The 72089-nt window shown below is 43.1% G+C and overlaps 1 protein-coding gene and 2 long non-coding RNA genes across 5 annotated transcripts; 2 read left to right on the top strand and 1 right to left on the bottom strand.

Moving 5' to 3' along the window:
* The first annotated feature begins 4699 nt into the window (after positions 1–4699).
* On the top strand, positions 4700–19378 carry LOC142739091 (uncharacterized). Its single transcript, XR_012880606.1, has 3 exons — positions 4700–4751; positions 6210–6345; positions 16977–19378. It is a non-coding gene; the product is annotated as an uncharacterized LOC142739091 (long non-coding RNA).
* Positions 19379–29050: 9672 nt separating this feature from the next.
* Positions 29051–56480, bottom strand: PPM1K (protein phosphatase, Mg2+/Mn2+ dependent 1K). 3 transcript variants are annotated; one of them, XM_075860718.1, is made up of 7 exons: positions 56426–56480; positions 45966–46488; positions 45772–45872; positions 38233–38398; positions 33607–33751; positions 32959–33093; positions 29051–30535 (listed from the first exon to the last, which is right to left on the bottom strand). In XM_075860718.1, the coding sequence occupies exons 2-7, from the start codon at positions 46409–46411 to the stop codon at positions 30404–30406; spliced, it is 1125 nt and encodes a 374-aa protein (XP_075716833.1). In that variant the 5' UTR covers positions 46412–46488; positions 56426–56480; the 3' UTR covers positions 29051–30403. The 3 variants fall into 3 exon arrangements, with proteins under 3 accessions (XP_075716833.1, XP_075716831.1, XP_075716832.1); XM_075860716.1 differs by lacking the exon at positions 56426–56480 and adding an exon at positions 52106–52351; XM_075860717.1 differs by lacking the exon at positions 56426–56480 and adding an exon at positions 46664–46750.
* Positions 51693–52509, top strand: LOC142758655 (uncharacterized). Its single transcript, XR_012883033.1, has 2 exons — positions 51693–51827; positions 52113–52509. It is a non-coding gene; the product is annotated as an uncharacterized LOC142758655 (long non-coding RNA).
* Positions 56481–72089: the final 15609 nt, after the last annotated feature.

Below are 72089 nucleotides of genomic sequence, written 5' to 3' on the forward strand. Positions count from 1 at the left end.
TACAGGGCCGACTAAGAAGACAATTATAGGTTATATAGAAATGATTTTTCACCCACTACCACCAGGTATTGCTGGTTTAATAGGTGAAATGCTGGTGACAGGTTCCCTTAAAGGCCTTTTAACACGGGTCAATGATAGGACGAACACGGCAGCTCGTTTGTTGGCTAATCGCATTTGTTCTGCGGCCAAAAATGGTCGCTTGTCAGCAGCACATCTCCCTGTGTAAACAGGGCATGTGCTGCCGACAGGATGCAAAATGTATGTGGACAAACAATCGTATTAGCGATCATTTGTCCCCATACATTCTGAACATTGCTCCGTTTAAAGGCATGGTGTCGCCCCAAAAACATGTTTTTTTTTTAAAATTTAAACATTTAGTGTGTGGGTGATTAAACATTGTTCAAATTTTTTTTATTTTTTTCGCGAGTCAGGAAATATTATAAATTTTTTCAAATTTATAATACTACCCATTTTTGGTCACTAGATGGAGCTGTTTGGAGCTAGTTCCCAAAATTGCAGCATTGCAACATTGGGTTAAAAGCTATCGCTCTAGTGAGCTCTCAGCATCTCCCCCTCCTTTATCCTGGCTAGTGCCGGGATAAACGAGGGGTTTGAAAGGTTTAACCTCCTACACTGTGTGTCGCCATTTTTTGAGGTAACCCACAGTGTAGTAGGTTTACATGCAGTAGTAAACACACACAAACACTAACATACATTGAAATCGCTTACCTGCTCCTGCCGCCGCGGCCCGTCCGCTCCCTTTGCTGCCGCTGTTCCATGTGCACTTGTCCGGAAGCCGCGACCGGAAGTAGTAATATTACTGTCCAGCCGCGACTTCCGGTCCACAGGAAAATGGCGCCGGACGGCGCCAATTTCGAATAGGACTGTGTGGGAGCGGCGCATGCGCAGTTCCCACACAGACGCCGTACACGGCAGTCAATGGGACGGGAGCCGTTCGCAGTCCCTATGGGACTGTGGCTGCCGTATTCCATGTCTGTGTGTGTCGTTAATCGACACACACAGAAATGGAACCAAAAATGGCAGCCTCCATAGGGAAGAAAAAGTGTGAAAATAAGAAACAGTAAAACACAAACACACAAATGTAAATAAACGTTTATATTAAGGCACTAACATCTTTAACATATAAATAAATTATTTGTGATGACACTGTTCCTTTAAATGGAGCAAACGAGCGACGGTCAACTTGGCAATAATCTGTCCACGTAAAACTACCTTTAGTATTATTGTGCCAAACACCTCTATACCTGGCCAAACAAAATGGAGGTTTATAAAAAAAACAGTTGGGAAAAAAAAGTGAAGGCGTTGCCAGTAATAACCGATCAGATTCCAGCTCTTATTTTTTTGAATGCCCTTTTGAAAATGAAAGCAGCGACCTGACTGGTTGCTATGGCCAGTCCTCCATTTGAGCTAGTTTGGGTAGATCTCCTTCCACCTATGAGCTACCCTTTCACATATAAAGAAAACCTGGGCTCAGAAGATAACTATGTGGTAAAAGCCAGGACCACACTGATATATTAAGTAAATAACCTGAAACCACCTTACTTCAGTAGCTCGTGATCACCACCAACACCACATTACTAAGAAATATTAGAGCTCCACCTAGTGGATGAAAGTCTAATTTGGTCAGCTATAAATTGTTTTCCTCAGAGAATGACAATGAGAATGATAATTGTGTTAGCCATTCAGCCACTGTTCAGCTATTGAATAATAATCCACACTTATATTAAATATGATCCAATTTCAAGGCATTAGTTTTTAACAAGAGGCACACAATACATTTATATGTCACTTCTGCATTTCACTTAAATGGTCTGTCTATTTTGGATAGCCCCTTTTCATATGTACTATAAGGAATCCATTGCGACATGATTAGATTTCTTGTGATGGTTACAAAGTGACTTGTAACTTTTTCCACACAGAAAATTGTAGATAAGTCACAGTAATGTCACAATTTACGTTGTGTTGCAATGGAACCCTAGCAGAGGTGTAGCTAAAGGCTCATGGGCCCTGGTGTAAAAGTTCTTCTTGGCCCCCCAACTTCTGTTTACGGCTGACGGCCACAGCCCACCAGTAACTTTCAGCTGCATCGCTGGGTCTCTTAAGTGATCCATTGATACATCGCTAGAAGCCAGGGACATTGCTAGGGTTTTAAAAGATCAGGGAGAGACGGCGCTGGACTACAGAGAGGTTAGTACATCACATCAGAACTTCCATTTCCACAAGGACTGCATTTTTAGCAAAGGGGGAAAATGGCCCATAGGTCCTAGAAAGTGCATCAAGGAAAAAACAAGCAGCAGGCTCTTCTCTTCTGAGTGGCAAAATTCAAAACCATAATGTTGGGGGCTCATGTTAATCTCTATTATGGTGTCCTCTGTCTTCTAATTATACCACAGGTGACAAAGATGTATATAGAATATGGAAATATTTACTAAAAAAAACAGGTTTTAACCTTCTTTAGAGGGTCAATGGGCTTGTCCACACGTAGCGGAATTGCTGCGTATTTTCCGTCCATAATTGCAGACGGAAAATACACAGCAGAATAGAATACAGTAGCAGCAAAGTGGGTGAGATTTAACAAATCTCATCCACACGCTGTGTAAAATTTCCTTGCAGAAATTCACCTGCAGTATGTATTTTTCGTGCTGCAGCATGTCAATTCCTGCTGCGGAAAGTGGAATGAATTGCTGCGTTTTTCTGAGATGTCCCCATCTCCCAGCATTGAGAAAAACGCAGCAAAATACGCACCATTTTCTGCAGTAAAAAACGCAGGAAATGGTGCGTGTGTTCTGCAGCGGAATGTCTGCTACTTTCAACTGAATTGCTGCAGAAATTTTCTACATTTACGTAAGCCCTAAGTTTTACTCCAATGGACAATAAAGTAGGAGGTATTATATTAATAATTACTTACAAGGGCCAGTTCACACGTTGCGTAAATACTGCGGATTTTCCACAACGGAAAATCCGCAGCAAATACAGTAGCAGCAAAGTGGATGAGAAAAAACAAATGTCATCCACGCGCTGCGTGAATACTGAGCGGAAAAACTGCTCAGAAATTGACCTGCGGTGCAGAGTTTTGTTCCGCAGCATGTCAATTGTATTTACGTAAACACTGCTTATTTGTTGTGGGATTTCCTCATTGAATTCAATGGGGATGTAAATCCTGCATCAGATAGCAATTGTTCCATTTTTTGCGGCGGGTTCGCAGCAATCCCGCCGCAAAAAAACGCAGCGATCCCGCCACAAAGAACGCAACTCAGAAAACAAAAAATATATTAAACTTACCTAGGAGTCTGTGTTTCATCCTACTAGGATCACGCTTCACCCCATGTGACCGCCGCTGCAGCCAAACACAGTCTGTAGTGGCGGTCACATGGATGAAACGACAGCCCAGGAGGCCGGCCTGGATGATGTCAGAGGGCTGGCCTCAGTGGCGGATCCTCATATGGGCGTTTCGAGTCGGCCGCCCGGGGCCCAAGGCTCCCAGAGGGCCCATAGCTGCCCAAACCGCGCGCAAGTGAAAAAAAACTCTCCAGGGCTGCTGCCGGCCGCATTCTAGCGGTCATCGGTCCCACGTGCTGATGAAGAGGAGGGGGGGATGTGCAGGGGGAGTTAATTGCGGCCAGGGAACAGGGGCACAGCACATCAGCTGTAGAGAGCAGACTGTCATAGATTGTGATTGACAGGTGCTGGAGTCTCCCTGACAGTCTGCTCCTCTGTGCTGCTGTGCACTGTCCCTCCTGTTTAAAGGACCAGTGACACGAAAAAAAAATTTTTTAGATCAATTTGATTTTAGTGTTTTATTCAACATTTTTTTATTTATTTGTGTGTTTGTGTTTTACTTTTTTTTATTTTTTCACTTTTTCTTCCCTATGGGGGCTGCCATTTTTTTTTCCATCTCTGTATGTGTCGATTAACGACACATACAGACATGGAATACGGCATGGGGCCCGTTCCATCCACTATGCTGTACGCCGTCTGTGTGGGAACGGCGCAGGCGCCGCTCCCACACAGTTCAAGTTGAACTGTGCGACGTCCGGCGCCATTTTCCTGTGGACCGGAAGTCGCGGCCGGACAGTAAGATTACTACTTCCGGTCGCGGCTTCCGGACTTGTGCATTTGGAGCGGCGGTAGCAGACGGACCGGAGGGAGCGGCGGCGGCAGGAGCAGGTAAGTGATTTCTATGTATGTTCGTGTTTTAGTGTGTGTTTACTACTGTATGTTAACCTACTACACTGTGTGTTAGCTCAAAAAATGGCGGCACACAGTGTAGGAGGTTTGACCGTTCAATCCCCTCCTTTCTCCTGGCACTAGACAGGATAAGGGAGGGGGGATTCTGAGAGCTCACTAGAGCGAGTGAGTTTTCTCAAATTTTGCAGCATAAAGCAATGTGGTTGCTTAACCACATGCAATGCTGCAATTTTGGGAATTGCTCCATCTAGTGACCAGCGCTGGGAAATATTATAAATTAGAATCTAATTTATAATATTTCCTGACTCGTGAAAAAAATTAAAAAAATTAGAACAATGTTTAATCACCTACACACTAATTGTTTAACTAAAAAAAAAAAATAAATTTTTTTCTAGCGACACTTTCCCTTTAAATCTCCAGCAGCTGATAACCTGATAACGGCAAAACTGAAACTAGAGGGTGTAGGACCTGTGGTGACGTCACAGTCACATGATTAAGGTCCTGGAGGCTGCCAGAGACCAGCACCGCAGAGGAAGAGACTGGTAAGTGTGTGTGTGTGTGTGTGTGTGTGTGTGTGTGTGTGTGTGTCATAATGTAAGTCTATATAGTGTGTGCTGTGTATATAGTGTGTGCTGTGTATATAGTCTATATAGTGTGTGCTGTGTATATAGTGTGTGCTGTGTTTATAGTGTCTATAATGTAAGTCTATATAGTGTGTACGTGTAGTGTGTGTGGTTTGAATATATAGTGTGTGGTGTTAGTGTGAATTGTATATAGGGTGTTTAATCTCACATTTTTTGTGTGCGAAATAATTTCCCACCCATAGAGCCCTCTGCAGTAAGTCAGATGCCCAGAACCCCCCCTGCAGTATAATCTCCCCCATAGAGCCCTCAGTAGTTATTATACTGCAGGGAGGGGGGGGGGGTCAGAGCGTTTGATTGACTCTTGAGGGCTCTATAGGGGAATAACTCCTTCCCCCCCAGAGCCATAAGGGCGGATTTACACGAGCGTCGCACGGACCTATGCAAGTATATGGGGCAGTGCAGACTGTCAGTGATTTTTGAGCAGCGTGAGTCCGCTCCGTAAAACTCACGACATGTCCTATATTTCGGCGTTTTTTGCGCATCACGCACCCATTGAAGTCAATGGGTGCGTGAAAATCACTCATGCCACACGGAGGCACCTCCGTGGGACGTGCGTGATTTGCTCAACAGCAGTAAAACTATGATTGCAAACAGAAAAGCACCACGTGCTTTTCTGTTTACAAACAGAGTGTCATAATGATGGCGGCTGCGCGAAAGGCACACAGCCGCGCATCATATGGTGATGATACACGGAGCTGTTAAGTGCCTTTTGCGCGCGCAAAACGCCACATTTTTTGCGTGCGCAAAACGCACACGCTCGTGTAAATCCGCCCTAAGTGTCAGACGCTTAGACCCTCCCATAGGGCACTCAGCAGTCAGTCAGATGCACTGGGGAGGGGTGTCTGACTGCTTAAAGGGTAACTAATGAAACTTTTTTTTAAAAATTACATGTCATAATGTCAAATGTTCTAATCGGTGGGGGTCCGGGCACTGAGACCCCACCAATCGCTGAAACAAAGTGGCAGAAGCGCTCAGGTGAGTGCTGTGCCACTTTGTTTCTGATCGTCTTTCCTCTGATAGCCGAGCATGTGGTGTATGGGCACAACAGAAAGTCTATGAGTCCGTACACCGCGCAAAGACAATCAGAAATGAAGTGGAACAGCGCTCACCCGGGCACTCCTGCTGCTTTGTTTTAGTGATCGGTGGTGGTCTCAATGCTGGGACCCCCATCGATCAAAACTTCTGACATATCACTCTCACTATGACACGCCAAATGTTTTTTAAAAGTTTAGTTACCTCTTGGGGACTGAATTTATTGGTTTGAGTTAATGTATGGGCCTGGGTCTTAATTTGCTTAGGGGTCTGGGGTATAAGACAATTTATGGTGTTTATTTCTGAATTTTTCTGTTGCTATAGACGCTGAAAATGGCTACAGAATCAAGGGGAAAAGATTTCTCATCAGGAAACTCTGCAGTCATCAGGAGAAGTCGCCATAACGGTCTGTGTCAGATGGAGAAGAAAAGAGAATGACCCATCAGTGAAGACATCACCTGTGAGTCATTGCATTTATAGATCTGTCACCTCTCCTGACATGTCAGTTATCGGAAATCCTTGTATTCCACATAAAGTCTTTGTGTACCCAGGACTAATAGACAAATGCGTGTTACCATTCCCCTTGTCAGGAGGATGTGTCCCTACACAGTGTGAAACTGTCAGCGATGGTTGGAGACTGTCAGTGTGTAGGGACACAGTCCTTTGACAAGGGGAATCGTAGCACTCATTTGTCAATGCTCACACAGAAAGGTGGTGTTTAATATAGACATGACGTGGCAGGGCGGTGGTGGAGAAGGGGGCCCAAGCTTGTGGAACAGCCCAGGACCCATGGTCTACTTAATCTGCCACTGGCTGGCCTCCTGGGATGATGCTTCATTCCATGTGACCAGTGTGTAGCCAATCACAGACTGCAGCGACCTCCTGGGATGAGACATTATCCTAGGAGGCCAGCCGGCTAAGTGCTGCAGTTTTTCGCAGCGCACATTCCAGGCGAAAAACTGCACCGCAGTTTGGTGCGGTATTTTGCCCCCTATTCCCTGCGGCGCACAGGGTGGATACGCTGCGTGCTATTACGCAGTGTATCCGCCACATGCGAACTCAGCCTAGAGGTTCCCTAACAAAATGTTTTAATTAGTTTAGTAATGGCGGCTGACTGCTCGTGTATGCGCATACCATGTAAAACAATAGACACGGATAGTGTAGAAAACATTCCTTTATTTGCAGCAATGTCAGAGTCATTTTCTGGGGGTCGTCTTGCTGATTTCTGGAGACAGGAGAATCTAGAATCTTGGAGCATGAAGACACATATGGAATGCTACCATCCTTGGAGGTATGTTCTGCCAAGGATGATGAAATACTGCAGATAGTGCAGAAGGAGGTCCAGAATGTTGAGATGTGGAAGGAGCTTTAGATGATGTCAAGATGGTAGTCAGTCCTGCCTTACATATCGCAACTCCAACCGGACTAATAGCCATGTAATAAACACATAGTGGAGCAGAACAGCAGGGCTCACCTATTCTAGAGCTGATAAAATCCCTACAGGTTGCAACAACGATCCCTTACAACATAGTCTCATGTGCAAAAAATAACGATCCTCCCTTTAGCCCCCTCCAACATACAGTCCCATGTAAAAACATAATTCCCCTCCCTCCAGCATACAGTCCCATGTGGAAAACATCACTGCCATTAATTCAGCCACCTCCAACGTACAGTTCAATGTAAAAAAAAAAAAGAAAACACTCCTGTCCCTTCATCTCCTTCCAACAAACATCCTTTTCTTCCCTTTGGCATGCTCCAACATATAGTTCCATGTAAAAACATCATTCCCCTCCCTTCAGCCCCCTGCAACATACAGTCTCAAGTAAAAAAAACATAATTTCCATCCAGCTAGCCCCCTCCAACATACAGTCTCATCCTGAATCCCTCAGTCCTCTCTCTTCATCTGTATACATGTGTAGGCAAGGACACTGCTGCTGCTGACTGTGTGCATATGCATAGCTGGATAAACTAAATAGTAGGCTAGAAATTAATACCTTAAAGCGTACCTCCAATGACATTGCCTAAAAATATTTTTTTGCACAACTGAATAGATCCTTTCACTGCAATTCCAACGATACCTATATTATTCAGATAGCTGCTTCCTAGCCCGAGATCCAGCCGTTATGCTTGTCAGAGAGTAAATGTAAAATCTTCTTTTGCTGCATATTGAAATGGGCGGGCACTTCCTGATTGTGACATCAGCAAAGGGAATTGAAGCCAGAGCTTGTGCCCTTATATCACAGGATGCTTTGCTTTTAACTCGTGCGCAAGCAAATCAGCTCAGCCAATCAGGTCACAGAATCTCCTGCTGCAATCTCTCCCCAGTATATAGTATCTATACAGACATCTTCTACAAGGCAAGAGTAAAGATAGATAAGTGCTGCAATCACTGTATCCCTGCATCATGTTAATATATGGCATGATGCTATATATTAGCATCGTGTGTGTGTGTGTGTGTGTTTGTGTGTGTGTACACACACACACACACACACACACACACTTCACTTTCGTTTTTTTCCTCTCCACATTCCAAAAGCCATAACTTTTTTATTTTTCCATCAATATTGCCGTATGAGGGCTTGTTTTTTTGCGGGACAAGTTGTGGATTTTCACGGCACCATTTATTGTACCATATAATGTAGTGGGAAACTGGAATAAAAATATTTGTGTGGTAAAATAGGAAAAAAAACAGCGATTCCTCAATCTTTTGGGTGGTTTTGCTTTTACAGCATTCACTGTGCAGTAAAAATGCTGCATTAACTTCATTCTGTGGGTCAAGACGATTACAGCGATACCAAATTGAAATATTTTTTTTCATGTTTTACTACTTTTACATGGAAAAAACTGATTGTTAAAAATAAAATGTGAGTTTTGTCCACACATTCTGTCAGGCATAACTTTTTTTATTTTCCTGTCGATTGAGCGGTGTGAACGCATATTTTTTGCCTGGCGAGATGTAGTTTCTATTGGTACTATTTTGGGGTACATAAGACTTTTTGATCACTTTTTATTCAATTTTTTGTGGGAGATGAAGTGACGAAAAAACTGCGATCATGGCGGTTTTATTTTTTTATATATATATATATATATATATACACACACGTACGTACGTACGTACGTACGTACGTACGTACGTACGTACGTACGTACATATAAAAAAAGTTTTTTCTTTTGAATGTGGGGTTGACCCGGGGGTCGGCTACAGCTTTATTTATCATTAAATATTTAAATAACCATTCTTAAAATAAAATTTACTTTATAAACTTGAATTATCTTAACCAGAGGTTAATGAACCCGAATGCCTGCCTTTCCTAAGGACATGTAGGTAAAATACTCCTTCTAAACACCCGCCACCCGTGACAAAGAAACAACACCAAATATACAGAAACAAATAAAGAAAGTACAGAAATAACCCAAGGCACCACCAGTGCCAAGCATAAAGCAAATGCTCACAATCACCAACTTTTCAATTTAGTTGTTTTGCTTTTTTTTTTCTAAAAGTGTCTTACCAACTAGAAATTCCGTTCCTCTTTTTGTGTGTGTGTGTAAAGGATCTGCCAGGCACTACGTCTGGGTATACTCCCAGGATTAATCAGTCGACACCTGAGGCCAGACCTCTGAGACTGACACCTGCTCCCACCAATCAGGGTGGCAGGCTCAGGAGTGGGAGAGCCTATCGCGGCCTGGTCAGTCAGAGTTAGCTCCGCCCCCTGTCCATTTATACCTGCCGTTTTCTCTTCCTCCTTGCTTGTTATTCTTCTTGGATTCCTGGCCCCACTGCTGCCTTGCTCCAGCCTGCTTCTGCCGTGCTTCTGCCTTGCTTCAGTTCCGTTTATCCTGCGTTGCTCTGTCCCTGGCTTGCTTCTGCTCCGTGCTCCCGTTTGTATACTCCACTACTTCCTGATCCTGACTGGCTCATTCACCGCTCCGTTTCCTCGCGGCGTTCCGTGGGCTACTGTATTCCCTTGCGTGTTCCCTGTTTGTACTCCCTTGCACTTAGACAGCGTAGGGACCGCCGCCAAGTTGTACCCCGTCGCCTAGGGCGGGTCGTTGCAAGTAGGCAGGGACAGGGCGGTGGGTAGATTAGGGCTCACTTGTTCCCTTCACCTCCTTCCTGCCATTACAGTGTGTGTGTGTGTGTGTGTGTATTGTATTTTTTGATTTCTTTTTTTCTTGTTTTTTGAACACAGAAATTACAACCCCATTAACCCCTTCCCTCTTTAGCCACTTTTGACCTTCCTGACCGAGCCTCATTTTTCAAATCTGACGTGTCACTTTATGTGGTAATAACTCCGGAATGCTTTCACCTATCCAAGCGATTCTGAGATTGTTTTCTCGTGACACATTGGACTTTAAGTTACTGGCAAAATTTGCTCGATATGTTCAGTATTTAATTGTGAAAAACACCAAAATTTTTAGCGAAAAATTACAAAAATTAGCATTTTTCTCAATTTAAATGTATCTGCTTGTAAGACAGGCAGTTATACCACACAAAATTGTTGCTAATTAACATCACCCATATGTCTACTTTAGATTGGCATCGTTTTTTGAACATCCTTTTATTTTTCTATGACGTTACAAGGCTTAGAACTTTAGCAGCAATTTCTAATATTTTTAAGAAAATTTCAAAAGGCCATTTTTACAAGGGCCAGTTCAGTTGTGAAGTGGCTTTGAGGGCCTTATATATTAGAAACCCCCAAAAAGTCACCCCATTTTAAAAACTTCACCCCTCAAAGTATTCAAAACAACATTTAGAAAATGTCTTAACCCTTTACACATGTCACAGGAATTAAAGCAAAGTAGAGGTGAAATTTACAAATTTCATATTTTTTTGCAGAAATAAATTTTTAGTACAATTTTTTTTTATAACACAGAAGGTTTTACCAGAGAAATGCAACTCAATATTTGTTGCCCAGTTTCTGCAGTTTTAGGAAATATCCCACATGTGGCCGTAGCGTGCTAATGGACTGAAGCACCGGCCTCCGAAGCAAAGGAACACCTAGTGGATTTTGGGGCCTTATTTTTGTTAGAATAAATTTTAGGCACCATGTCAGGTTTGAAGGGCTCTTGCGGTGCCAAAACAGTCAAAATCCCCCAAAAGTGACCCCATCTGGGAAACTACACACCTCAAGGAAATTATCTAGGGGTACAGTGAGCATTTTGACCGCACAGGTTTTTTACAGAAATTATTGGAAGTAGGCCGTGAAAATTAAAATCAACATTTCTTCAAAGAAAATGTAGGTTTAGCGATTTTTTTTCTCATTTCCACAAGGACTAAAGGAGAAAAAGCACCGTAAAATTTGTAAAGCAATTTCTCCCGAGTAAAAAAATACCCCACATGTGGTAATAAACGGTTGTTTGGAGACACGGCAGGGCTGAGAAGGGAAAGAGCGCTATTTGGCTTTTGGAGCTCAAGTTTAGCAGGAATGGTTTGCGGAGGCCATGTCACATTTACAAAGCCCCTGAGGGGACAAAACAGTGGAAATTCCCCACAAGTGACCCCATTTTGGAAACTACACCCATTGAGGAAATTATCTAGGGGTATAGTGAGCGTTTTGACCCCACAGGTTTTTTGCAGAAATTATTGGAAGTAGGCCCTGAAAATAAAAATCAACATTTTTTCAAAGAAAATGTAGGTTTAGCTTATTTTTATTCATTTCCACAAGGACTGAAGGAGAAAAAGCACCACAAAATTTGTAAAGCAATTTCTCCCGAGTAAAACAATGCCCCACATGTGGTAATAAACGGCTGTTTGGAGACACGGCTTGGCTTAGAAGGGAGAGAGCGCTATTTGGCTTTTGGAGATCACATTGAGCAGGAATGGTTTGCGGCGGCCATGTCACATTTGCAAAGCCCCTGAGGGGAAAAAACAATGAAAACGCCCAAAAAGTGACACCATTTAGGAAACTACACCTCTTGAGGAATTCATCTAGGGGCGTAGTGAGCATTTTGACCCCACAGATGTTTCATAGAATTTATTAGAATTGGGCAGTGAAAATAAAAACCATCCTTTTTCTTCAATAAGATGTAGCTTTAGCGCAAATTTTTTCATTTTCGCAACAAATAAAGGAAAAAAAAGAAGCCAACATTTGTAAAGCAATTTCTACCGAGTACGGCAATACCCCATATGTGGTCATAAACTGCTGTTTGGGCACACGGCAGGGCTCAGAAGGGAAGGACCGCCATTTGGAGTGCAGATGTTGCTGGATTGGTTTCTGGGCGCCTGTGGGCCCAAAACAGTGGAAACCCCCCAGAAGTGACCCAATTTTGGAAACTACACCCCTCAATGCATTTACCTAGGGGTGTAGTGAGCATGTTAACCCTGCAGGTGTTTTGTAGAAATTAGTGTGAACTCGATGTTGCAGAGTGAAAATGGGATTTTTTCCACAGATATGTGGACAATATGTGGTGCCCGGCTTGTGCCACCATAACAAGACAGCTCTCTAATTATTATGCTGGGTTTCCTGGTTTTAGAAACACCCTACATGTCGCCCTAATCTCTTGCCTGGACAGTCGACCAGGCTCAGGAGTGAAAGCGTACCATGTAAAATTGAGGCCTAATTTGGCGATTTACAAAGTATTGGTTCACAACTGCAGAGGCTCAGATGTGAAATAATAAAAATAAACCCCTGAGAAGTGACCCCATTTGGAAACTGCACCCCTCAAGGCATTTATTAAGGGGTGTAGTGAGCATTTTCACCCCACAGGTCTTTTCCATAAATGAATGCGCTGTGGATGGTGCAAATTAAAAATTTATATTTTTCCCTAGATATGCCATTCAGTGGCAAATATGTCGTGCCCAGCTTATGCCACTGGAGACACACACCCCAAAAATTGCTAAAAGGGTTCTCCCGGGTATGACGGTGCCATATATGTGGAAGTAAACTGCTATTTGGGCACAGTGTAGGGTTCAGATGGGAGGAAATGCCATTTGGCTTTTGGAGCGTGGATTTTGCTTGGTAGTAGTTTTGTTTGGAGTCTTACTGGTGTTTCCGTTTATAATGTAGGGCATATGTAAGCCGGGCGGAGTATATAAGGGGCATAGTCAGGTGGTATAATAATGGGGTAAAAAAAAACAATAAAATAATCCATAGATGTGTGTTACGCTGTGAAGCAATCCTTTCTGCACAGGCCGGAGTCGCACTGATATATGGCGTCCTTTATTATCCCCCTTTTGATCCACACTCCGCGCCTTTGTAGTTTGGGGAATTTTGCTAGGAAGTGTTGTCCTGGTATAATACGGGCACCGTCTCTTCCAGCGGATATGTTTGGGCCCTCCCTTTCCTGGTTCCCTAATTTTAGGTCCTTGATAAATCGCCTCTTCAAACAGAAGAAATGTTCCCCTCGGGCACAACTGCATATTTTTTTATTTCCTGACTTATTGGAGCCATAACTAATTTTATTTTTCATAGACGTAGCGGTATGAGGGCTGGTTTGTTGCGGGACGAGCTGTAGTTATTATTGGTAAAATTTTGGGGTACATGCAACTTTTTGATCACCTTTTATCCTATTTTTTGGGATGCCAGGTAAACAAAAAAACGCAATTCTGGCACAGATTTTTTCATTTTTTTTATACAGCGTTCACCATGCGTTATAAATTTCATGTTAACTTTATTCTGTGGGTCAGTACGATTCCGGCGATACCTAATTTATAGCACTTTTTTATGTTTTACAACTTTTTGCACAATAAAATTACTTTTGTAAAAAGAATGTATTTTTTCTGCCGCCAAGTTGTGAGAACCATAACTTTTTAATTTTTTTGTCGACGGAGGTGTATGAGGGCTTGTTTTTTGTGGGACGAGCTATAGTTTTTATAGGTACCATTTTTGGATACGTGTCGACTTTTTGATCACTTTTTATTCTAACATTTGTAGGGCAAAGTGACTAAAAAACAGAAACTCTGGTAACGTTTTTTACGTTTTTTTTTACGCTGTTCACCGCGTGCAATAAATAATATAATATTTTGATACCTCAGGTCGTTATGGTCGCGGCGATACCAAATACATATGGTTTATTATTATTTTTCAATAATAAAGGACTTGATAAGAGTAAAAGGGGGATTGTGTTTTATTTGATTACTTGAAACTTTTATTGTTTTCAAACTTTTATTATTTGCACTTTTTTTTACACTTTTTTATACTTTTTTTACACTTTTTCTCAAGTCCCACTAGGGGACTTGAAGGTCCAACGGTCAGATTTTTTTTTTTTCTAATACATTGCACTACCTATGTAGTGCAATGTATTAGATCTGTCAGTCATTCACTGACAGCAAGCCGATTAGGCTTCGCCTCCCGGCGGGGCCTAAATCGGCTTCCGTAATGGCAGAGCAGGAGACCATTGTGTCTCCTGTTGCCATAACAGCAGTCGCCAGTCCTGATTGCCTGTCAGGGCTGGCGATCTGCTAGTAACCGCTACGATGCAGCAATCGCTTTCGATTGCTGCATCGAAGGGGTTAATGGCAGGGATCGGAGCTAGCTCCGGTTCCTGCCGTTACAGGTGGATGTCAGCTGTACAGTACAGCTGACTTCCACCGCTGATGACGCCGGATCAGCTCCTGACCCGGCGCCATCTTGCCGGCAGCTACGGAAGCCGATCAGGCTCCGCCGCCGGGCGGATCTTGACCGGCTTCGGTGCTAGGCAGACCGGGAGGCCAGTATTAGGCCATTGCAGCCACCGGAACCCCGGCAATTTCATTACTGGGGTTCCGATGAGCTGCAAACACCTTAAAGGGAATGTGTTGCCAGAAAAACATGTTTTTTTTTTAAAAATTAAACATTTAGTGTGTGGGTGATTAAACATTGTTCAAATTTTTTTTATTTTTTTCACGAGTCAGGAAATAGTCAGGAAATATTATAAATTAATTCTAATTTATAATACTACCCATTTTTGGTCACTAGATGGAGCTATTCCCAAAATTGCAGCATTGCAACATTGGGTTAAAAGCCCTCGCTCTAGTGAGCTCTCAGCATCCCCCCCTCCTTTATCCTGGCTAGTGCCGGGATAAACGAGGGGTTTGAACGGTGTAACCTCCTACACTGTGTGTCGCCATTTTTTGAGCTAACACACAGTGTAGTAGGTTTACATACAGTAGTAAACACACACAAACACGAACATACATTGAAATCTCTTACCTGCTCCTGCCGCCGCGGCTCCCTCCGGCCCGTCCACTCCGTTTGCTGCCGCTGGTCCAAGTGCACAAATCCGGAAGCCGCGACCGGAAGTAGTAATATTACTGTCCGGCCGCGACTTCCGGTCCATAGGAAAATGGCGCCGGACGGCGCCAATTTCGAATTGGACTGTGTGGGAGCGGCGCATGCGCAGTTCCCACACAGACGCCGTACACTGAAGTCAATGGGACGGGAGCCGTTCGCAGTCCCTATGGGACTGTGGCTGCCGTATTCCATGTCTGTATGTGTCGTTAATCGACACAGACAGAAATGGAACAAAAAATGGCAGCCCCCATAGGGAAGAAAAAGTGTAAAAATAAGAAAAAGTAAAACACAAACACACAAATAAATATAAACGTTTTAAATAAAGCACTAACATCTTGAACATATGAAATTTTTTTTGGGTGATGACACTGTTCCTTTAAGTGCAGCGATCGCGTTTGAGCGCTGCACTTAAGGGGTTAATGGCGGGAATCGAAGCTAATTTCGGTCCCCGCCATTACAGCCGGATGTCAGCTGTAAGATACAGCTGAGATCCGGTGATGATGGCACCGGCTCAGCTTCTGAGCCGGTCCCAAACATTCGGCGTACATGTACGGCAAGATGCGGGAAGTCAATGCTTTCCATGACGTACATGTACGGCAAATGTCGGGAAGGGGTTAACACCATCATCAAAACAGTTGGAATCCCAATAATGCCAAAAAAAACATCAAATTCGTCAGTAAGCCATGGCTATACAAAGGGAGGGAGGGAAAGTTCCACGGCCGAAAGAGGAAGAGGGGGGGGGCAGAGCTTATACATCTCCCCTAATTACCATAACCACTCCCTTTAAGCAACGTACACTACCCTGACTAGAGCAAGGAAAAGGAAGGGGGGGGGGGTGCACTATCTGATACCAAACCACCCTATCCTACTGAAAAACTGTTAGTGATGTTAGGAGCAGAGCAGGAGTCCCAGGCAGAGCCTGCTATTGAAATTCTATTATAGATGTTATTATAGATGGAGTTATAGATGATGTTATTATAGATGGTATTATAGAAGATGTTGTTATAGATGTTATTATAGATGGTCTTATAGATGATGGTATTATAGAAGATGTTATTATAGATGATGGTGTTATAGATGATGGTATTATAGATGATGTGTCACGAAGGGTCTGTGGACCCACTGGACCGTACCACCTTGGCGGTAAGGCAGCTGGCCAACAGGGAGCAGGTGAGGGTCTATAGTTCTATAGGTACCTGTGGCAGCTCAGACAGCAGCAGGGCAGGCTCGGCTGGGACTTAGGTAGCAGGCGAACGTCAGGCGAGGTGAAGCAGGTCAGACGTGGATGCAGCACGGCACGACTTTGGCACAGCTCAGTGCTATACCAGGAAGGTATGGATTGCTAGGAACAAGAACTGGAAACGGGTATAGGTACAGGGATAGGGACTGGAACAGGAAACGCACTAGGAGGCGATCACATAGACAAACTATAGGGAACACAACAACGCTCAGGCATAGAACTAGGGGGCTAGTCCCCTCTTATAGTCCAGGGTACTCACGGGTCAAAGTTCGTCCATGAGGTCCAGTGCGCGTGCTGCCCCTTTAAGAGTGGGCACGAGGTGAGTGGACACGAGCGCTGGCGTCTCCAGAGGAGGAGGCTGGGGCCAGCGCTTGCCGACTCGCGGCTGTCAGGGGGAGGTTGGAGCTGACAGCCCGCAGCCACGGACATTACATGATGTTATTATAGATGGTGTTATAGAAGATATTATTATAGATGGTGTTATAGATGATGTTATTATAGATGGTATTATAGATGATGGTATTATAGATGGTGTTATAGAAGATGCTATTATAGATGGTGTTAATGTTGTTAATCCTGAAGTTATTATAGATGTTTTAGATGTTACCATTGTTTTTGAAACTGTCCTTCTGTACTTAGATGATGTGATCATTTACTCTAAAGCCTATGAAGACCACCTTCAACATCTGGCCAAAGTCTTTGAAGTCCTCATCAAGCATGGCCTGAAAGTTAAACCGTCTAAATGTCACTTGCTGAAATCCAAGGTACAATACCTGGAACATGTCGTGAGTGCAGAAGGAGTCCTCCCAGACCCTGATAAGATTGCAGCTCTGAAAGACTGGTCTGTCCCTACCACCATACAAGAAGTCAGAGGATTTCTTGGCTTCGCAGGCTACTACCGCAGATTTATCAAGAATTTCACCCGAGTTGCTGCCCCTCTGCAAAATTAGTTAAAGGGACAACCGTGTCAGAAGAGGTCTAGTAGTCCATCCATTCAGTGGACCAAAGAACTTGAACAATCGTTCCAGCAATTGAAGATGTGCAGTGCTAGCTCGGACGCAAGATGGTGTAGAGCGAGTCATTGCTTACGCAAGCAGATCCTTGTGGCCAACTGAGAGAAATGACCAGAACTATAGCTCCTTCATATTAGAATTTCTCGCATTAGTGTGGGCCATCACAGAAAAATTCAAATACTACCTTGCCGCAACTCCCTTCGTCGCTTTCACCGACAATAACCCACTGTCCCATTTACAGACTGCACGTTTAGGAGCTCTAGAGCAGAGGTAGGCATCTCGCTTGGCGAACTACCAGTTCATCCTAAAGTACCGAGCAGGAAGGTCCAACGCCAACGCTGATGCTCTATCCGGGTTGCCCACTGCGGAAGAATCCTACCATACTGACGACGAATGTGAAGAAATAGAGATGCCTGCCTTCCATTCCGTGATTGCTAAGCAGCAAGTGCAAAGGGTTCAGATCCCTCCATCTCCAAACTCTGAGCGAACAGGAACCCATGACTGGGCTGAAATTCAAAAGGAGAGTAAGGCCCTGCAAATCTTACGCAAATTACTTGAGTCGGGAGCATCAAAACTTACATTAACCAACAAGCATTCCGACCCTGAGCTCAAAAGGCTGTGGAGACAGAAGAAACGGCTGCATTACCGAGGTGGAGTACTAGTCCGACGAAAGAGTATTTCAGGTGGTTGTGCCAAGACAAGATGCCAGCCTTGTCCTGAAAGCCTATCACAATCAATCAGGGCACTTTGGGTGTGAGAAAACTGAAATGACTATCCGGGAACGCTTCTACTGGGCCGGAATGAGACAAGACATCGAGAATTGGTGTCGTGATTGTGTCCCGTGTACCCTAAATAGACGAGGAGGCATGGAACAAAGAGCTCCGCTGCGCCCAATTGAGACTCATTGTCCCCTTGAACTTGTTGCCCTAGATAACGTCAAGTTACGACCCAGCAAAACTGGATTTAAGTATGCCCTGACCATCATTGACCACTATACCAAATTTGTTGTTGCTGTGCCAGTTAAAGACCAAACTGCTCGTACCAATGCCTAAGTCTTTTGGAAACACTTTGTGAGACCCTACAGTTATCCAGAGCAGATCTTAACTTATCAAGGACCTGCTTTTGAATCCGAACTGTTCCACGGGCTGTGTACTCTCTATGGATGCAAGAAAATCCACACCACTGCATACCATCCACAGTGTAATGGCCTTTGTGAAAGGATGAACAAAACTCTTATTGATATGCTCAAAAATATTCCATCTCAGGAAAGAAGAGAATGGCCTGATTTGCTCCAAGAATTAACTTACTTGTACAATAACACTACTCACTGTTCCACTGGATACACCCCATATTATCTTATGTTTGGCCGACCAGGGAAATTACCAGCAGATGCAGCTAGATAACCATCCAAATTCTCTTACTCAAACAGATTGGGTGGCTGACCACCAAAGACGTCTTCAAGAGGCTAGCGACATTGTGGAAGACAGGATGAAAGCTGTCCGGCAAAGGCAAGAGAAAGACTTTAATTCCAAAGACAGAGCTAAGCCCCTACAAATCGGAGATCGAGTATGGAGAAAAAAGAATAATCGCACCCATAAACTGGATGACCAGTGGGAACAATGCCTCTACATAGTAAAAACCATTCCATTTCCCGGAGTAGAAGTGTACAGGATTGCTCGTGAAAGTGATCAGCAGGAGAAGGTTGTTCATCGCAGTCAAATTAAAGAGTGTACCACGGCAGAAAGCCCTGTCCCTCAAGTATCTACTCCTGTCCCCTGAGGCGAACCAGAGTCAGCAACCAGAGTACCCAGAGTTCCATTCCCCTTGCTGCATGTTCCCTGTCTGCAGTTTCTTGTTACTCCACCAGCTTGCCAGCTAGCGGAGCCTGCACCAAGGTCAGAAGAAGAGCCTCTTGTAACAGGAGGTGAGGAAACCTTTGTTCTTCAGAGATCCGAGCGAGCCACCAGAGGACAGTTGCCCACTCGATACCAGAATGGAACAATTTGCCCGTATATGATAAGAGACTCCATGGCCTACTGAGAGCCTTGTCCTTTAGGGTATGTTCACACGAGGGCGTCCGTTACGGCTGAAATTACGGGGATGTTTCAGCCTGAAAACATCCCCGTAATTTCAGCCGTACCGGCATGTGCAGGCGCTTGAACGCCGCGTCAATTACGGGCGTAATTAGCGCTGCTATTCATTGGAGTCAATGAATAACGGCTCTAATTACGGCCAAAGAAGTGACAGGTCACTTCTTTGACGCGGGCGTCTATTTACGCGCCGTCTTTTGGCAGCGGCGCGTAAATTTACGCCTCGTGTGAACAGACAAACGTCTGCCCATTGCTTTCAATGGGCAGATGTTTGTCAGCGCTATTGAGGCGCTATTTTCAGACGTAATTCGGGGCAAAAACGCCCGAATTACGTCCGTAAATAGGCCGTGTGAACATACCCTTAGTTGTGTTTGTTACAGCCTGGTGCAGTACTAATATATAGTCTGTGTGCCCTGGACTGCACCCAGGGACCAAGCAAAGAAGATGTATGGGTTCTCGGCTGTTCACCCATCTCCCAATGTGAAGAGTACTCTTCGCGGAGATTGGACGTTGCCATTTTTATATATAGGCCTCTTCAGGAATATAGACATATATGACTATTCAACAAAAATGTTTATCTGTTATATAACACATGTTGTGTACTATGTTGTGGTTTCTTTCTATATATTTTTCAGGTCTGGATGCCATGGTGTCGAGGACGACACCTATTAAAGAGGGGAGACATGTGGTACCGCACAAAGTGGAGTCTTCCGAAAGCAGGAATACACTGTATTTTGTATATGCGATATGCTTTACTACTGTAATCTGTGTAAGGTGATTGCAGGCAGTGCTCAAAGGGTTACTTTCTGTACAAGGTTTGTTTATATTTAAACCTGCTCAGGGTAGAATTCTCTGGAAGCATTATAAGTCTTTGGAGAAGCAACCAGCCAATTACAGAGCTCCTTACTAATGAGCCGGTGAGGGAGGAGTTAGGCCCCATGCACACGACCGTAAAAAACCTCCGTTTTTGCGGACCGCAATTGCGGTCCGCAAAAACGGAGCCATTCACTTTCATTGAACACTGACACCTTTCCGTAGCACTACGGAAGGGTGTCAGTGCCGTGGAAATGTTCCGGGAATTATGGAACATGTCCGTTCTTTCGCATTTTGCGGGCCGAAAATGCGGCTGTCAGTCAGCGGCCGGCCGTGCCCGCAATCGCGGGCCGTGATTGCGGGCACGGTCGTGTGCATGGGGCCTTAGATAGTCAAAAGCATGCTAAGCTAGCCTCTACAGAGAGAGACATCTAATTCCTGAAGAGCCCTGTGTACAGAGACATGTTGTCCAGGGAGTAAAGAAATCTAACAGAGAGAGAGAAAGAGTTACGGTATGTGCACACACACTAATTACGTCCGTAAATGACGGACGTATTTCGGCCGGAAGTCCCAGACCGAACACACTGCAGGGAGCCGGGCTCCTAGTATCATAGGTATGTACGATGCTAGGAGTCCCTGCCTTGCTGCAGGACAACTGTCCCGTACTGTAATCATGTTTTCAGTACGGGACAGTTGTCCTGCAGCGAGGCAGGGACTCCTAGCATCGTATATAACTATGATGCTAGGAGCCCGGCTCCCTGCACTGTGTTCGGTCCGGGACTTGCGGCCGAAATACGTCCGTCAATTACGGACGTAATTAGTGTGTGTGCACATACCCTAACAGCTGAACTTCTAGAGAAGCACAGACCTGTTGGCTGAACACTAATCTGAGCAAAGAAGAAAGGAACCTCATGAGCCTGCCTGTACTCCATGATGCTGCAACATCCAGCCTGCCTGTACAATACTTTCACTGCAAGTTCATTAGTAAAGGAAGTTGGATTTTTTTTAAGTTAACCCTTGTTTCTCTGGATTCATATACTGGGGAGGGAAGAGATCAGCTTCAGTGCATCCACCCCTGCACCTCTCCATATCTGTGGACTTTGTTATATTCTGGCCTGGGTTACCATCACAGCCCTGCATCCACACAGGAGCCCATCCCCAGATTACATATATATAACTGGCGTCATAACAAACCTATCCAAGTTCTATTTTCCTTTGACCTCCTTACCCTGCACCAGACTCGGGAGTAGTATCTGAAGTGGCCACCGTGGAGGGGTAGGTACACCCGCCAGCCCATCACCGTGACAAGTGTCGGCTGATCCTCACTCCTTAGTTCCAGTTCTGGGATACTGCACATGCAAGTCTTACATCTCTTAGCACAATGCCAAGCGTCGGATGGAGTGGTGTAAAACACGACGCCAGTGGACTCTGGAGAAGTGGAAACGTGCTCTGTAGAGTGATAAATCACCCTTCTCTATATGGCAGTTTGATGCACAAGTCTGTGTTTGGAGAATGCCAGACCGTTACCTGCCTTACTGCATTTTGCCAACTGTAAAGTTTGGTGGAGGAGGGATGATGCAATGGGGTTGTTTTTCAGAGGTTGAACTGAAGGGAAATCTTAATGCTTCAACATACCAAGACACTGTAGACAATTGTATGCTTCCAACTTTGTGGGAACAGTTTGGGGAAGGACCTATTCTGTTCCAGCAGGACTGTGCCCCAGTGCATAAAGCAAGGTCCATAAAGACATGGTTGGGTGAGGTTGGTGTGGAAGAACTTGACTAGCCCGCACAGAACCCTGACATCAACCCCATCGAACACCTGTGGGGTGAACTAGAATGGAGATTACGAGCAAGGCCCTCTTATCCAACATCATTGTCTGACCTCACGAATGCTCTTCTGGGTTAATAGGCAAAAAATCCCACAGACACACTCCAAAATCTTGTAGAAAGCCTTCCCAGAAGAGCAGAAGCTGGATTAGCTGCAAAGTGGGGACCGACTCCATGTTAATGCCTATGGATTTAGAATGGGAGGTAATAAAATTTCCTGTAGGTGTAATGTGGAATGATAACTGTTATTACTGTTGCTTGAGGACCATAATTGTTCATGTGTGCTTTGCTGCCCTCCAGTGGATTTTAATCATTACTGCTACTCTCCTTTGTGGATTGTAATTATTTATTTGAACTAGAAGTCTTTCCAGATTATAATTGTTTTGAGCAACAACTCTGACCTTGCACATACCTCCGAACTTTTGAATTCGTAAAAGAGGGACATTTTAAGCCACGCCCCCTAACCACGCCCAATATCCCGCATCAACACATCAAATCACAGCCGGATCCTTCTGCAAATAACAAGCGCACATTGTCACTGCGGATCTCTAGACTGTCTGGATATCACAGATATTTTGGATCCGGTTATATCGTCTTTGTGTTACTTTTCCTATCTTGGGTATAACATTTGCTCATCGCGGCAGCAGCTGCAGGACAAACCTGAAGGCTGAGAACAATGAAAGTCAAGAGGGAGACCCTGTGGTTGATGACTTTTCAATTGACAGGTAGCAGAGTTACATGATGGGGATTTTTTTATTCCAGTTGGGTAACTCTGCTACCAGTCAATGGAAAAATCATCCACCAGAGACCCACTGTAGATAGCTCCAGACACAGCCCCCCCTGTAGATAGCTCCAGACACAGCCCCCCTGTAGATAGCGCCAGACACAGCCCCCCTGTAGATAGCGTCAGATACAGCTCCCTGTAGATAGCGTCAGATACAGCTCCCTGTAGATAGCGTCAGACACAGCCCCCTGTAGATAGCGCCACACACAGCCCCCCTATACATAGCTCCACACACAGCCCCCCCTGTACATAGCATCAGATAGTGCGACACACAGCCCCCCCTGTAGATAGCGCCATATACAGCCCCCTGTACATAGCGTCAGATACAGCCCCCTGTAGATAGCTTGACACACAGCCCCCTGTAGATAGCGCCACACACAGCACCCCTCTAGATAGCGCCACACACAGCACCCCTCTAGATAGCGCCACACACAGCACCCCTGTAGTTAGCTCCACACAGTCCCCCTGTAGGTGCCACATTGCCGCCAGAGCGGTTGAGGTAGGCTTTATTCACACGACAGGGTTCGAGTGTCGGCCAATAAAAACGGCCGTTTTGGGCCATTTTCCTGGCCGTTTTGCATCCGTTCCGATTTTGTTCCGGACCATGTTGCCGTTTTTAACTGCAGATTTTGACCCGTTTTGCATCCGGTTTTTTTCCCTGTCAGTTTTAAAATCGGATGAATTTCATTTAAATTTGATGCCACACTCAGCCCTTTGTAGATAATGCCACCCATCTTCCCCCCCCCCCCCCCTTCCAGGAGAAGTCACTGACTTCAATGTCCATATATGGACAGTGTGGTCACTCATTTCTCCTGTAGCGGAATCCCCGGCCACAGGGTCGGGGATTCCGCTTCAGAAGTGAGTGACGTCACTGTGTCCATATATGGACAGTGTAGTCACTCACTTCTCCTGTAGTGGAATCCCCAACCCCCAGCCAGGGATTCCAACTCCTACAGGGAGCAAAAAAAGACCCTCCTCCTCACATGAACTCTGCACTGTGAGGAGGAGAGAGAGCGCGAGCGACGGAAGTTTACCCGGCCCCATAGACTTCTATGGGAGCCGGGCGACCGGGTAAACGGCCGAAATTAGGGCCGTCAAAAAAAAATTGTCGTGTGAATAGCCCCATCACTCACCGTCAGAAGGCAGGAGTCTTGCAGCGGCGTTCTCACTGGTGTCGATGCTGGCCCAGGAGTGAACCAGTCCAGTCACCTGACCGGTGAGGTCAGATGACAGGTCAGGTGACTGGACTGGTCCACTCACGGGCCGGCATCGATCTCAGTGAGAACACCGCCGCAAGACTCCTGCCTTCTTCCGATCGCTGCTGCAGTCAGCAGTGATCAGCTGTTCTGATGCAGCGCACAGCAGGACATTTACAGACCGCCGGGGACGGCGGTGAGAAACCGGGACTGTCCCGCCAGATTCGGGACGGTTGGGAGGTATGCTTGCATAGTATCATTTAATGCACAGGCCGTTTGGTCCCAGTAAAATACATATTTGCCACAACTTGGTCATTATGTTGGTGGTGTTGTGTACGTTCGTAATACACCCCTCATAGCTTGCTATTGGAACATACAGCACCTTCAGGTGTAATAAGGACAGTGTGCATAGCCCTTGTGGATTAGAGAAAGATCCCCTGGTGTGTAATACTGGTATTATTGTTTCTGCTCATTCTGTTGAAACATTTTACTGACTGTCATAGGGTTTGGTACTAGCAGTACATCACCATTAGGCTGGGTTCACACGACCTATTTTCAGACGTATTGGAGGCGTTTTACACCTCGAAATTACGTCTGAAAAAAAGCCTCAAATACGCCGGCAAACATCTGCCCATTCATTTCAATGGGTTTGCCGATGTACTGTGCTGACGACCTGTAATTTTACGCGTCGCTGTCAAAAGACGGCGCGTAAAATAACAGCCTCGTCAAAGAAGTGCAGGACACTTCTTGGGACGTAATTGGAGCAGTTTTTCATTGAATGCAATGAAGAACAGCTCAAAATTACGTCCGTAATTGACGCTTTGCAAAACGCGAGTACGAGCAATTACGTCTGAAGTGCAGGAGCTGTTTTCTCCTGAAAACCGCTCCGTAATTTCAGCCATAATTGACGTTATCGTGTGCACATACCCTTAGGCGTAATGCACACTTCCGTTGGCTGTCGTACGGCCGCTAATGACGGATCCTTGAAACACGGACTGCACACGAATGGCTTCAGTCTGCAGTCCGTTGTTTTAACGGACCCAATGAATGAAAAAGCCGAGACTGTTCTATCAAAAATGGACAGGAGTAGGACACGTCCAATTTTTGTCGGAACGACCACATGGTTCCGTTAAAACAACAAACGTGTGCATGGGCCCCATTGAAATGAATGTGTCAGGGTGCTATCAGTTAAAACAACGGATAGCACCCGGAAGAAAATAACTGAAGTGGGCATGTGGCCTTAGGGCCTGTTCACATCACCGTTCATTTCCGTTTCGGGGTTCCGTCGGAGGGTTCCGTCGGGTGAACCCCGCAACGGAAAGTGAAACTGACAGCACAGATCAATGATGACTGAAACAGAAGCTGTGCTGTCAGTTTCACTTTCCGTTGCGGGGTTCACCCGACGGAACGGCAATGAACGGTGATGTGAACAGGCCCTTATACCTACTGCTTTTGCACAATTTTTCTTACAAAACCATCTGTTGTCATCAGTTTTTACCATCCGTTTTTACCACAATGGTCCACCAAAAAAGTAGTCTAGGGTCTGAAAATGTGCCAATTTTATCAGAATGGTGCATAGTTTGTGATAGATTGGATACATGTTGCGTATGTGTCATTTCAGAAAACTTCTGACGTGACCTGGCATGTCAGGGCTCGCCTTCCCTGCTCTGGCCTCGGAGCTACACTGAAGTCTGACACACACATTGTAATGTCACGGGTGTTGTATTAAGCCAAGGCCGTCGCCCAAAGGGATATCTCAGAAGGCAGCTGCTGTCCACTGACCTCACCTCAGATCTTCGAAGCAGCCTTGTGAACCTGCAAAGGTGCCAAACACTAGCCCTAGCATCAGGGAGTAGCTAGTTTTTGGCGCCTTTACAGCTACCCAATCCTACCCCGCATCTCCTACCCACACGACACAGAGATTACTGTTGTTTCTATTTACACGACAGGGTCCGGATGCCGGCCGTTTTGCATCAGTTTCCGGGTTTCCATTTTTGACGGCCAATTGTGATCCGTTTTGCATCTGTTTTTCACTGCCCGTTTTTAAAACGGATGAATTTCATTTGTAGATAATGCCACACTACCCCCTGTAGATAGCGCCATCTTCCTGGAGATAGCGTCATTGGGGCTCCCTCTAGGAGCAGAATCCGCGGTAACGCTCTGGCCTGTGATTCCCTCCTGGAGGAGCCCCTGACGTCACAGTCCATATATGAACAGTGACGTCAGGGGCTCCCTCTAGGAGCGGACTCCCCGGAATTACTTTCGTCGGCGATTCCGCTCCAAGAGGAGCCATTGACATCACTCTCGGGGTAGTGCTATCTGCAGGGGGCGTGGGTAGTGATATCTACAGGGGGCTGTGTGGCATTATCTTCGCCAGGAGCGGAATCTTGGCCAGGGCGTTGCCTCTCTGGCCGGGGATTCCGGTCCAGGAGGACAACTGAAGTCACATCAGGGGCTCCCTCTAGTAGCAGAATCCCCGGCAACACTCTAGCCAGGCATTCAGCTCCTGCTCCCCGGCTAGAGCATCAGGGATTCCCACGCCAGGTGCTGCCTAAAAGGTAAATAACGCAGCACCCGGCCTCTATCTGACGAAGAGTATATTAAATAGGATACGGCGCCAGATCTCCCAAGGAGCCGGACACAAAAACGCTGCAGGTAACGTTTTTTGGATCCAGCTCCTGCACAGGTCCAGCGCCACAACTTATTTTCCATATGCCAGAAAAGATCTCATACAAAGCTATGTGATCCGTTCTAGCATTCGTTTCCCTCTGGCTTTTCTGCAAGACACCGGTGGGAAACTGATATATGTGAATGCAGTCTTAAAAGTCCTTAAATGGATACTAACTTTTCAAACAACTTATGCTGATCGGATAGTATACCTAATATAAAAGAACTTTGTATTTTACTTAATGTTGTTTTATCCATGCAACTCTGTGTGAAGTTACTGCCACTAGCGTTAACCTCCTGTTGTCAAGCATTGGCCGTCCCTGGTTACAGACGAACTACAGAAGGTGTGGGTGTGTAACTTCACTGCCTGGCTATAACTTTCTATGGAGTCGGGAGCAGGGAACAGAGAGAGTGTCAAAAACACACACACACACACACCAAATTTTTTTGTCAAAGTATAGAAAGTGGTTTATTCATTCAGTCTCCTCACAGAACCTTTTTCAAGCAATAGCGCAGTCAACTACAGTATGGAAAGCGACGGAACCCTTACACAACGGTGACAAACGGAAAAGATTTGTACCGGATCCGTCACCATTGAAATCAATGGTGATCCAAACGGAAACCTATGGTTTCCGTTTGCTTCATTTTAGATTCCGTTCATGGGTTCCCCGGACGGAAATCTCCGACGGAGTCCCGAAGCAAAGCTCCGACAGAGTCTCGACGCAGATGTGAATGAAGCCTGAGAAGTGATCTGCATACAGAGGATGGCTAAAAGGACAATTATCACGTACTCTTACAATCCTTACATTTATCCTTCCTTATACAAGCAGTAGTAGTCGTCTTTTGATGGGTAAATGTTATGATAGAGGAGATTACTTTTTTTTAAATAAACTGGTATACGGCATCTAGAATTGCCAGCCTATCTCCCGTTTTACTGCTGACCAGGCCTCAAGTTGATTTCTGTGCCACCCCCTGGATAAAATGAGGAAATGGTTAAAGGACATAGGAAACAATAAATAATATAGTCTGTATAGTAAGACCTCTTGAAACAGATCTCAGTTTATTAATTACAAAACAAATATATTCACAATATATACACACACCAGTTCTGTACATCTGATGGCATTTTAGCAAAATAGCAGTGAAATGAATTGTATGCAAAACCATCATCCTGTATTTCTGCCAATGTTGTCTGACTTGGATTTCTGATTCTTTCTAGGAATATAGAACTGCTCAGCAGCTTGCAGGTCAGCCACTAGATCTAGTGTAGTTCTACTATGTGCGCAGAGGGATACAGATGTCACACAGCTGTTAGCGGGCCCCTTAGAGACAAAGGGTAACAAACATTCATTTGAGGACAATTTTGGGCAAACTATATACCGTATTTTTCGGACTATAAGACGCACCTGACCATAAGACGCACCCAGGTTTTAGACGACAGAAAATAGGAAAAAAAATTATTTGCTAAAAATAATTTATTCTGTTTCACCACATTCTGAGTGGCAACATTTTTTTTTTTTTTTTTTACACATTTTATTAGTTCCTCTAGGGGACTTGAACCAGCGGCCACTTGGTTACATGTGGAGTTACTGAAACAGCGTAACTACGATGTTTCCCTAACTCCCATAGTAGTGAATGGCGAGCTACGCTGTTTCCGTAACTACTGTTTAGTTCTATGGAAATCCTGGAAACAGCGCAGCTCAGCGAGTTACGCTGTTTCAGTAACTCCACATGCAATCAAGTGGCCGGTAGAGCACAGAAAGCTAGAACGGGGTTTAGGGGGCCCCGTTCTAGATAGGTGCGGGTCCCAGAGGTGCATTTAACTAGTTAAAGGGGTTTGCCATAAAACACATTTATCCCCTATCCACAGGATAGGGGCTACATGTGAGATCGCTGGGGGTCCAACCGCTGGGACCCCCAGCGATAAGGAGAACAGGGAACCGAAAGTCACCCAGAGCGCTAGATGAGAAGCTTGGACTTCCGGGTTCTGTGTCCGGCTTATCTTTTTTCCGCAGCTCCATCGAGTTCAATGGAGAGCCGCTCGCGCATGCGAAGAAGAATCCCATTGATCTCTATGGAGCTGCCGGACACAGAACGCGGGGGTCACAGCTTATCATGCAGCGCTCCTGGTAACTTTCGGTCCCCGTTCGACTTATCATTCACACATGTATCCCCCATCCTGTGGATAGGGGATACATGTGTTTTATGGCACAACCCCTTCAAACTGCCAGGAACAGCGAAATTACTGTTCCTGGCCGTTATAGCAGCGTGTCAGAAGCTGACACCTGCAGTGTATGGAGTGAGCTCAGTACATGAGTACATGAGCCCGCTCCATACATCATCCCCCCCCCCCCCGCTCCATGATGTGCCGGCACGTCATGGGTCAGGAAGGGGTTAAGTAATGAAGCGGTCATGGGGCCCGGCGATGCTGGGACCCTTGACTGCGGTCTATAAGACGCAGGGACTTTTTAGCAAGATTTATTCTTGCTAAAAACTGCGTCTTATAGTCCGAAAAATACGGTAGTTGGCTACAGTTGTTAGTATGCTCATAGCTAGGAGTCCAGAGTTGTGTAACTAGCTAAGAGATGTTCAGACTAAAAACACGGCTAATGCCAGGGGCCAGGTAGCCAATGTGCCTAGGAATTTGCTTTATGCTTCTACATTTTTTTCTGGTTGTTTTCTATTGAGGTCTATGAAAGTTCATAATGCTGGCCACTAAAAAGATTGAAATGGCGCCACAGTGGTCTAACAAGCACCCAAAGACTACAGGTTTTTTTTAAAATACTTTCTTGATCAAAAGGATGGGGCATACCTAGCAATATCCTATTTGAGGTGATAGGAGATCCGCTCCCGCCTACAGGTTTTTGGGAATTTTAGAGAATGTTTTCCCTCTCCATGGTGCCGAAATAGAACGCTATTTTTTATCCAAATGACCAATAGGAGAACAGTTCTCACGAATGTGATGGGCTTAACAGCTATTAAACACAAAACCAAAAAAACTAAAATCGCACCATCAACTTCACCGTCTATAATAAAACCAGTCTGCGCTATCAAAACCCAATTTAGTCAAAGGATGACCCTTCGACTGTTTATAATATGCTTATCAAGGATTAAAATGGCAACAGAGAGAGCAGAGAAAAACGAAAAAGAAAGAAAATTTGTCTATTCCGCTCCTATTCACATTTTCAGAAGAATTAAAAACATCTATTACAAACCTTCATGAAGTACAAAACGGAACATGTTTACAATGATGTCCTTGTGTTCAATGAGCCTCACATTATAAATAATACAAACACTATACAAATAGTGTAACAGATAGGAAATGCCAGCATAAGATGGCCACTACCGCAGTGCAAAATGAGCAATAAAGTGCCCGACTAAGTAGATCTAAATGAATGCTGGCCTGTGAAGAAGGGATGACGAGAACAATTCAACCCACTATCCGTCTCCTGAACGGACCCACCATAATGTGGCGTTTACATACAATAGTATAAATAAGGGATGATGGTTGGACCTAGTCGCCATATATAGGTCCTTCTTTTGCCAACATGAATTGTACATAACAGCATTCCCTGGCCTAGAAGTTAATGGATTTCATGAACATAAGAAACCTTTGTACAGTGCATGTAGATTGACGTTTTGTGCCACATAATAACTGTAGAATAATCTGCCAGTCAAGCCCATCTGCCACTTGATGCAAAGCCACGACTAAAGGAAAAACTGACTTCAGAGCTCTTGTGCTTTCCCCAGGCTCCAAATGGAACAATTATGGCTGTGCTATTATCTTCTGCACCAAACTGGATAGCCTGAAGAAGACAGAAAAAAGAAAACGGTTAGCATATAGATATATGCTTCACATTAGTAAGTGGCTGGTTAGCCTTGGTCAGTCACGCCTTAGATTGTGGGGCCACCTTCCAGCAGATTTTGGTTAGGAAACAGAATGTAGGGGGTCTCCTTTAAAAATCAATAGATATCGATTGCATCTATTGATTTCAATGTGACATCTGCAGACCTCCGATTCTGGGATTTGTGCTGGACACAGCTAATGGCTTTATCTAAGAGAAGGTGGACCAGATCAAGAGAGTCCCCTCGATTATCTCAACCAATAGGATATGCTAATATGATTGATCCATTTTGATATTAGTTATTTGTTCTTTGTTAACTTTGTATTCTGCATGGCTTATTTTATTTACCATGTATGCACATGAGCTATGTTTCGATTATGAGCGGTTTAACCAATCTATTCTGGGCCTTTACGACTGAGCAGTTTTTTTTTTTATTGCCGCATTTCAAGAGCCATAAATTAATTTTCTGTCGATGTAGCTGTATGATAGCTTGTTTTTTTTGTGGGATGAGTTGTAATTTTTATTGGCACCATTGTGGGGTACATATTTAGCTAACTTTTATTTTATCGGGGGGAAAAAAACAAAACAGAAAACAGCAATTTTTTATTGCCAAGACCGGTTTGCTGCCACGTTCTTTAAGGCCCTTTTCCATTTAAGGCCAATGATTAGGAAACTAGCATATATACGAATGCTCGTTCCCAATCATTGATCTGTTTAAACATGGCAACGATCAGCCGGCCATCAAGCAAACGCTCCTACATCGAATGATCGTATCGTTTATGCAGCAGAAAATATTGTTGTTGTCGGCAGCACAGCTCCCTGTTTAAACAGGGAGATGTGCAGCAGACATGATGGTAATGCATGGGGACGAGTGATCGTAGTAACCCAAACATAGCTCCTTGTGAAAGGAGCAATCGAGCGCTGATCGAGTTGTTACGGCCAAAATCGGCCGGTGAAAAAGGTTCTTACATTCAGAGACAAACAATGTTTAACTCCCTAAAGGTACATGGGCTTGTTAAAGAGGATCGGTTACTAGTTTAGTAATGCCCTATCTCCTAGCTAATCTGGTAGGCGCTGTCACACTGATAATGCTAGTGAAATTGTGTCCCAAAAAAGGTTTATTATTTGCAAAGTTATAAAAAAAAAATCTGAATATGTAAATGAGCCTTTATTAGATAAGTGGGTGTCAACACCAGCGATTCTCCTGCCTCACAGCCTCTGGTGCTGTCCAATCAGAATGAAGCTGCTTCACACAGTATGAGAGACTGAGGCTACACTAGACAAGTAGGTGTCAACACCAGCGATTCTCCTGCCTCACAGCCTCTGACACTGTCCTATCAGCATGAAGCTGCTTCACACAGTGTGAGAGACTGAGGCTACACTAGACAAGTGGGTGTCAACAGCAGCGATTCTCCTGAGGTGGAGCTACCCCACATCCTCTGACGCTGCTTCACACAGTGTGAGAGACTGAGGCTGGAGGGAAGGGGGATCACTTCAAAACAGCCATATCTCCGGCTGTGGACCACCTAGAACAGTGGTTGTGGTAGTATATGAAAGAGGAGATTCTAGTCTTTTATATGATAATTCTAGCTGTGACACAACCGGAGATATCACCAGTTGAATACACAGTCGGGAATAGAAGCTGTATACTATAAGATCACACTGTGTTGCTGGGCAGGGAATGGGGAGAAGCTGTATGCCGATTGGACAGTGTCATACAGAAAACATTACACCGCCCAGAGTGAAAAGAAAGAGTCACCTCCTATTTGGCTATTAGAGCCACATTACCATATTTAGAAAAATGCTCATAATTTTTAAAATAAACATTTTTTAAAACAAATCACACTGTAGTTATCAGCAGCAGAGCGCCTATTAGATTAGTTAGGAGATAGGGAATTAATAAACTGGTGACAGTCTCTTTAAGTTTATCAGAGCTCTCTCTTGTAATGTACACTTTTGTCAGTTGGACACGATCAGGACAAAAATGTTTCCATTCACTGACAGCAAATTGAGATCTTGAAAATAGGTCGGAATTTAACAAAAATCTGGTTAAAAAGTTGCATAACTCTTCAATATACAGTCATTAAAGGGTACATTCAGTTAGAGTCAGTGACATGTCCGAAGTTCTCAGTAGTGGGGGTCTGTGTGCGTCAACCCCCTCCAATGATAGCTGGCTCAGATTAGCTTAATTTGGGAGAGGTGAAGACGGATTTAAATTTCTCTCTTATCAATTGCATTTATAACTGGATAGTATAGAACTGGATTACTTTCATTTTAATCCAAATTCTCTACTTCTCCTTTTCAAGTTTACTGGGGGCTTTCCACGGCTCTTCGCGAGTAGTTTAATAAGAATTATCAATGTAGTAAAATGACACAATTCTCACCTGTTCAGTGAGGACTTGAGCAGCTTCACTGGGATCATGGCACTGGTTGATGATGTCACAGATTTCCTGACTGTTTACAATGAAGTTAATGCCATCGGTGGTTAATACTAAGAAGCTATCATCCGCATGGTGCAGCTGTAAATTAATGAAGATAAATGGGTAAAACAAAGACAAAGTTGTCATTTGGAGTTTGCGAGATCGAGATTTCAACTTGATGTATAATTTACTAAATACTCGTCTTACTACCTCTTGCTATAATGAATTTTATTGGACTGGAAGTTTCCTCCCAATATTCATGTAATGGTGAATGGTTTGAGAATTCTTCATACAACAACCAGACAATCCAGGAGGAACTCGACCAAAGTGACAAAAATATCCAGGAAGATTGTATCAACACAGTCCCCTTCCCCCGGTGGTCAACGTAATCCCCTCTCAATAGATGTGCAAACAAGGACCATCCCCATACAGCTCCACCCTGACCTCTCTAATAACAGTGTGGAACCGATGAGTCTGGTTTCTACATCACCACAACAAAGAAAAGACCCCTGAGCTGACTACAGGGCACAATACACATACACAGGACAAACAAGATAAGAACGAAACAGAATCACAGCAAATAGGACAATTTAGAAACTAGAAGAGCCTCACCTTAACCCGCTTGGTTTCAGGCTCTGCTATCACTCCCATTGATTTGAGATCTAAATCACCTATGCTTCTCGTCATTGCAAGTCTTCCATTTACATGAGGCTGTCCTAGGCTATTCCAAGCAACAAAGCCGCCACATTCCCTTATCCTGAAAGCACAAAGAGTAATATTACTGCATATGATTTTAATAAAAAGGCATACTAGATAGGAGAACGGCTCAATTGAAAAACAGGAGTAAAAATATTCCTTGGGGTGTTTTTAAAATGTTTAAAGAAGCCTTTTGAGACGGTTTAATATTTTGCCTGTAAGGTCCCCTCCACATCACGTTATTTTCCTACGTTTATCATGTACGTCACGAAACTTGTCCATAAGGCTCCGTGAGCCGGACAGAGGTCGAAAGAGTGTCCTTTTAGCCTGAGTTGTGCTACCTTGTTTTGAAGAATAGAATAGTATAGTAGACTACGCTATTCCATCCTGAGGGAGCCCACAAAGGCATGCCACTGTTCGGCATCCATCACAGGTATACATTAAACGTATACGCCAGGAAGCTACAGTGACATAACGGTCTATTTATGGACAGTTATGTAGCGGGAGCTGCTTGTACAGCCGCTGTGCCCAAGGATTGCGGCCCGCCCTGGGGAAGATCCTGACCTCACTGTCCATATATGGACAGTAAAATCAGGAGCTTCCCTATGGCCGGAGTCCCCAGGCAGTGCGATTCTTAAAGCTTCCTCTGCCCAGGGACTCCAGCCATGGGGAATCTGCTAAAGTCACTGTTTATATTATATTATTATTCGTTCTTTTTTTACCCTCTCTCATTATATATATCCATCTATCCCCAGGCGATGTATCCTACCGTATGTGGGAGCTCTCCCGACGTATACCTCCAATTGAAGGCCAAAACACGATGTGAAGAGGGCCTAGGCCAACTTAATTGCATGGGTGTATTGGAATTGACGGAGAGCTCTAGAAGAGGAAGAGCAAATACCTGAAATGTGAGTTCTACCATTTTCAAATTTGTTTTAAGGCAGGGCTTTTCTTTTTCTACTGGGGCAGCACCAGCAAGGCAATAGTGATGCCTCTCATTCATTAGTGGTCACGACCATGCCAAAATATTATTCCCTTAATCTTTTATCTGTCTCCGGAGTCCAGTATAACATTAAAATAAGCACAATCAAAATATGATCACTACTATCTAAACTGCCTCCCCAGCCGTGCCTCATCAACAACTAGGGGGCGCCATACAGATTAACAAGGGACAATGGTGCTTTGACAAAGTTAATTAAAGGGGTTATGTTGGGGACTGAAGAGTATTAGCAGTCTACTTACTGCAATATGTGAGTACACTCCCTAATGTACATTCCGGCCCCCCGTCAGGCTGATTATGACATTTAAATAGATTTTTAGAGCGCTGGCAGGGGACCGGATGTCTAGTGGCACAGTCTTCCTTCATGACGACACGACTCTTCGTCATGTGACCGGCCCTGCTGTACTCTATGTAAGCGCTATACAGCGAGTATATACTGGAAACAACCCCTATGTCCAATAGGAATCCACTCGGGCATGGCAGAAAACAATTATAGTTATCTTTTGTGGGCTGCGTGGTATTTCATTAAAACATTAAAAAGGGTTTTCCAACCCCTAAAGAACAACCAAATGAAAAAACAAACAAAAAAAAACAAACAAAAAAAAACAAACTCCACTTCTAGTAAAAACAGCACCGTTCCTGCACAACTGAACAACGCGGTCCTCCACTGCTTCCGGATGTCATTGTACTGCAATGACACGACACCCGGTGATGCCATTTAACCACCAGTGATTTGGTGGTGCGGTCACTGTGCAAAGACAACAAGAAGCGCCACGGGGACAGGATTGAATTTCAAAAAGGTATGTATATTAGAATTTTTTTATACATATATTTTGCAAGCGTTTTTTAGGCCCCTTTCATCCTGACAAATCATGGAAATTTTAGCAAATCTGCCAAGTTCTCCCAGGCAACTTGTACTCAGATGGTTGGCTGATTACACTATAAAAGAATGTACACAGCAAGTGTTCAGCCATAGACTTGCTAGAGTGACCCCCTGTAGCAAACTATTCCTTTATTTGGTATAAGACATGTTCCTGTCACTATACCCAAGATGCAGTATTACAAAAAAGGATTAACCTGGAAAAGAATGACAGGAATTAGAAGGCGTTAAAGATAATGGGATTATTGCCGAAGGAAAATAACAGATTAGATCTACATTAAAGGGGTATTCCCATCTTTAACATTTATGGCAGACTTCAAAGGACAGGGCGTGGCAACCTCTCCATTTACTTCTATGGGGAAAGCGGCTTGCCCGGACCGATCAGGCATTTATTACATACCCTGTGGATATGTCATAAATGTTAAACATGGGAATACCTCTTTCAGGATTTTTTTTGTAGCAAACTTGCACCCTTGCCCTTCTGATGCTCCCTACTCCCCAGCTGTTAATGACATTCTGTATGTGACCATGCTGTGATGGCCACTAACATTGAGCCTACCACTATTGGGAGTATTTCCTATATATACTCCTGGGTGTCTCCTGACCGTGCTGCTAAGGCTTCAGTTGGGGCATCTCCAGAAACGTTCCAGTACTGAAAAATTCGGGGGGCAAGTAGTGGTTCCGGCCCAAAAGCTGATTTTTCAGTTTTTGAGTTAAGGTCGAACTGCTGAACGTGTGCTGCCAACGCTACAGAGGGAGCGATGGCCGCCACTTTGCAACGCTAGAAAAAGGAGATCACTAAATACATGTATTATTTTTATTTTTGCCAATGCACTTCTAGAGGAGGACAGATCCAGCGAGACATAATGTTTTCCTGACAGAGTTCCTCTTTAATTTGTCGTGTATCGTTTACTATAATATCACTTACAGTATAAAGTATTGGTTGCCAGAAAACAAATGTACATGGGAGAGACCTCTGTAATAAAGTGCACTGGAATAGAATATTTTGCCTATAGCAACCAAATGAGAGCTAGAATTTGACTGGTTGCTCTGGGCAATTCCTCTATTTTGTCATTGAACTTGTTTTGATAATAAAATAGAACACTCCAACTGGGGCTCTGCGATTAATCAAATTCATAAAATTAATTCGGTATTTAGGTTGCTCACTATACGGTTTCTGTTTCCTAAGACGCGCGCAACACGCAAAGCGGAAGCCCATAGCTTGCCACACACACACAGTCATTGGCCCCGCTCCCACGGCAGCATTGTGACGCTGCTGGTGGCAGTGTGCGTACTGCGCAATTATTTCAGAGAAGACCGTGCAGCAGAATCTTTGCACCCTCCCTGTGCCCTTATTTAAGCCCGCCAGCCCAGCCTTGGTGGAGTGCGACTTTCACACTAGTCTCTCTCCAGCCAGCCAAGTATAGAGCCCCTAAATTGGTCTCCTAGATAATCGGGCACTGTCCAATTGGGATAACAAATGCATTTTTTCACAGACTAGCTCTACCAGTATCTATAGGGGCTAGTATGTACGGAAAACTTTAACCATTTAACTTTTTATATGTATAGGAGATCAGGCCATATACAAGCACCATCAGTTTCTATAGGGGATGACATACCATGTATTATGCTGCAGCTGCATTTATGTAAAAGGATTGGGTTTAATAAACGAATACGGATTATCGATGGAATGTGTATATTACTTTATTGAACCCAATACCTTTACAGAAATGCAGCATGTACAGAAATTCCTAAAATAATTTCTGTCATGCCACCAATTAAATGGTGCCCTACCTTTTCCTTCATTTGGCTGTATCTGATGCTCCATGCGCATGAAGTGACCTGGTGCCAGGATATATTCCTTCTGGCTTTCCTTACACCGCCACCAGCTATGATGGCAGTTTCTTAGTTATAGTTAAAGAGGCTCTGTCACCAGATTATAAATGGACTATCTCCTACATAATCTGATCGGCACTGTAATGTAGATTACAACAGTGGTTTCTATTTTGAAAAACGATCATTTTTGAGCAAGTTATGAGCTAGTTTAGATTTATGCTAATGAGTTTCTCAATGGACAACTGGGCGTGTTTTTACTTTTTACCAACTGGGCGTTGTACAGAGGCGTGTATGAGGCTGACCAATCAGTGACCCATCAGTGTCATGCACTTCTCATTGTTCCAGCCCAGCATGATCCACAGCACAGTGTGATTGTGCAGTGAAAGAAGTAAACACGCCCAGTTGCTAAAAACACAATACACGCCCAGTTGGAAATAAGAGAAAACACGCCCAGTTGTCCATTAGAAAGGCTCATTTGCATAAATATAAAATTGCTCATAACTTGGCCAAAAATGATCGTTTAAAAAAACAAAAAAAAACGTTACTGTTATCTACATTGCAGTGCCGATCACATGCAATAGGAGATAGGGATTTGATAATCTGGTGACAGAGCCTCTTTAATCTCAGCTGGCTGGCAGGATGGGACAGCCTGCATTAAAATGATCTGACTCCTTCCAACTTTTTTTTAGTTTCATTTAGCAAAAAACTTGAGAATAAAATGGAGAATCAAGAAGCTTGAAAAAATAAATAAAAAATAAGAGCTTTAAATTTAGGCCATTTTGCCCAGCCCTAAGTGCAACAAATCATAAATACACAGATACCATACCTCTGTTTTTCCTCTTTCCGTTCGGGTGTATGGTCAATTGTCAGCTTCACAGGTTTTCCTTTGCGACACAACAGCGCCCGGCTATCACCAACACTAGCCACAACTAGCTCAATGCCATCACGCAACAAGGCTACTGTTGCAGTAGTCCCACAGTTCAGTAAAGTTGCTAAAAATACCATGAAAAAAGTAGAAATGATGTCAGTACCGATGGCATGAAACGCAGATACACAATGCCAATATTAAATTATGATTATTTTTGTTTACCTAATTTTTGTGTGTTAGTACAAACGGAAAATGAAGCAGCATGCAGTATGAAACTGGACAGTCCAACACAACCACATGGCTCAATGCATGTATGCCTGCAATGCCGTAAAAAAGGCTTTCTAAAGTATATGTTACATTTATATATGTATAATGCTTTATGGGGGGGGGGGGTTATATTCTCATTAGAAGAAATGCGAACAAAAAAGTGCTCCGATTGTTAAAATAGGACATTTAGATTCATACGATAGGTTGTTAAGAACATTCAGTGATGTGTACGGAAAATAGATTCAGAATCTTTTTCTCGAAGGCTAAAATTGTGTTACTACAAAGTTAACCCTTTCACTGCCAAGCACATATGCGAGATGCATGAATTTCTAGCCACGGCTAAAATATAACGGCTAGGGCTTTTGGCATAATGTTAAAGCCCAGACTCTTAATCGATTAGCAGTTTGAAGGGGCCGCAACACTCTGTCGAATGCTGCTTTCCTTACACAGCTCCATACTGCACAACGCTGATACAGTTGTAGCGGCAGCAAACAAGATTACAGCCGCTACGAATTTATTGGCGTTGGGAAGTACTGAGTTTCCAAGGGGAAGAGGAGCTTTCCGGAGCGCTGCGGCCCCTTAAAATAGCTGATCAGTGGTGCCGAGAACCGGACTCCCACCGATCAGATATTGATGGCCTATACTGCGGATAGGCCATCAATTTTATTTCACTGGACAACCCCTTTAATAACCCTCCGCGCCTATACAGGCCATTTGTCGACTCAAATCTTTACTGGCTGCAATTTTTTTGGTCTCTTTAGTTCAGGTAATTATATGACGATATGTACATGCAGATGTAGGTATAAAGGTGGTTTTACACTGGCAGATATGCGCACTTGTTTCCACCTTTTAACGGGCGCCAATTGACAATAAAGCTTGATGAAGGGCGCTTGTTTGCTCCAAACGGAGCAATGCTCTACGATTGTATGTTCGTTCGCCCGATTATTGGCCCGTGTAAAAGGGCCTTAAGGGGCACTTGATAACTATGCATATCTTGACCTCTTTTATTTTTAGGAGGAGTTGCGCATCGAAGGCTCTGAATGGGGCAAACTTTAAGCCACAAACAAACTTTTATGTCTTTTTTTTTTTTTACAGAATGTTCATGTGTCTACTTCTCAGAAAATATATGGTACCGGGGTACTGTATGATTTTTTTTATTTATATTAACAAGGTTCTGTTGGTGTATGTCAGAAATGTAAAAACTGGCCCGGAACCCCTGCTAGCGACAGGGTTTAACAATCAAACTTCTTTGAAGAGCACTAGAGGAATATTGGTCTCCAGAATTTACAGATTTTGAATAAACTTAGAGATAAATTTATCAAAACTGGTGCAAAGGAAAAGTGAAAGAGTTGCCCATAGCAACCAATCAGCTTCCAGCTCTCATTTTTTCAGAGGTCATTTCACAAATGAAAGCTGCAGCCTTGCTTGGTTGCTCTGGGCAACTGTTCTAATTTTCCGCTGCAATAATTTTGATAAATGACCTTGTAGCTCTTTATTTATGAATAATTAATATTAAAGTCTCTTACTAACAATGCATAGGAGTACATTTTAAAGTTTTGGAACAAAAACTAAGTATGGATACATTTCCATATTTTTCTGCACAGATACATGTATTGTGCCATGTTGTGCAATGAAAAGGGTTATCGACATTTAATGATTAACCATTTAACAGCTTGACCGATGCAATTTTTAAATAAAACATGGTTTAAAGCAGGTATTATTACTGTCTCATTAAGCTGGTGATCATTTGTAGGTAAATTAATTAACACGGAGACTGGGAAATTTATCAAAAAGTTCTAATCTGGCCTTATTGCACAAAGCAACCAACCAGAGCTCAGCTTTTATTTCCTAAACTGCACAAGAATAATAAAAGCTGCACTGTCATTGGTTGCTATGAGTAGAATGGTAATTTTTTCTTAGTTTTGATAAATAGAGCCCAATAGTGGTATGTGTAAAACTCTGCTCTCTCAACTTTCGTTATTGCTGAAATTAACAGAATATTGGTGGGCCACACATTCAGAATGATGATGAGCGGACTTTACCGAAGTTCTCAGTGTCCTCATCAATATTATATGCAAAGGTGGAATAACTATAACTATAGCACTCTACTGTGGCACGGTTAGGAATTGACCATTGTAAGATAAGAGCAGACCACTTATTGCACTTAGCAGGGACAGGATCTAAGGCCAAAGAGGACATGGCCAATAAGGACCAGGACAACCAATGAAGTAGTGTTAGACAGGTCCGACAGGTTTTAAATCAATGGCCAATAGTAAAAGAGAAGAAAAATAAATCTTGCTATCAGATCGATAATTGACCTTCAACAACTTGCATGAGCTTATGGATGAACCGAGCCTAGGGCCTTCCTAATGTCCGGCGCCAACCAAGGTTCGCAAGAGGTCACATTAGTTTCAACAGTTTATAAAAACCTGCTTTAATGTGAATCATGACAGAGACAAAACATTTAACTAGGAAAACATTGCTTATGGTGCATTCATAGATTTTGGAACAGTCTTCTAGGTAATAAAGGGTTCAGCAAAGCAACTACTTCTACCATCGTGGTGCATTTCACACACCAAATCCATAACTGGCATAATAAATACAAAGTAACAGGGTGCACTACGCTCCACATTGGGCAACAGAATGTCAAATCTGTAGGAGGCCAAGCATAGTTGCATGGCATTCCAAGACATTGGTCAGCTTAGAAATGTACACACTTAGACTTATGCCTAATGCACTCGACCGTTGTGTCCTATCTTTCCACGGATCGGAGAGTAGGGTCAGTTTTCACAGACCCAATTCACCCGCTAAAGTGAATGGGTCAGTGAAAACTATCGGGTGCCACTCGGATGCCGTTAAAAAATGTCCCGAGTGGCACTCGGTCGTGTGCAACTGAACTTAAGCTGGCCATACCCATTAAATGTATGTCGGCCCAACCCGACAATTTTTGTTGAACCTACCGACCATCTAATGTGTATAGCGGCATCCCGACTCACACCTTACGGCAGATGTCGGGGGACAGAAAAGTCAGACATATTGAATTTTAACATGCCCGTATCGTTTGTTCGTTATTAGATACGCCTGGCACCGGGTTTCTCTTTGAGAACACATGCACGCTCGACTAAGGGCACATGTGTATGGGGGAGTTGGGAGGAATAGCTGTCCCATGCATGGCCAGCCTCACGAAGTCTTCTTAAGACAAAAACTAAACAAAATACTCAAATTGTTCCAAAATCTATGAGGTGTTTGCAGAAATGACAGATGCAAAATTGTGTCATGTGCCTAATTTGGTTCTACATACATTTTATAGCTATAGAAAATAATAAAATGTATCAATTTTCTTTCCTTTCAACGACACGAAGAAAACAAAACAAAAACTGAGATCTTTCGAGATATCTCAACACTCACTGGACATTTTTTTTTTTTAACTTCATGTTCATCTCAACTAATGTGACAAAGTGGATGTTGGGACCTTCCTGTAGACCAGGCTAGGAACAGCTGGACTCCTTCACCTGGGACAAAATTTAGGAGATCTCCCTTTCCACTGAAGCCCAGCATTATAACGTCCGGGGCCTCCAAGCCTAGAGCTGCTCACCACGTGCAGTCTCTGCCACAAATAACACGCACACAGAGGCAAATAGGAAATTCACCCAGGGGGTTTATCATACAAAACAAACCTGCAACACCTGGAGATGAAAAAAAGCTGCATGGGATGAGAAATGCACAGGAAAAGTAATTCATTATAGGACGCATGAACACGCTCCATGACAAGTAAAAGGACGTGCAGTACCTTGCACACATTGTGCTCACTGCTATTTACATTGTAAAACTAGTCATTTGAATTCAATAGTTGTAGTATATTCTCGGGCAGCTTTTTTTTGTTTTCCGGATATTGCAAGTTAAACATTTCATGTATGGTATTTAAAAAAAAATTAAAATAGCATTGATATATAAATTTATTTTTCTATGTAAAGGAGCTACGGGTGCTCTAAAATACATTGAGTGCTGATAACTGGTCACATATTAGGGATCATTCAGACGAGCGCGAGTCTAATCTGTGTGCTGTGCATTGATTTCAATGGGGCTATTCACACTTGCGTGAGTTTTCACGCAGCGAGCGTCCGTTGCGTGAAACTCACTGCATGTCCTATATTGGTGAGTTTTCACTATATTGAAGTCAATAGGTGCGTGAAAACCACGTGCCACACACAAAGCACACTGATGCAAAAACGTAACGCACATGGACATATTTACGCATGGATTTTACACGCGTAAATCTGTCACGCTTGTGTGAATGCTGCCTGATAACATACAAAAAGCCTTTCCTGCCTCATAAATAATAATAATTGTCCAAGTCTTGTGACTCACATTTTAGTCGGTACAGAACTAAATAAGAAACATGCTGAAAGTCGAGGGCTAACTAAATAAAAAGGCAATAATAATATATATTGAATTATAGTTTACAATCAAAACTATATTTATGTATGTATATTATATACTTCATCTAATTTTAACATTTCAGTTATGCCTTGATTATGCGGATGGGATTCATAGTTTAGTTCATACTGATTCATGAACATAATGATAAAACCAATTTCAGAAGGGATGGAGGTCGGCTAACGTAACTATATGGCAATGCAGATTTATATGCCACTAAGGTTACATTCACACGAACGTGACCAACCTCGGACGTGAAAAACTGCAGTTTTTCACGTCCAAGGTGCACCCGTGCAGGACGCGTTATCACTAATCCCCCCATAGACTAGATAAACCGCAATAAAATAGGACATGTCACACTTTTTTTCATGGACCCTTCACACCATCCGTTGAAACAACGGTCGTGTGAAGGGCCCCATTGAAATACAGGAGTCCGTTTGATGCCAGTTGTCTTAACGGCCGTCACGCGCTCGTCTGAATGAGCCCTAAGGGTAGCTGGTTGACAACTTTTGTGTCTAACATTACTAGTTGTCAACTTGTCAGATACGTAACAGCTGATTAGAAACACAGAGGATTTCAGTTATTTATTTTTTTATTTTAGGTGCAAATGCAAAAATAAATAAATGTAAGAATGAATATCATTTATTTGTAAATGTCTTTCTTGATCATTTTACAGTGGCTGTGTTATATTTGGAAAGAGATATACTGTATATAACAAAGACAAGTCAGGCTTCACCCGTAAACTACTTCTAATGCTAGGGCCCGCCTGAAGAACAAATATTAAATCTGGCAGAAAAATGGACAAGGAGGCAGCACTTCCAAAATGTAGAAAAACCTTTATTCACCCATGCAACATTTCAATCCCTCAGGATCTTTCTCAAGTAGGTGGCTTGAGAAAGATCCTGAGGGATTGAAACGTTGCATGGGTGAATAAAGGTTTTTCTACATTTTGGAAGTGCTGCCTCCTTGTCCATTTTTCTGCCTGATATTGAGGACCTTGGACCAGGTTCTGAAGAGGCGTACACCCTCCTGGCGGTTCGGTGCTGTGGTAACTCTCTACTTTCAAATATTAAATCTAACACCTCTCTATTGTTAGGGTATGTGCACACACAAAATCAAGAACGTCTGAAAATATGGAGCTGTTTTCAAGGGAAAACAGCTCCTGATTTTCAGAAGATTTTTAAGCCACTTGCGTTTTTTTCCGGCCGTTTTTCTATAGAGTCAATGAAAAACGGCTCCAAAAACGGCTCAAGAAGTGACATGCACTTCTTTTTCGCGGGCGGCTTTTTACGCGCCGTTTTTCGAAAATGAGGCGTAAAAAAACGCCCCGTCGCAACAGAATGAATGGGCAGATGTTTGCAGGCGTTCTGCGTCTGTTTTTTCAAGGTGTAAACACCCCGAAATACGCCTGAAAACACTACGTGTGCACATACCCTTAGGATTAGAACAAGTTTCCAAATAATCAGATAACATGATAAATTTCATGACCAATAATTCAAGGGGGGATATTACACAATGTATTTTAGAGCCATCCATCATAAACACACAGATTTAATGTGCATTAGTTCTAGCAAAACTTCGATAGCACACACTTATCTCCCTGGTTAAGCAATCATGTTAATGTACAACTAATACATTAAAAGGGTTATCCAAAAATGGACAATTATCACCGATCCACAGGATAGGTGATAACTGGCTGATCGCTGGGGGCCCCACGGCTGTTTCAGGTCAGTCCCATAGACATTGAATGAAGCAGTGGGCGCATGCTCGACCGCCGCTCTACTCAATGTCTTCCTCTCTGCAGTCAAGCAATGAGGAGGAAACGGGGGGATTCGGGACAACTCCTTTAGTATTTCCCTCATTGCCTTTACCCTCTTATAAGTTTAATCAGCCACAAAACATTAATTTGCCTGATGATTTTTAGAAGTGTATATGCCCAATGCATTATATGCCAAGGTTAAATATCTATACATGCCAAAGGATGCATTGTGTGATGGGGTTAGGTCACTAAAAAGCATTCTGTAATTCAGTTTACATGGTGACCGGCTGACATGTTGTACTCAGACAATAATACAGGCCAATATACATAAAATAAACATTCGTAATGGAGTTCTAGTCTTCACTAGGGAATTGTAGGCATGTTTTCTGACCCGAGTATAGATAGGGTAGATGTAAACCACTATAAAACATGTATATTATTATAGTATAGTTACTATTCTTTCCACTTGGTAGGCTCCCCACAAAACCCAACAAACTGACCTTTTCTTACATTATCACCTGGATTCTGTCACTCTGCATGTGTAAGAGACAAAAGAATGCTTGAAACAAACATTAAATTAAGCTAGCAATGTACTATAGAAAATAATTAAAAATTAATCTGTCACGAGATGCACTTTAAACATGGACATTAGAAATATGTCCAAAAAAACGTAGTGGGTGGTAAGTACCCAGCACCCACAATTCAAGGAGGCTGCCCACGATAATGTAGGTAGTGTACTCTGGGGGAACCATGACCTTTTACATTGCTGACAGACACGGTGATAGTGATTGGCTGGGGAAAAATGTAAAAAGGCAGCGATTTCATTAACTTAGTCCACATTCTCAACTGCAGTCCAAGGGCTGCATAGTGGGGGCACTAGCACCTATTTCAGATGTCCATATTTATAGTACATTGGTCACATTACGAATTTTTCTATCTGGCATCAATGTCTGTGTATCTGTTCCTGGGGTTGGTTAACTACTTAAATAAAGGAGCGACTGAATGGCGTCTATTGAAACAAATCTAGTACCTACCATCAACCGAAAGATGAGCATGTCTTGCAAAAGCTTTATCCATTTCTAGAAAAGCTTTAGTCAACACTTTTTCCATATCTTGTTCCTGTGTAAGGAACTCCCTGTGGAGAAAAATTTTATATTAATAATAAAACAACATTCAAACAAATGGTTAATGATCCCGTGCTTATAATAACTAAGAAATATTGACTCACTTAATATATTTGGCCATAAATCGGTCACAGAATTCAGCCGCTGCAGCTCCTCCATGCCCATCGTAGACCGCAAAATACAAGACATCAGTAGTCAGTTTGGAAAAGTTGAATCGGTCTTCATTTTCTTTCCTCTTCCCTAACTGAGTGGAGCAGCCGACTTTAGACAGATTGATGTGTGGAATAAGCTTGCCATACTTAATACTGGGCGGGAGCTGAATAGGCTCATCAATTCGATTGTCCCAAATGCCAAAAGCGTCCCAAGTAGCAGGCCGCCCGCTTCCGTCAGGGTCAAACCGTGATGAAAAAAACCTGCTGTTGATGGCGGAACACAGGCAGGCTGAAGCAACGCGATTGTTATCTTGCAGGACACGCGACGTCAGCAGTGCTCCTCTTCTCACCTGAGACCCTCCATGTCTTACAAATGTAACTAAGATGGCTGTTGACATTCCTTGACTACAAAGGACGTGGTATGAAAAATAAACTTCTGGTCTTCGATAGATGTAATGTCTTCAAATGGATAAGACTGTAGTTTGTAAAGCAAAAAAAAATAAAAATATGGTTAATTCATAGAATACATGTAAATGTTAACAAATATGAAAACCTGGTACGTTGCACGGAATACCAGGGCCCAAGAAGAGATCTTGAGGCATGGTCATAAAACCAGTCAGGTAGTTATACCATTCCAGGAGACAGCTTACATTTTTTAGTAGCCAGACAATAAGAACTTCTGTAGCCAGACAATAAGGCCGTACGAGCATTCAACCAACAGCGATTAGAATTCTCAAAGTTTTTCTAGAGTTTCTTCATCTGGTACATGCTGTAGATAAACTGACTGGAAACATTGTTATATTGGAAAACATGATAAGGGATTTTTTGAGATAAGAGGCGGTTGCCCTGTTTAGGAATGTTCTTTATTAACCAGAGCGGCTACAAAGAGCGGATTCCGATCGGAACGGTGTAAGGGTATGTTCACACGACCTATTTTCAGGCGTAATTCGGGAGTTTTACATCTCGAATTACGCCTGAAAATACGGCTCCATTACGCCTGCAAACATGTGCCCATTGCTTGCAATGGGTTTTACGATGTTCTGCTCAGACGAGGTGTAATTTTAGGCGTCGCTGTCAAAAGACGGCGCGTAAAAAGACGCCCGCGTCAAAGAAGTGCATGTCACTTCTTTCGACGTTTTTGGAGCCATTTTTCATTGACTCCATTGAAAAACAGCTCCAATTACGTCCGTAATGGATGCCGCGAAAAACGCGAGTACTTGCAAAAACGTATGAAATTCAGGAGCTGTTTTCGCCTGAAAACAGCTCCTTAATTTCAGCCGTATTTTGCGTTTGCGTATGAACATACCCTAAGGGTGTATTCATACTAGGGATGGGCAATTAATCTAAAAATAATCGAAATGGAAATTCAGCGCAATTAATCAACGTTATCTTGAAAATTTCAGTTTTATTAATTATTTTCTCCTGGTTTAAACTGTATCTTCAGGACGTAGATAGAGTTGAATCCAATGGTAGAGAGGGGACCGTTAAGGTCCCTGCTCTATCCTTCACTATGTATTGCTGGACACAAGGCAGTGACCTCACCGCGACGTGCCGCACAGACCAGAGGGATCTCCTCCACTCGTCAGTGGAACAGGGTAAGGGGAGTTTGTATATTATTTTTATCAGGCACTATTTGGGGCATCTGTGGGGGCATTATACAGCATGGGGCATCTATGGGGGACTTTATACTGTGTGGGGTGCAGTTTTGGGGGCATTATACTGTGTGAGGGCAGCTATAGGGACATTATACTGTGTGGAAGTCAGTTATGGGGGCATTATACTATGTAGAGGCAGTTACGGGGGCATTATACTGTGTGGAGGTCAGTTATGGGGCGGCATTATATGGTGTGTTGGACAGTTATGGGGGCATTATACTGTGTGGAGGCAGTTATAGGGGCATTATAATGTGTGGGAAGCACAGTGGGGGCAATATACTTTGTGGAGGCAGTGTCAGGGGGTATAGGGTATACAGCAGGCTCAGGGGATAAATATTAATTCAACGTCGTAGCATGCAAATAAGGGGCATGGCGTGCAAAAGGGGTGTGGTCTAAATAATCGTTCAATAATCGTAATCAAGGTCACATGTTCAATTAATCGTGATTTTGATTTCGGTCATAATTGCCCAGTCCTAATTCACACGTGCAGGTTTTTTAAGACAAAAATCAGCAGTGGATTCAAATAAGGGGAGAATAAAGATTTGTCCTTTATACTTTCTCTCTCTTTATGATCCACACCTGGTTTTGGCTTCAAAAACAGCATGTGGGAATACACCCGAAGGCTAAATGCACACGTTGCGCAATTTGGTGCAGAAAATCTGCATCAAAACCGTAGATAAACGCAGGTAAAATTCGAACTTAATGGTGCATTTTTACATTTTGATGCAGAAATTGTTGCGGGTTTATGCTGCAGGTTTTTTTGTGCTTTTTTTTTATAAACTTGTCAGATACAATTAATGGATTGTAAGCTCTTGCGAGCAGGACCCTCTCACTCCTCACGTTTGAATTGAAAATTAGTTTTGTGACTATGTAATGTCTGATATTGTCTGTACATGTTCCCTCTGAATTGTAAAGTGCTGCAGAATATGTTGGCGCTATATAAAGATTATAATAATTATTAATTCTGAGGCGGAAACGCCAGATGAACGGACATGCTGCGGATTTTAAAATACTCACCGCAGGTCAATTTGAGTGTGGAAAAATTCTGTAACGTGTAGATGACATTAATCTCATTTACTTTGCTGGTACTGTATTACACGTGGATTTGCCCCAGGAAAATCTGCGCAGCAAATCCACGTGTAATACGCATTGTGTGCATTTGGCCTAATGCTTCGATTGTGCAGAGTAGGGAAATATAACACTTGTTGACAGGTTTCCTAACAGAGTACAATTTATTTCTAGGGTCTTAGCAGCGGGACCCCTTGTTATTATTAGCGCTAAAGGACAACCCCTTGGAACTCCTTGTCCAAATTGGAAAACGCCTTGGCACTCCTATCCATGCACGGTGTTACTTTATATAGTGACTAATGACATCACTGTGAGCGGCCACTGCCTGTGTTTCATAAGGTCACAGTATGACCAGGACCTGTCACCCATTGTATAATGGATACACCAGGACCTGTCACTCATTTTATAATGGGTACACCAGGAGCGGTCACCCATTTTATAAATGGGTACACCAGGAGCGGTCACCCATTGCATAGTGGGTACACCAGGATCGGTCATCCACTGTATAATGGGTACACCAGGCCCGGTCATCCACTGTATAATGAGTACACCAGGACCGGTCATCCACTGTATAATGGGTACACCAGGACCTGTCATCCATTGCATAGTGGGTACACCAGGACCGGTCACCTATTGCATAGTGGGTACACCAGGACCGGTCACCCATTGCATAGTGGGTACACCAGGACCGGTCACCCATTGCATAGTGGGTACACCAGGACCGGTCATCCATTGCATAATGGGTACACCAGGACCGGTCATCCATTTAATAATGGGTACACCAGGACCTGTAATCCATTGTATAATGAGTACACCAGGACCGGTCATCCACTGTAGAATGGGTACACCAGGACCGGTCATCCATTGTATAATGGGTACACCAAGACCGGTCATCCATTGCATAGTGGGTACACCAGGAACGGTCATCCATTGCATAGTGGGTACACCAGGAACGGTCATCCATTGCATAGTGGGTACACCAGGACCGGTCACCCATTGCATAATGGGTACACCAGGACCGGTCATCCATTGCATAGTGGGTGCACCAGGACCGGTCATCCATTGTATAATGAGTACACCAGGACCGGTCATCCACTGTAGAATGGGTACACCAGGACCGGTCATCCATTGTATAATGGGTACACCAAGACCGGTCATCCATTGCATAGTGGGTACACCAGGACCGGTCATCCATTGCATAGTGGGTACACCAGGACCGGTCATCCATTGCATAGTGGGTACACCAGGACCGGTCATCCATTGCATAGTGGGTACACCAGGACCGGTCATCCATTGTATAGTGGGTACACCAGGACCGGTCATCCATTGTATAGTGGGTACACCAGGACCGGTCATCCATTGTATAGTGGGTACACCAGGACCGGTCATCCATTGCATAGTGGGTACACCAGGACCGGTCATCCATTGTATAGTGGGTACACCAGGACCTCTTTGTTCAGAGAACACATGCGGCAGGGGGTGGGTCAGGAACACAATTATTAGTACTGCTTTAAATACATTACACAGAATATTGATAGTTCACAGGAAAACTAACTGTAGCCGAGTAATTGTATCCTTGTAATCCAGCAGTGGAACAACATGCCATAGAAACCTGGCACGAGGCCAAAATGACACATATATAATAGGAATATAAATCCTATCTGCCGGCGGTAAATTACAAAAATGTAAACAAACGTATAGTCCCTCCTAGGAAGGTTGTTTCACAAAACACATAGCAAAAGCTCATTTTATGATAAATCCACAGTGTGAGTCACGCTTGTGTTATCTCTTATACTTGGAATGCATCCATGTTAGGGTATGTTCACACGCACTAATTACGGACGTAATTGGGGCGTTTTTGCCCCGAATTACGTCCGAAAATAGCGCCTCGATAGCGCTGACAAACATCTGCCCATTGAAAGCAATGGGCAGACGTTTGTCTGTTCACACGAGGCGTATATTTACGCGCCGCTGTCAAATGACGGCGTGTAAATAGACGCCCGCGTCAAAGAAGTGACCTGTCACTTCTTTGGCCGTAATTGGAGCCGTTATTCATTGACTTCAATGAATAGCAACGCCAATTACGTCCGTAATTGATGCGGCGTTCAAGCGCCTGCACATGCCGGTACGGCTGAAATTACGGGGATGTTTTCAGGCTGAAACATCCCCGTAATTTCAGCCATTACGGACGCCCTCGTGTGAACATACCCTTATATGTCGGAAGCTGCCAATATATTTGTCCATAACAACCAATCAGATTCCATATTTTATTTTCAGAGAGCAGGTTTAAAGCAGTGACCTATCTGATTGGTTGCTATGTAGGCAATTAAAGGGACTGTCGCATATTGATGCCATAGACAGGGGTACCCCCATTGAGGGCTCCCTTCTATTAACCAGAGCAGAGACACCAAGAGCTCCTCTCCCTCTGGCAGATCCAGCCCATCCATATATTACACGGTTGGCCACTCATCTGAATGGGTGTCATGTAATACTGCCGAAATGTATGGAAGGCCGCAAATTCCACCGGTGATTGCTGCTCGCTGGGGGTTCCAGGAGTCTGGCCCGAGGCGATCAGTTGAGATTTCCTTAGGCTATGGCATGAATTATTATTTATGTTTTAAAAACATTTTTTTTTTTTATCAGGATGTGAGTTTTTTTTAAATATAAAATAATTAATTGAATACAATGGGCATGATTTTTTTTTTTTTTAAACAGTCCCTATAGAAAACCCATGACCTGTATATTTAATGTGCCTTCCACAGAGGTATCGATCTCATATGCAACAAGTAAATATATTGTCAGATCATGAACACGTTTTATTTTTGTCTGAGTGGTTTTTGGTATCTCAATATGGCCTTCACAGCGGACCTCCCATTGCTGGCAATGAGGACATTTACATAGGACTGCACATCGGAATAGGATCGAAGCCACAACACTGTAAATATACCCCCAGTTCATTCATTCGGAAGGATCTGACCCAGATCGGCGCAGAACGTTCTAGAACAGGATTCCACCCTTTAGACTCGCACGGCGATGACATCACGAGTTATCAGTGGGAACAGGCAGACGTAAAAATACAGACACCAGATCGGTATATCGAAATATTCACCCTCTGCAACACCCAAAACACTGGCATCGCCCGTACAGAGGCTGCAGCTGACACACCCACTGTCTCTGTATATACTACGTCCACCCATCTTTCCTGAATACTTAGGCTAGAGACTGGCAACTATATGTATCGCCCCCTCCCGCCAAGCACATTCCAAGGCACCCCAGTAACAGTAACGCCCCCGCCCCCCCCCGGATCAGCTAAACGGGGCGCTCTGCATCAGCCATGCTTATTATTCATGAGTAATATACCTCACTTACATTTCAGGTGATCCGGTGCAGCGTCGATGACAGGGCCCTCCTCGCCCTCTTTTGGGTGGGAGACAGGAGACGCCGGCACAGAAAAGGTTACGGGTTCTCCTGCTGATCGCTATAGGGAACTGAAGCAGCGACAAAGCAGTCAGGGCCCGAGCAGTGTGGCTTTCCCCGCCCATCAACATTTGCCAGCCAATGGTAGCACGCCGCTGCAGCCACCGCCTCCACTTCTTGGCCGTCTACCATATCCACAGAAGGCGGGATCTCTTAGAGGTCACAGCAGCATTCCAGAGCCATTGCCTGATTGTACTAAGGTAACCCAGCGAACACGTCACGGCCGCCCGGCTGGAGAAGGAAGTGTTCATAAGCGTAATGTTATGTAAATAAAGATGAATCATCACGTGATATAAGGTTCCGCCATTTTCTAGCATATTTTGTGTTTCTATTCCTCACCAGTTTCAAGATTTGTGCTTGCTGTCACTGAATATGAACATTCTTGTTTACATCTAGAGGCGTAAATCCCATACAAATCCCCAAAATGGCCGAAAAATCGGAAGCAGAACACCCCCAAACATCTGCCCATTGATTTCAATGGGAAAAACGGCGTAAAAAAAAAACCTGCAAAAAAGTAGTGCATGTCACTTCTTGAGCTGTTTTTGGAGCCGTTTTTCATTGACTCTATAGAAAAACAGCTCCAAAAACGTCCGTGAAAAACGCGAGTTGCTCAAAAAACTTCTGAAAGTAAGAGGCTGTTTTCTCTGAAAACAGTGCCGTAATTTTCAGCCGTTTTTGACTCAGCGTGTGAACATACCCTCACAGTTGAGCATTTCCTGCAAATGTATACAGTCTAGATAATCTCGTTTTAAATGACATTTTACAGCGTAATCTCGCGAGATTACGCTTGCCTTGCTGTACATCCCACACAAACGTTACGGAAGTGTCGGGATTGTAAATAGACACCACATCGTGGCTGGTAGTGATGTCTATTCACTGTCAGGACACTTGAGTAACGTTAATGTGTGTGTTTGTGGCTGCACATAGTGATCTAGTAAGAACACTATGTGCTGTATAAATTAATGGAGAGAAGTGTATGACGCTGATTGGTCACGGATTGGTCAGCGTCATACACTCCTCTATACAACGCCCACTTGGTCAAAAAGTAAAACACGCCCAGTTGTCCATTGAGAAACTCATTAGCATAAAGCTAATATAGGTCATAACTCCGTAAAAAATGAATGTATTTAGCTCACAGAGGATTGTCTACACTAGTGGTTCCCAAAGTTTCTGAGGCTGGGACCCACTTTTGGCCAAGACATTTTTTTGGGACCCACTACCTTACTTAGCCCCATTTCATCTGACGTATGTCAACATCATTCGTAGCTAGATGCCAGTACGTATCTCCATTCGAAAAATAAGTCCCTGCAACATTGAAAACAACGACAATTGTTCTAGCAGGCTCAAGGTATCCTGCTGCTGTGCGTCGCTGAGGTTGCTGATGGTGGGTCATGTGACCCCACCTGTCCATCAGAGGCATAGCTAGGGGTTTAGCACGACTAAGTGGGCCCCCACACATTATAATGACCCCTTAGTGGCTCCCACACAGTATAATGCCCTTATAGTTGCCCCCAAACACGATAATGCACCTATAGTTGCCCCACAAAGTAAAATGCCCATGTAGTGCTTCCCCACACAGTAGAATGCCCCCATAGCTTCCCCTAAATAGTATAATGACCCCTTAGTGCCCCACACAGTTTAAAGCCCCTACAGCTGCCCCCACAGAGTATAATGCCCTTTAGCTGCCTCCACACAGTATAATGCCCGGATAGCTACACCCACACAGTATAATGCCCCTATAGTGGTCCCACACACGGTTTAATGCCCTATAGCTGCTCCCACACATAATAACATAGCCCCCTAACTGCCCCCACACAGTATAATGCCCCTATAACTGCCCCCACACAGTATAATGCCCATATAGCTGCCTTACACAGTATAATGCCCCTAAAGCTGCCCCACACAGTATAATGCCCCTATAGCTGCCCCCACACAGGATATGGCCCCTATAGCTGTTCCCACACAGGATAACGCCCCTATAGCTGCCCCACACAGATAATGCTCCTATAGCTGCCCTCCATACAGTATAAAGCCCCCATAGCTGCCACCACACAGTATAATTCACCACAGCTGCCCCCACGCAGTGTACTGCCCCCATAGCTGCCTCCACACAGCCCTAATAGTGCCTAATAAGAATAATATAATACATACCTATGCCCGTACCTGCGACGGGTGGAGGAGATCTGTCTGTACAGTGTGTGGCTCAGCACAGACAGGCCTTTCTGAATAAGAGGCCTTAGGCTAGGCCTTCGTCTTTTTACGATGGCCTAGTCTAAGTCGTGCATCGGTGTCCCATGCTGGATGGAGCGGGTGCTTAGCTGTGTAGCAACTGAGCTCTTGCTCTATCGGGCAGGATCAGAGGAATCTCCAATCCCAGCCAGTTAACCCGTAAGAAGCCGCGGTCAACAGCGTCCACTGCAGTTAAGTGATTTACAGAGGGAGGGGGTTCACTCTGTAAGCACAGCGTCGCCGCCGCAATGCATTTGCAGTGTGCCAATGGATTGCCATAGCACCTGGGGGTTTAACAAAGGCCTCCAGGTCTGTCATGTATGAGCCTTTTAGGACCACCAGACTCAGAGACTCATTTACTCCCTGTCAGTTTGGAATGATACATTACTATACAGAACTATTGCAATATATTCTAGTATCGCAGGGTTAAGTTCCCTACTGGAACAAAATAAAAAGGAAAAAAGTTCAATAAAGGACATCAGTGTCAAAGAGTACTTTTAATGTGCCGTCACTGTATTCATATTTGGTTCCCCAATGATCAGCTTTAATCTGTGAGGAAACCCGGCAGTAAGGGCGGATTAACACGAGTGTGTGCGTTTTGCGCGCGCAAAAAACGCTGCATTTTGCACTCGCAAAAGGCACTTAACAGCTCCGTGTGTCATCACCATATAATGCGCGGCTGCGTGATTTTCGCGCAGCCGCCATCATTATGACACTGGATGTTTGTAAACAGAAAAGCACGTGGTGCTTTTCTGTTTTCAATCATAGTTTTACTGCTGTTGCGTGAAAAACGTGCGTCCCACGGAAGTGCTTCCGTGTGGTGCGCGTGATTTTCATGCACCCATTGACTTCAATGGGTGCGTGATGCGCGAACAACGCAAAAATATAGGACATGTTGTGCGTTTCACACAGCGGACATACGCTGCGTGAAAATCACTGACTGCACGGCCCCATAGACTAACATAGGTCCGTGCGACGCGTGTGAAAAGCACGCGCGTTGGACGGACGTATTACACGTTCGTGTAAATCCGCCCTTAGTGTTCAATTTCCCTGCAGCACCACCACAGGGGAAACTAAGCATTACATGGTGCCCATTCATATCAATGGGTTGTCTGTGGAATTCCAGACAGAACCGCAGGCGTTTTTACCGCAATTTCTTGTGTTTTCGATACGGTTGCATTTTTTTACTGCAACCGCATCGAAATAATTAATTTTTATAAAAGTGGTAAAACATAAAAAAATATATATGAATTTGGTATCGCCGTAATCGTATCAACCTGTAGACTAATGTAAACATGTAGTTTTTACTGCACGAAGAAACGCCTGAGAAACGAAACCCAACAAAAAATGGTCCAATCGCTGTCAACTGTTTTGGGTTTTTTTTCAGTTTCCCACTACACTATATGGTACATTAAATGGTTACATGTAAAAATACAACTTGTCCCGCAAAAAACAAGCCCTCATACGGCTATGTAAGCAAAAAAAATTATGTTATGGCTTTTGGCAGGCAGGGAGGAAAAAAACAAAAATGAAAAAACAAAAATTGGCCGTGTCATTAAGGGGTTAATGAAAAGCAGCAATTGGGATAGACTGAAGCTCACTAATATGCCCCCGTACCGATTCTACCTTTCAGTATCAATTGCAAAGCTGCTCATCCCCTATGTGCCAACAACATAGGTGACTGTGCTGTGTATGGATGAGATGTCTAGAATGTGCCCCCCTTTATGTTCAAAACTGCCCCCTGCAACTTCCAATAAAAGCGAATAACTTCCAACCACGCAAAAATAATTACAACTGACACACAGACATGCATGCTCTGGCAGATTGTTCCCATGCCCCTTTATGAGTGCCCCATATTAGAGCCCCACAAAACTAGTCACAATAGGTACTGAGGGTCGGAAAGTGTAGGATCCCCCAAAGTAACATTGCGATGTGTAGGAGTCTTATGTTTTATGTTTAAAGAGTTAATAAGCGCAGATTTACCTTACTGTACTCCTCTGTGTGCAGTAGGCTTGGCGTGACGGTTAAACAGAACACAACACAGCTAGTAATGTGACAGCAGGCTCATGAGTGCAGCAGCAGCAGATCTTTATGACACATGAAGAACCAGCACATGACAAGAACACACCTACCTCTTCTGTATATAGTGAGGCAGACAGATAGGCGTTGTGCTCCTATACGCGTCACTGGCCAGTACCCTGCTAAAATGAATAAGCGTGTTACAAAACTTTACATATGTTGTATTCACACAGTGCTCCACTTCAATAGGCAGTCGGTGCGCTGAAGGTGACCATTCAACTGCCCCCAAAGGTGCAATAAGGGGGCTGTTTAGAATCCACATATGTAAAACAAGAATTGGGCATTTTTGTCTGCATTTAAGTGGTTTGAGGCTTCCTCTGTCACCCCATTGGTACCCCCGTGATGCGATGACAGGGTGCCGATGGATTGCCATGCTGCTGTTAAGGAGGATAATCGTACTAGAATGGCTGGAGGCGATGTCTGGTCCGTCTTCCGTCGCTCTGGTGAAGGACCTGCGGGAGTAAGTGACGTCACAGCGTGATCTCGCGATTCTTACTGAGATCACGTTGTACATAGCCTTTTAATAAGTATTAATTATTTATCATGGCATCGTTCTTGGCACATGTACACGGCCATTTTACGGCTCTGTTTTATACAGACCAGTAAAAGGCTTCCATAGAGGTGCATGAGCCCTGTACTGTACCCCCCCATATGCCTCTGATTTCATACGGAGGAATTCAGAGCCTTTTTCTGTCAGACACCGTACGAATCTGATAGAAAGAAAATTGTGGCATGCTTCATTGTATGGATGGAGGAATAAGGAGGCAATGTTCTAGGGGAGATAATCTCTGTACACACATGTACGGCAGGGCACAACGTGCCAGTGTGAATTACTTCTTTATTAGGGTTAGAGTGAACATGTATAAGGTTTACACTTTGTAAAATATAAAAAATCATATTATATAATTATGCAAAATATGTCACAAAGAACTAAATACATTTTCATATAAGGCTGAGTTCACACTGAGTTTTTTGCAGGCAGAAAATTCTGCCTCAAAATTCAGTTTTTCGCTGCGTTTTTCACATTTTCCGCGCCAAAAACAGTGTAAAAAAACTCAGTGTGAACAGGGCCTAATAATAATAATAGTGATTATTATAACATTTATTTGCTCCTCAATTCAAAAAGAAAACACTATTGGAATATGTTTATGTATTTATGTGTTTTTCAACGTGGGCAAATCAATAGACTCCTGTTCTGTGGTGAAAAAAAAAAACTTTGCTTGCCGGGCGTGTGCTGGGAAGTATCCATTCAGGAGCCACTCCGAGGATTTTAATGAATAGGGTCACAGTTGCTAGGTGAAGAATTGAGTTCTGACTGTCGAGAGCAATGATGTTTACAGACTGAAAATAGGCAGACTTTGCTTCATTTTCTTTAGTGGGCTGGCCACTGAATAATTCATCCCTAAAAAATAATCATAAAAAATATATACAATTCTAATATATAAAATATATACAATCCTATGGCAAAATAGTTGTCTATTCTTATATAAATATTATTATTATTATTATTATTATTATTATTATTATTATTATTATCATCATCATAATAATAATAATTATCAGGACAGGAGAGAGGATTGTGTTGCTTCTGAATTGCCTATTGCCTATGTTAGTACTGTACCCAAACAATAGAACTATACAGAGACAGTATTATAAGAAATCTACATGATACTGCCATCCAGTGCCTAGGTAATAGGGCCATACAGTGAACACATAATAAGAGTGCCCAGATGACGCTGCTTTGTTTTATTTGGTCTATTCTAACCTTTTAAAAACAATAAAAATAATCTATAAAATATTATAGTACTATATAGCGCCCTAATAACACATAAATAATAACAAGCCAGCACTAAAATTTCATGAACCAGGGATAAAATTCTGAGCAGGCTATCTTTAGTGGGGACATGGTGGTGGGTAGTAAAAATACCGTATATTATATAACACTAGGTCACAAGATACTGGACACAGTGACGGGACCGGTAGCTAAGCAAAATACAGAATATACACCACTGGGTCAATAGGATCGTGACATAAAATAGTTTACTGGGTCAAGTGTAGTATATTCCAATGAACTAGCAACGAATTGGCGATGATATATAAATGGAAAATGTTTTTGGTCTAATGCGTAAGTATAAAAGTGTATAATTTTCTAGCCCTTTGCACATGCTGTATCATTTGTAGTAGTAAAGTGCTACAGAATATATTGGCGCTATATAAATAAAGATTATTATAATTATTATTAGTGGTACCTCTGTACAGTGAATTTTTTTACCAGTCCAGAAAGTCTAATAATGATAATCTGTCGCTTCTTACCTTCACAGAAAATCTGTTACACAGATTTTGTGTTAATATTTTATTTGGGGCTTTCTTCCTCAAGACTCTCTAAGCTTAAAGGGAATGTGTTGTTAGCAAAAAATTATATATTTTTTTTAGTTAAACAATTAGTGTGTGGGTGATTAAACATTGTTCTAATGTTTTTTATTTTTTTCACGAGTCAGGAAATATTATAAATTGGATTCAATTTATAATATTTCCCATTGCTGGTCACTAGATGGAGCAATTCCCAAAATTGCAGCATTGCATGTGGTAAAGCAACCACATTGCTTTATGCTGCAAAATTGGGAAAAAATCCCTCGCTCTAGTGAGCTCTCAGAATCCCCCCCTCCTTTATCCTGGCTAGTGCCGGGAGAAACGAGGGGATTGAACGGTCTAACCTCCTACACTGTGTGTCGCCATTTTTTGATCTAACACACAGTGTAGTAGGTTTACATACACTAGTAAACACACAGTAAAACACGAACATACATAGAAATCATTTACCTGCTCCAGTCGCCGCCGCTCCCACCGGACAGTTCGCTCCGTCTGCTGCCGCTGCTCCATGTGCACAAGTCCGGAAGCCGCGACCGGAAGTAGTAATCTTACTGTCCGGCCGCGACCGGCCGCGACTTCCGGTCCACAGGAAAATGGCGCCGGACGGCGCGCATTTCAAATTGGACTGTGTGGGAGCGGCGCATGCGCCGTTCCCACACAGACGGCGTACACCATAGTGGATGGAACGGGCCCCGTTCGCAGTCCCTATGGGACTGGAGCTGCCGTATTCCATGTCTGTATGTGTCGTTAATCGACACATACAGAAATGGAAAAAAAAATGGCAGCCCCCATAGGGAAGAAAAAGTGTAAAAATAAAAAGAAGTAACACACAAACACACAAATAAATACAAACGTTTTTAATAAAACACTAACATCAAACTGATATAAAAAAAAAAATTTTGTGGCGACACTGTTCCTTTAAAGGGGTTGTCCGGGAATACTATATTGATGGCCTTTCCCTAGGATAGGTCATCAATATTAGATCAATGGGGGTCCAACTCCCAGCACCCCCACCGATCAGCTGACTGAATGTGATGCGGCGTTCGTTGCCGTGGCCTCTACTGTGTTTACAAGGCACAGCGCCGTACACTCATGTAGTGGCTGCACCTGGGATTGCAGCTCAGTCCTATTCACTTGAATGGGAGCGGAACTGCAATCCCAGACATAGCCCATACGGATGTGTATGACGCTGTGCCTGTAAACTCGTAAAAGACTGCAGCGACGAACAGGAGTCAAACCCCCACAGATCTGATATTGGTGACCTATCCCTAGGATAGACCATCAATATAAAATACCCAGACAACCCCTTTAAATGTAAATTATATTTACTTTTCTGTGACTAGGTGAGAATACCTCTGTAATATGACATGCAATGGAGCATGCCAAAATTCTTTCTTTTTAAAAAAAAAAAAAAGACATGTCTCTCGTATGAATTCAAGGGTATATGGAGGTATAGTAGTACCCCAAAGAAGTCTATGGGTGTCATAATATTATGGCTCTGTACTACTCGGAGATTGTTCAAATGCATGAACCCCAAAGGAAATTTATTGACTTTTCACTGAGGGGGGAAAAGGTGTCTGGTTAGGCAAAAAGCATTTAAAAATCAAAAAGGAATGAAAGGGCAAAAAAGAACAAAGGGGGGGGGGGGAATTATTAAGAATGGTGTTTTCAAGCTGGAGTAAGATACAACAAACTTAGTAAGAGGAACTGGCGTCGATTTCTAGTGTAAATTATAGTGAATGCGGCGGGCTGTGGTGCTTACAGTCCTTCCGCTAAGCTTCACCCACTTTCAGGAAAGTGCAGAGAGCGGCAGGAAACTACTCAAAAGTCTAATTTTTTGCAAACTTTGAGCCATTTGCGGCTTTTTTATGCCAGAAATTAAAAAAAGTTGTTAATTTTCCTACTATGTTATTAGCTGTTGGTGCTTTGTAAAACATAACTTTCTATACCTAAAACACATGCAAAATAAAGGTGTATAGTACCTAATCCATCCTCACTTCAAAATCACTAGACTTTCTTTCATCTTGTAACTAAATTTTACATGCTGCTAAAGGAAAACCAGAGCCTTGTTGCTGTATCCAGCCATCCCTATTAATGACTTTTTAAGATTTAGATGATAAATTGTTATTTAATCTGAGTAACTTTATAGAGCATCTTCAAGATATAAATCCCAGAGGGGCACAAATAAACACAACTGAGCATATAACATATAGTCTGTTATATATTATATAAGGGATTGAGCAGTATTTATGTGCAATTATTATGGATTCTTGTGATTCTATCAGACAATGACCTTTTTATTCCTGCTTTTTAGAATATATTTTCTCCTTTAGGCTTATATACATAGAACATCTTTTTTCAGACCATGCATAGTGCTAATAGTGTTACATGTTGCATTCATTTGAATAGAATTCTAAGAAGGATAAAGATTGACTCACATGATCATGTTGTATATTTTATTCAGAAATAACAATTTTAAAAATATTTTTTAATAAAAAAAAAAAAGACATATTTCATTGTTTGATCGTTTTCCTCATGTAGATAATCGTGTCTATATGATATGCCCATCAATGTTATACAAGTGGTCTCCATAATTTATAATAACTTATAATTTGCAGTCAACTAAGCTTTTCTTTGCAAATGAATAAAAAAAAATGTAAACTGCGCTTTATATGTTTTTGCTGATTCTGCATGCATTCTGCGGCATACTTCAAATGTGCATGCCGAACATACAACAGGTGCCTTATCTATTCATTGTTTGTACATAAACAAAGCCCAGGACATGGCAACAAGTATTCAAACCATAGGTCACTATGTGTTTCATGACATATTGTTTTTTGGCATACTTTGATCAGTATGTTTGATTGTTATGTTTGTTTTAAAGGGTTTGTCTCAATCACAGACAACCCCTTTAATATGAGAGCCACAGCAATCGACTGATTGCCACGTGTCTGGCTCCCGGGACCCCTAGCACAAAGCTGATTTTGCCAGGGCAACTGCAGGGAAAATGTAGAATTACATGGCAGCCATTAAGATCCTTGTCAGCAGCTCTCTGCTCTGGCTCATAGAGGGTGTCCCAAGCGGGTATCTCCCTCTATGACATCCACATGCCCTTATAAGGATGTATAGGAGTTGTACTAATGAAACAACCCCTTTAAAGGGGTATTCCCACAGACATTTATGGCATAGCCACAGGTGCTATAAATGACTGATAGGTTCAGGTCCCAATTCTGGTTTCCGTAACTCTCTTAGACGTGAATAGGTCAAGGGTTGGGCCCATCACCCATTCTCCAGATAGGTGTGGATGCCAGAGGTGGGACCACCAAACATTTATGGCATAGCCTGTGGATATGGCATACATGTCTAAGATGGGAATAACCCTTTCAATAGGCACCGCACTTTAAACAAACTTTGCATAAACCAATAGTACAAGCGAATATAAAAACTTTGTAAAATATCTTATTAGGAAAAAAAATGCCTCTTTCTCCCCTTTTAGGCTCCCCCCCCCCCCCCCCCACTTCTTACTGTTTACTTAGTATGAATTTACCGGTTGTTCTGGCTCCTAAAGACAAGTCAGACTATTAGTTTCTACGGGATCTGATTAGAGCTGCCCATAGAAGTCTATGGAGAGGGGGAGGAGGGAGCAGGAGTAGAGTAAAAGAGAGGCAGAGAGACTCACCAATGATGCTGCAGCTTACTAGCAGAAGGGCAAGACTCCAGTGGCCGAAAGAGCACAAAAATGCCACTGAGCAGTGGAAAAACATTGCCTGGTCAGATGAATCCAGATTTCTGTTGCACCGTGCTGATGGGAGGGTCAGAATTTGGCACAAGCATCATAAATTGATGATCCCTGTGAACAGTTCAGGCTGGTGAGGTGGAGTAATGGTGGGGGGAATGTATTCTTGGCACACCCTGGATCTTCTGATACCTGTTAATGGACATTTAAGCAGTAGGGGTTCCCTAAGCATTGTGACTTACCACGTTCATCCCTTTATTGCAGCTGTTTACCCTATTACGGAAGGACACTTTAGCGGCAACTACGAGAAGCTTTCCTGTCCACATGGGCCAATATTCCTGCCTAGTGGTACAGTTACTGCAGTTCTGAAGGCCAAAAGAGGTCCAGCACGCTACTAGATGGGTGTCTCTAATAAATTGGCTATTCAGTGTAGACTGCCTACATAATATAAAGCTATTACATTTTGATCTTCCATGTACTTACATACTGATATTGTTACTGTTTTTTGTTTGTTTGTTTTTTAACAATGACAGCTATCAGGATTTCTTTCAGTGCACCTTCAACCTATACCTTGCTGTATTTCTATGTACTTCTATCAACCAGTTGCTTAGATATTTTCTGCCCATAGCAATTTCCTCCGAGTACGTGCTGAATTCTGAACAATTCACTCTTATGGCACCAGCCAAATTGCGAGGAAATTTTAGACAGTAATGTATAAAGTAAATAAGTGACTGACAAGAAACAGGGCAGAATTCTCCTGCATTTTTATCCATGTAGCTTCAGGAGCCAGGCAGTTGTGACTTACCTATTACCTATTGTGACTTTGTGATGACCTTTTCTACACATTGACGTACAGTATAGGTAGACTAACATGTTATACATGTAGAAAATGAAACCAGTTACCATATAATAGTTTAGCATTTGGAATCCGTAAGGATAAAAGGATAAAATAAGCAAGAGAAGACCACCAAATCAGTTGTATAAATATACCAGTTAAATATTAGAAAGTTTACAGCTTAAACAGTACCTATTATTCCAGGTGAGTAAGCCTTCATGTGTGTGTACTTGAGTAATATTAGTATTACTGACCACAATGTCACCTGCAGCCTGTATTTCCCCCCCTGCAGGCTCCAATTCTAATTGTCAGTTTCTCACGGTTGCGGAATTGGCGGGCACTACCTACTATGATGTTCTCCCACACTCAGGAGAACTGCTCCCTATATCCCAGCACACAACTCTGTGCCTGCTCCTAGTGAACTAGCTGAGGGTTCTGATTTTGGGTACTAGGTGAGCTCCCCATGTTCTCCCAGACTAAATACTGTGATCAATCATTTGTTCCTATTTAAAAGATGTAAAAACAGTGGGGTACATAATCTGTAATTAATAATATGTGTTTCTTTATGTTAATAGTGGCGATGACTTTCCCCAGGGGTAGTGAGTTCTTGTTGTTAGGCATCCCTGGGAGGTTAGTGTGGCTGGGGACCCCATATGATGTGATCTTGGGGGTTAGGAAGGGGATATGCTTTATAGTCGGAGTTGGGTGAGGCCCAGAGGGGCTCGAGGCTGTCTATACTGTTGAGAGATGTGCACTGATTTGGGCCCCGGGCAGTGATAGTCATGGCCGCCATTTTATGGAAGGTACTTATTCCACTAGTGCAGAAGCCCCGAGACAGGCAAGCGTGAGAACATGGTCACGTGTCTTGAGTAAGGGAGGTGGAGCCAGCAGACGTTATATAAGGGACTGGAAATTGACACCAAGTGGTTGGGCATACATACCATAATCAGAGTAGACTTGTCCACTTCTAGACTGTTCTCCTGAGGATATGGGTGAAGTGACCAACATCCATGGCATCTGTGCTGTTCATATGAGGCATATTTTTAAGATGCTGAATTAGAAAAAACACACGCCTCTTAAAAAGAAGTGGCATGTCACATCTTGAGGTGTTTTTGGAGCTGATTTCTAATAACATAACAAAAAACACCTCAGAATACGTCTCAAAATACGCTTCCAAATATGCTTGCAAATACCAAAAACGCTTTTGAAAATCAGCTCCAAAAATGCCTGGATTCAGAGGCTCTTTTCTCTATAAATCAGTCTCTTATTTTTCAATACGAACATACCCTAGGAGTTTAAAGGGTAACTAAACTTTCAATAAACTTCTGACGTGTCATAGTGACATGTCAGAAGTTTTGATAGGTGGAGGTCCAAGCACTGAGACCCCCACCGGTCGCTAGAACAAAGCTGCAGAAGTGCTCGGCTGAGCGCTGAGCCGCTTGGTTTCTGATCGTTTTTTCTTGGAAAGCCAATGTAGCGGTGTACAGACTCAATAGAGAGTCTATGGTCTTTTACACTGCTACAAAAAAATGATCAGAAACCACGCGGCTCAGCGCTCACCCGACTGCTTCTGCCGCTTCATTCTAGATCAGACATTCAGTGCTCAGACTCCCACCGATCAAAATTTCTGACATGTCATTATAACTTGTCAGAAGTTTGTTGAAGGTTTAGTTACTCTTTAACAGTTATAGACAGTAGAATAAACAGTAAGGAAAGAGGCATCTGATCAGTGGGAAAAAGGGAATCTTTCTCCACCAAAATATAGTATAAAAAGGAGGCCCTACTATTTTTATCTAAATCTATTTTTTCTGCCTGTATGAAAATCAATTCTGAAAATAGCACTTGAGGGCGCAGTTCAGCCTTTGTCCGTGGACATAGACATCTAGGTGAAGGAAGAGCTGGAAATGAATATTCTTGAGGATATTTCACAAAAATTTTGAGGGAGATTTATTATCAGTTTTTTGTCGCAAACTGAGCCAGAACTGCATTTAGCTTAGTAAATCTCTCTCTGTATGTTTGTTTTTAATAGTGTGAATGCGGCTTAGTGGAAGCCAACATTTGCAGTTCTTTTAACCTATGCATTACTGGTTTCATTGACCCAGCGAAAGACACCTCTGGTTTATTCTTGTTTCTGGCAGGTATAACATCAATGTAGCTATGAATGCAGAATTACCTGTAACATCTACAAAATGAATTTTGTTCGTAAAATTTTTTAGCAAAAAGTTCACACAAGTATCTTTGTACAAACTACAACAGTCCATAGTTGGAGGCCTATAACCCAGCTACAGGCTACCATAATATGAGGCTGGCCTTTTGCACTTGGCAGGGGTTGGGGGGTGCAGGAATTTAGAAGTGTTGGAGATATGTAATAATATGTGCAAAAAACATTAGCTGTAAATGTAGGCGACACATTTTACATAAGACCGTGGAGCTCTGCATGTCTCATCCGCAGGGGGAACCTCTATTGCATTGCAGTGGCCTAAACTTATCAGCAATTAGCAACGCAAATTATTAGTTATTTATTAGGTAATCTGAAGGATTTTGTAACAAATAATTACAATTGGAAACTAAGGTTATTCATTTTGAACATAAGGGCTCATGTACACCAGTCATGTTATGGCTTTGTTTTGCGCGGTGCCTTAATAGGGCTGCCCTAGAGGTACATAAGACCTCTACTGTACCTTCATAAGCCACTGATTTTATATAGAGCCATACAAAGGTTTTTTTTTTTGTTGGAAACAGTCTACTTCCGAACATATCTGAAACTCTGAAAACAATTGTGCATGTATATAAGGAGGTATTCTGCCCTAGGAACATTGCTTCTTGGGGAGATTTTCTCCATACATCCGCCGCTTGCACATGAATTCTCAGAGGCCTTGTGGCCTGAGGGGGTCCAAAGCCACTGGGCTGCCACATGAACAGACACCAGATTTTAAATTAGGGCCCAGGAGCTTTAAAGGGAATGTACCATCTATATTTGTTTTCCTAATTAAAACCAGATAGTGAAACATAAATCTTTTTATTCCGTTTTTATTTTTTAATTCTATTTTCTATACATAATTGTGGATGCAGCCATCTTGCCCGAGCTGCTTTTAACAGCATTTAGAGATATGCTATACAGCAACCACATTGTCCATAAGAACCTGTGAACAGGAGGGAACCCATTGACTTCTATGGGAGAGTTTTCTAGGTATGCTCTGTAACCTGTGTAGAGTTCACTGTGCAGGAAGGGAAAGGAGGGGAGCTGTGTACATCACCTGTTGTGAATGGTGGATCTTGTGTTATCTATATAGAGGTTTTACCTGTCATTGTAATCCTGCCTGTGATGATAATAAGATGGCTGCTGAGAAGTGATCTCTACAGAACAGGAAGGGTCAGTCTATTATGAATTATGGATATTGTGTTATCTATATTGAGCTGTTACCTTCCATTTTAATTCTGTCTGTGATGATAATGAGATGACTGCTTAGTAATGATCTCTACAGAACAAGAAGGGTCAGTCTATTATGAATGGTGGATCCTGTTTTATGATGCCTGTGATGATAATAAGATGACTGCTGAGAAGTGATCTCTACAGAACAGGAAGGGTCAGTCTATTATGAATGGTGGATCCTGTGTTTTCTATATAGAGGTGTTACCTTCCATTGTAATTCTACCTGTTATAATAACAAGATAACTGCTGAGAATTGATCTCCGCAGAACAGGAATGGTCAGTCTATTATGAATGGTAGATTCTGTGTTATCTATATAAAAGTGTTACCTGTCAGTGTAATCCTGCCAGTGATGGCATGAGATAACTGCTGAGATGTGATTTCTACAGAACAGGAAGGGTCAGTCTATTATGAATGGTGGATCCTGTGTTATCTATATATAAGTGTTACCTGTCACTGTAATCATGAGATAACTGCTGAGAAGTGATTTCTACAGAAAAGGAAGGGTCTGTCTATTATAAATGGTGGATCCTGTGTTATCTAAATGTAGGTGTTACCGGTCAGTGTATTCCTGCCTGTGATGATAATGAGATGATGGCTGAGAAGTGATCTCTACAGAACGGGAAGTTTCAGTCTATTCTGAGGCTCAGTGGCCAGAGTGAAAACGGCAACATTTTAGGATTATTTTTTAATTAGATAATGACATAGAAAATTAAAAAAGTGGATGTGTGGTCCATGTCTAGTCTCTTACTAAGTGAAAATTAAACATTACCAACAAATCTTTAAAAATATGTTTAACATAAAAACTTGTAATTAAAAATAGGTCAATTTCTGATGACAACAGGATTATTGCAGAAATGATTGGAAGTAGGCCGTGAAAATTAAAATCTACATTGTAGGTTTAGCTATTTTTTTCTAATTTCCACAAGGACTAAAAGAGAAAAAGCATAACATTTATAAAGTAATTTCTCCCAAGAAAAACAATACCCCACATGTGGTCATAAACGGCTGTTTGGACACACGGCAGGCCTGAGAAGGGAAAGAGCGCCATTTGGCTTTTGAAGCTAAAATTTAGCAGGAATGGTTTGCGGAGGCCATGTCGCATTTGCAAAGGCCCTGAGGGACCAAAACAGTGAAAACGTCCAAAAAGTGACTCCATTTAGGAAACTACACCCATTGAGGAATGCATCTAGGGGTGTAGTGAGCATTTTGACCACGCAGGTGTTTCATAGATCTGTTTTGAATTGGGCAGTGAAAATAAAAACAATCCTTTTTCTTCAATAAGACGTAGCTTTAGCTCAAAAGTTGTCATTTTCTCAACAAATAAAGAAAAAAAAGAACCCCAACGTTTGTGAAGCAACTTCTCTGGAGTACGAAAATACCCCATTTGTGGTCATAGACTGCTGTTTGGGCACACGGCAAGAATCAGAAGAGAAGGAGCGCCATTTGGCTTTTGGAGCACAGATTTTGCTGGATTGATTTTTTGATACCATGTCGCTTTTGCAAAGCCCCTAAGGTACCAGTACAGTGGAAACTACCCAAAAGGCACTCCATTTTGGATACTACACCCCTTGAGGAATTGATCTAGGGGTGTAGTGAGCATTTTGACCCCACAGGTGTTTCATAGATTTTATTTGAATTGGGCAGTGAAAATAAAAAAAAATTATTTTCCAGTAAGACGTAGCTTTAGCGAAAATTTTCTCATTATCTCAAAAAATAAAGGAGAAAAATAACCGCAACATTTGTAAACTAATTTATCTCGAATACGGCAAAACCCCATATGTGGTCATAAACTGCTTTTTGGTCCACATGGCAGGGCTCAGAAGGGAAGATGCGCCATTTGGCCCTTGGAGTGCAGATCTTGCTGGATTGGTTTCTGGTCGCTATGTCGCATTTACAAAGCCCCTGTGGGATCAAAACAGTGGGAACCCCCCAGAAGTGACCCTATTTTGGAAACTACACCCCTCAAGGTATTCACCTAGGAGGTGTAGTGAGCATCTTAACCCCGCAGGTGTTTTGCAGAAATTAGTGTGCACTCAATGTTGTAGAGTAAAAAAAAAAATTTCCTTCTATAGATATGCCAATATGTGGTGCCTAGCTTGTGCCACCATAACAACACAGCTCTCTAATTATTATGCTACGGTTTTAGAATCACCCTACATGGGGCACTAATCTTTTGCCTGGATATTCGACAGTGCTCAGGAGTGAAAGAGTACCATGCGAAATTGAGGGCTAATTTGGCGACTTACAAAGTATTGGTTCACAATTGCACGGCTCTGATGTGAAATAATAAAAAGAAGCCCCAGAGAAGTAACCCCATTTTGGAAACTACACCCCTCAAGGTATTTATTAAGGGGTGTATTGAGCATTTTCACCCTACAGGTTTTTTCCATAAATGAATGCGCTGCGGATGGTGCAAATTATAAATTACAATTTTTCCCCAGATATGCCAATTCAGTGGCATATATGTCATGCCCAGCTTATGCCACTGGAGACACACCCCAAAAATTGTTAAAAGGGTTCTCCCTGGTTTGCCGATGCCATATATGTGGAAGTAAACTGCTGTTTGGGCATGCTGTAGGGTGCAGAAGGGAGGGAGCGCCATTTGACTTTTGAAGCGTAGATTTTGCTTGGTAGTAGTTTTGTTTGGAGTTTTACTGGTATTTCAGTTTATAATGTGGGGGCAAATGTGAGCTGAACAGAGTACATCAGGGCATAGTCAGGTGGTATAATAATGGGGTAAAATAATCCATAGATGTGTGTTACGCTGTGACACAATCCTTTCTGCACAGGCCAGTGTCGCACTGATAAATGTCCTTTCTTATTCCCCTTTTGGTCCACAATCCACACCTTTTCAGTTTGGGGAATTTTGCTAGGAAAGTGCTGTCCTGGTATAATATGGGCACCCTCGCTTCCAGCAGACATGTTTGGGCCCTCCTCTTCCTGGTTGCCTAATTTTAGGGCCCCGATAAATCGCCTCTTGAAGCAGAAGAAATGTTACCCTCAGGCCTGCACAACCGCATATTTTTATTTCCTGACTTATTGGAGCCTTAACTAATTTTATTTTTTCATAGACTTAGTGGTATGAGGGTTGTTTTTTTGCGGGACGAGCTGTAGTTATTATTGGTACCATTTCGGGGTACATGCGACTTTTTGATTGCTTTTTATCCTCTTTTTTTGGGAGGCAAGGTGACAGCAAAACCACAAAAAACAGCAATTCTGGCATAGTTTTTTTTATACCGTGTTCACCATGCGTTATACATTACATGTTAACTTTATTCTGCGGGTCAGTCCGATTCCGGCGATACCTAATTTATAGCACTTTTTTATGTTTTATAATTTTTTGCACATTAAAATTACTTTTGTAAAAAGAATGTATTTTTTCTGTCGCCATGTTGTGAGAACCATAACTTTTTAATTTTTTTGTCGACTGAGCTGTATTGGGGCTTGTTTTTGTGAGACGAGCTATAGTTTTTATAGGTACCATTTTTGGATACCTGCGACTTTTTCATCACTTTTTATTTCATTTTTTGTAGGGCAAAGTGACAAAAAACACTTTTCTTTAGTCCCACTACGGGATTTGAAGGTCCAACTGTCAGATGTTTTTTTCTAATACATTGCAATACCTATGTAGTGCAATGTATTAGATCTGTGAGTTATTCACTGACAGCAAGCCGATTAGGCTTCGTCTCCAGGCGGGGCCTAATCGACTTCCGTAATGGCAGACAGCAGGCCATTGTTAGATCTCTTGTTGCCATAGTAGCAGTCGGCAGCCGTGCGATTGCAGGGCACAGCTGCCGATCTGCTTACAACCACAAATATGCAGCGATCGCATTCGATCGCTGCATCTAAGGGGTTAATGAATGGCAGGGATCGGAGCTAGCTTCACTTCCTGCTGTTACAGGTGGATGTCAGCTGTAACATACAGCTGACATCCACCGTTGATGACGCCAGCTCATCTCCTGAGCCGGCGCCATATTCCCGGCAGCTACAGAAGCCTTTCAGGCCCCGCCTCCGGACGGCGGCTGAAAGTTTTCCATGCTAGGCAGACCGGGAGGCAACTAATAGGCCTCCAGTTGCCATTGCAGCTACCGACATCCCGGCAATTTCATTTCTGGGGTGTCGATGAGCTGCAAACACCTTAAATGCAGCGATCGCTTTTGACCGCTGCATTCAAGGTGTTAATTGCGGGGATCAGAGCTAAATTCGGTCCCCACCATTATAGCAGGGTGTCAGCTGTACGATACAGCTGACATCCGAGGATGATGGCACCGACTGAGCTTCTGAGCCGGTGCCATCCATTTGTCGTAACTATACAACATTTTGCGGGAAGAACTGGCTTTCCATGACGTATACTTACGACAAATGTCGGGAATGGGTTTATAAAATAACATAACTAAATCAATCACACACGCATGGTGCATACAATTCTTCCATTCCCAAAGCACTTACATCATTCTAAACTCAAGCTGTCAAACATGCAGTATAAGGGTATGTTCGCACTGCTTATTTTCGGCCGTTTTTCTGGCCATAAACGGCCGAAAATCGGAAGCAGAACGTCTCCAAACATCTTCCCATTGATTCCAATGGGATAAACGGCGTTCTGTTCCGACGGGGCACTTTTTACGCGCCCGTTTTTAAAAACAGCCGTGTAAAAAAACGCCCGCGAAAAAGAAGTGCATGTCACTTCTTAAGACGTTTTTGGAGCCATTTTTCATTGACTCTATAGAAAAACAGCTCCAAAAACGGCCGTAAAAAATGCTGCGAAAATGCGAGTTGCTAAAAAAATGGCTGAAAATCAGGAGCTGTTTTCCCTTGAAAACAGCTCCATATTTTCAGACATTTTTGATTTTGTGTGTGCACATACCCTTAGGTATACAGCTCCATGTAGAAGTCATTGGTCAAGCTGATGCAACATTACAGGGCATGACAGCAGCCCTTGTTCAAGGCTATAAACTGCTCTATACAGTGACAGCTAGACTTGCAACCACGTCTGGAAAAACTATCAGCAGCTGAACATAAGATAGGAGATCAATTTACTGACTGAACTGATTACATTATTTACTTGGCTATAATTCTTCGACTGACCTGCATGCTATCAACTGGACACTTTAAGGGTATGTTCACACGGCCAAATTTCAGACGTATACGAGGCGTATTATGCCTCGTTTTACGTCTGAAAATAGGGCTGCAATA

The sequence above is a fragment of the Rhinoderma darwinii genome, chromosome 1, assembly GCF_050947455.1.
Source record: "Rhinoderma darwinii isolate aRhiDar2 chromosome 1, aRhiDar2.hap1, whole genome shotgun sequence".
NCBI classification, from domain to species: Eukaryota; Metazoa; Chordata; class Amphibia; order Anura; family Rhinodermatidae; genus Rhinoderma; species Rhinoderma darwinii.

Bases quoted from the DNA above. Each gene is read 5' to 3' on its own strand.
- PPM1K (XM_075860718.1), bottom strand. From the start codon at position 46,411: ATGTCAACAGCCATCTTAGTTACATTTGTAAGACATGGAGGGTCTCAG. The intron at 33,094-33,606 runs GTGAGGCTCTTC...ATTAATTTACAG, and splicing joins CTGAAACCAAGCGGGTTAAG to CTGCACCATGCGGATGATAG. The intron at 30,536-32,958 runs GTGAGAATTGTG...TGTCTTCTTCAG, and splicing joins CTCAAGTCCTCACTGAACAG to GCTATCCAGTTTGGTGCAGA.